The sequence below is a fragment of the Triticum aestivum genome, chromosome 1D (genome assembly GCF_018294505.1).
Source record: "Triticum aestivum cultivar Chinese Spring chromosome 1D, IWGSC CS RefSeq v2.1, whole genome shotgun sequence".
Lineage (NCBI taxonomy): Eukaryota > Viridiplantae > Streptophyta > Magnoliopsida > Poales > Poaceae > Triticum > Triticum aestivum.
The window spans coordinates 345,049,028-345,118,415 of record NC_057796.1 but is presented as its reverse complement, the minus strand read 5'-3'; the positions used below and the strand labels follow the sequence as shown (position 1 = coordinate 345,118,415).

The 69,388-nt window shown below is 45.3% G+C and overlaps 6 protein-coding genes and 1 long non-coding RNA gene across 12 annotated transcripts; 3 read left to right on the top strand and 4 right to left on the bottom strand.

Moving 5' to 3' along the window:
- The first annotated feature begins 21,007 nt into the window (after positions 1-21,007).
- Positions 21,008-22,448, top strand: LOC123181948 (UPF0603 protein OsI_019212, chloroplastic). Its single transcript, XM_044594370.1, has 3 exons — positions 21,008-21,510; positions 21,612-21,804; positions 21,912-22,448. Exons 1-3 carry the CDS (start codon positions 21,082-21,084, stop codon positions 22,157-22,159), a joined length of 870 nt encoding a protein of 289 aa, XP_044450305.1. The 5' UTR covers positions 21,008-21,081; the 3' UTR covers positions 22,160-22,448.
- A 113-nt stretch (positions 22,449-22,561) lies between these two features.
- Positions 22,562-26,429, bottom strand: LOC123181947 (GDSL esterase/lipase At1g54790). The gene is made up of 5 exons (XM_044594369.1): positions 25,908-26,429; positions 24,561-24,761; positions 23,840-24,006; positions 23,302-23,572; positions 22,562-22,946 (listed from the first exon to the last, which is right to left on the bottom strand). Exons 1-5 carry the CDS (start codon positions 26,143-26,145, stop codon positions 22,678-22,680), a joined length of 1,146 nt encoding a protein of 381 aa, XP_044450304.1. The 5' UTR covers positions 26,146-26,429; the 3' UTR covers positions 22,562-22,677.
- Positions 26,430-29,869: 3,440 nt separating this feature from the next.
- Positions 29,870-34,359, bottom strand: LOC123181943 (1-(5-phosphoribosyl)-5-[(5-phosphoribosylamino)methylideneamino] imidazole-4-carboxamide isomerase, chloroplastic). The gene is made up of 8 exons (XM_044594361.1): positions 34,127-34,359; positions 33,973-34,028; positions 33,338-33,545; positions 32,611-32,696; positions 31,906-32,007; positions 31,449-31,582; positions 30,621-30,669; positions 29,870-30,257 (listed from the first exon to the last, which is right to left on the bottom strand). Exons 1-8 carry the CDS (start codon positions 34,233-34,235, stop codon positions 30,078-30,080), a joined length of 924 nt encoding a protein of 307 aa, XP_044450296.1. The 5' UTR covers positions 34,236-34,359; the 3' UTR covers positions 29,870-30,077.
- Positions 34,360-34,435: 76 nt separating this feature from the next.
- Positions 34,436-37,149, top strand: LOC123181946 (DNA-directed RNA polymerase II subunit RPB7). Its single transcript, XM_044594368.1, has 6 exons — positions 34,436-34,664; positions 34,738-34,903; positions 34,988-35,038; positions 35,231-35,296; positions 36,177-36,245; positions 36,815-37,149. Exons 1-6 carry the CDS (start codon positions 34,549-34,551, stop codon positions 36,878-36,880), a joined length of 534 nt encoding a protein of 177 aa, XP_044450303.1. The 5' UTR covers positions 34,436-34,548; the 3' UTR covers positions 36,881-37,149.
- Positions 37,150-37,259: 110 nt separating this feature from the next.
- On the bottom strand, positions 37,260-43,380 carry LOC123181942 (protein ABCI12, chloroplastic). 2 transcript variants are annotated; one of them, XM_044594359.1, is made up of 9 exons: positions 42,878-43,372; positions 42,011-42,127; positions 39,987-40,223; positions 39,607-39,771; positions 39,440-39,515; positions 39,274-39,338; positions 37,851-38,009; positions 37,544-37,774; positions 37,260-37,445 (listed from the first exon to the last, which is right to left on the bottom strand). In XM_044594359.1, exons 1-7 carry the CDS (start codon positions 43,250-43,252, stop codon positions 37,860-37,862), a joined length of 1,185 nt encoding a protein of 394 aa, XP_044450294.1. In that variant the 5' UTR covers positions 43,253-43,372; the 3' UTR covers positions 37,260-37,445; positions 37,544-37,774; positions 37,851-37,859. The 2 variants fall into 2 exon arrangements, with proteins under 2 accessions (XP_044450294.1, XP_044450295.1); XM_044594360.1 differs by lacking the exons at positions 37,260-37,445; positions 37,544-37,774; positions 37,851-38,009 and adding an exon at positions 38,034-38,706 and having other exon boundaries at positions 42,878-43,380.
- A 4,514-nt stretch (positions 43,381-47,894) lies between these two features.
- LOC123181945 (nodulation protein H) lies at positions 47,895-54,843 on the bottom strand. Of its 5 annotated transcripts, XM_044594364.1 has the most exons (9): positions 54,519-54,843; positions 53,990-54,084; positions 53,506-53,704; positions 49,805-49,919; positions 49,468-49,712; positions 49,056-49,314; positions 48,699-48,878; positions 48,450-48,605; positions 47,895-48,353 (listed from the first exon to the last, which is right to left on the bottom strand). In XM_044594364.1, exons 4-9 carry the CDS (start codon positions 49,823-49,825, stop codon positions 48,192-48,194), a joined length of 1,023 nt encoding a protein of 340 aa, XP_044450299.1. In that variant the 5' UTR covers positions 49,826-49,919; positions 53,506-53,704; positions 53,990-54,084; positions 54,519-54,843; the 3' UTR covers positions 47,895-48,191. The 5 variants fall into 5 exon arrangements, with proteins under 5 accessions (XP_044450299.1, XP_044450300.1, XP_044450302.1 ...); XM_044594365.1 differs by lacking the exon at positions 53,990-54,084; XM_044594367.1 differs by lacking the exons at positions 53,506-53,704; positions 53,990-54,084; positions 54,519-54,843 and adding an exon at positions 50,195-50,939 and having other exon boundaries at positions 49,805-49,914.
- A 7,795-nt stretch (positions 54,844-62,638) lies between these two features.
- On the top strand, positions 62,639-63,831 carry LOC123169785 (uncharacterized). The gene is made up of 4 exons (XR_006484952.1): positions 62,639-62,786; positions 62,881-62,960; positions 63,404-63,489; positions 63,581-63,831. It is a non-coding gene; the product is annotated as an uncharacterized lncRNA (long non-coding RNA).
- The last annotated feature ends 5,557 nt before the right edge of the window (positions 63,832-69,388 follow it).

The following is a 69,388-nucleotide window of genomic DNA, read 5'->3' as shown; positions in this document are numbered from 1 at the left end:
AGACTACTCCATCTCACGTGATGATTGGACATGGTTTGGTTGATATGGATCACGTGATCATTTAGATGACTAGAGGGATGTCTATCTAAGTGGGAGTTCTTAAGTAATATGATTAATTGAACTTTAATTTATCATGAACTTAGTCCTGATAGTTTTTGCATATCTATGTTGTAGATCAATAGCTCGCGTATAGCTCCCCTGTTTTATTTTTGATATGTTCCTAGAAAAATAAGTTGAAAGATGATAGTAGCAATGATGCGGACCGGGTCCGTGATCTGAGGATTATCCTCATTGCTGCACAGAAGAATTATGTCCTTGATGCACCGCTAGGTGATGGACCTATTGCTGGAGCAGATGCAGACATTATGAACGTTTGGCAAGCTCGATATGATGACTACTTGATAGTTTAGTGCGCCATGCTTTACGGCTTAGAACCGGGACTTCAAAAATGTTTTGGACGCCAAGGAGCATATAAGATGTTCCAAGAGCTGAAATTGGTATTTCAGACTCATGCCCGAGTCGAGAGGTATGAGACCTCTGACAAGTATTTTGCCTACAAGATGGAGGAGAATAGCTCAACCAGTGAGCATGTGCTCAGAATGTCTGAGTACTACAATCACTTGAATCAAGTGGGAGTTAATCTTGCAGATAAGATAGTGATTGACAGAGTTCTCTAGTCATTATCACCAAGTTACTGGAACTTTGTTATGAACTATAATATGCAAGGGATGACAAAAACGATTCCCCGAGCTCTTCGCGATGCTGAAATCGGCGAAGGTAGAAATCAAGAAAAGCATCAAGTGTTGATGGTTGACAAGACCACTAGTTTCACGAAGAAGGGCAAAGGAAAGGAAAGGGAACTTCAAGAAGAATGACAAGCAAGTTGTCACTCCCATGAAGAAGCCCAAAGCTAGACCTAAGCCTGAAACTGAGTGCTTCTACTGCAAATGGAATAATCACTGGAAGCGGAACTGCCCCAAATACTTGGCGGATAAGAAGGATGGCAAAGTGAACAAAAAGTATATATGATATACATGTTATTGATGTGTACTTTACTAGTGTTCATAGTAGCCCCTGGGTATTTGATACTGGTTCAGTTGCTATGATTAGTAACTTGAAACAGGAGTTACAAAATGAACAGAGACTAGTTGAGGGTGAGGTGACGATGTGTGTTGGAAGTGATTCCAAGGTTGATAAGATCACCATCGCACACTCCCTTTACCTTCGGGATTAGTGTTGAACCTAAAATAAATGTTAGTTGGTGTTTGCGTTGAGCATGAATATGATTGGATCATGTTTATTGCAATACAGTTATTCATTTAAGTCCGAGAATAATTGTTGTTCTCGGTACATGAATAAAACCTTCTATGGTCATACACCCAATGTAAAGGGTTTATTGAATCTCGATTGTAGTAATACACATATTCATAATATTGATGCCAAAAGATGCAAAGTTGATAATGATAGTGCAACTTATTTGTGGCACTACCGTTTAGGTCATATTGGTATAAAGCACATGAAGAAACTCCATGATGATGGGCTTTTGGAATCACTTGATTATGAATCACTTGATGCTTGCGAACCATGCCTCATGGGCAAGATGACTAAGACTCCGTCCTCCGAAACAATGGAGCGAGCAACTGACTTATTGGAAATAATACATACTAATGTATGCGGCCCGATGAGTGTTGAGGCTCGCAGCGGGTATCGTTATTTTCTGAGCTTCACAGATGATTTGAGAAGATATGGGTATATCTACTTAATGAAACATAAGTCCGAAACATTTTAAAAGTTCAGATAATTCAGAGTGAAGTGGAGAATCATCATAACAAGAAAATAAAGTTTCTACGATCTGATCGCGGAGGCGAATATTTGAGTTACGAGTTTGGCCTTCATTTAAAACAATGTGGAATAGTTTCACAACTCACGCCACCTGGAACACCACAGTGTAATAGTGTGTCCGAATGTCGTAACCGTACTTTATTAGATCTGGTGCGATCTATGATGTCTCTTACCGATTTACCACTATTGTTTTTGGGTTATGCATTGGAGACAGCTGCATTCACGTTAAATTGGGCACCATCTAAATCAGTTGAGATGACACTGTATGAACTGTGGTTTGGCAAGAAACCTAAGCTGACGTTTCTTAAAGTTTGGGGTTGCGATGCTTATGTGAAAAAGCTTCAACCTGATAAGCTCGAACCCAAATCGGAGAAGTGCGTCTTCATAGGATACCCAAAAGAAATTGTTGGGTACATCTTCTATCACAGATCCGAAGGCAAGATTTTTGTTGCTAAGAATGGATCCTTTCTAGAGGAGTTTCTCTTGAAAGAAGTGAGTGGGAGGAAAGTAGAACTTGATGAGGTAACTGTACCTTCTCTCAATTTGGAAAGTAGCTCATCAGGGAAATATGTTCCCATGATGCCTACACCAACTAGAGAGGAAGCTAGTGATAATGATCATGAAACTTCGGACAAGTTACTATCGAACCTCGTAGGTCAACCAGAGCACGTTCTGCACCAGAGTGGTACGGTAATCTTGTCCTGGAAGTCATGTTACTAGACCATGACAAACCTACGAACTATGAGGAAGCGATGATGAGCCCAGATTCCGCAAAATGGCTTGAGGCCATGAAATCTCAGATGGGATCCATGTATAAGAACAAAGTATGGACTTTGGTGGACTTGCCCGATGATCGGCAAGCCATTGAGAATAAATGGATTTTCAAAAGGAAGACGCATGCTAATGTTAGTGTTACTATCTACAAAGCTCGAATTGTCGCAAAAGGTTTTTTCGACAAGTTCAATGTGTTGACTACAATGAGTTTTCTCACTCGTATCGATGCTTAAGTCTGTACGAATCATGTTAGCAATTGCCGCACTTTATGAAATTTGGCAAATGGATATCAAAACTACATTCCTTAATGGATTTATTAAAGAAGAGTTGTATATGATGCAACCAGAAGGTTTTGTCAATCCTAAAGGTGCTAACAAAATGTGCAAGCTCCAGCGATCCATCTATGGACTGGTGCAAGCATCTCGGAGTTGGAATATACGCTTTGATGAGTTGATCAAAGCATATAGTTTTATACAGACTTGCGGTGAAGCCTGCATTTACAAGAAAATGAGTGGGAGCACTACAACCTTTATGATAAGTATATGTGAATGACATATTGTTGATCAGAAATGATGTAGAATTTTCTGGAAAGCATAAAGAAGTATTTGAAAGGAGTTTTTCAAAAGAAAGACCTCGGTGAAGCTACTTACATATTGGGCATCAAGATGTATAGAGATAGATCAAGACACTTGATAATTTTTTTCAATGAGTACATGCCTTGACAAGTTTTTGAAGTAGTTAAAAAATGGAACAGTCAAAGGAGTTCTTGCCTGTGTTACAAGGTGTGAAGTTGAGTAAAGCCTCAAAACCACGGCAGAAAATAGAAAGAGAATGAAAATTCATTCCATATGCCTCAGTCATAGGTTCTATAAAGTATGCTATGTTGTGTACCGGACCTATTGTGTACCTCACCATGAGTTTGGCAAGAGGGTACAATAATGATCCAGGAGTGGATCACTGGACATCGGTCAAAAATTGTCCTTAGTGGAATAAGGACATGTTTCTCAGTTATGGTGGTGACAAAAAGTTCGTCGTAAAGGGTTACGTCAATGCAAGCTTTGACACTGATCCGGATGACTCAAAGTCTCAATCTGGATACATATTGAAAGTGGGAGCAATTAGCTAGAGTAACTCCATGCAGAGCATTGTAGACATAGAAAATTTGCAAAATACATACGACTTTGAATGTGGCAGACCCGTTGACTAAACTTCTCTCGCAAGCAAAACATGATCACTCTTTGGGTGTTAATCACATAGCGATGTGAACTAGATTATTGACTCTAGTAAATCCATTGGGTATTAGTCACATGGATATGTGAACTAATCACATAAAGATGTGAACTATTGGTGTTAAATCACATAACGATGTGAACTATATTATTGACTCTAGTGCAAGTGGGAGACTGAAGGAAATATGCCCTAGAGGCAATAATAAAGTTGTTATTTATATTTCCTTATATCATGATAAATCTTTATTATTCATGATAGAATTGTATTAACCGGAAACTTAGTACATGTGTGAATACATAGACAAAACAGAATGTCCCTAGTATGCCTCTACTTGACTAGCTCGTTAATCAAAAATGGTTAAGTTTCCTGACCATAGACATGTGTTGTCATTTGATGAGCGGGATTACATCATTAGGAGAATGATGTGATGGACAAGACTCATCCGTTAGCTCAGCATGTTGATCATTCAGTTTTATCGCTATTGCTTTCTTCATGACTTATACATATTCCTCTGACTATTAGATTATGCAACTCCTGAATACCGAAGGAACACTTTGTGTGCTATCAAACGTCACAACGTAACTAGGTGATTATAAAGATGCTTTACAGGTGTCTCCGAAGGTGTTTGTTGGGTTGGCATAGATCGAGATTAGGATTTGTCACTCCGAGTATCGGAGAGGTATCTCTGGGCCCTCTCGGTAATGCACATCACTATGAGCCTTGCAAGTAATGTGACTAATGAGTTAGTCATGGGATGATGCATTATGGAACGAGTAAAGAGACTTGCCGGTAATGAGATTGAACTAGGTATGATGATATCGACGATCGAATCTTGGGCAAGTAACATACCGATGACAAAGGGAATAACGTATGTTGTTATGCGGTTTGACTGATAAAGATCTTCATAGAATATGTAGGAGACAATATGAGCATCCAGGTTCCGCTATTGGTTATTGATCAGAGATGTGTCTCGGTCATGTCTACATAGTTCTCGAACTCGTAGGGTCCGCACGCTTAACGTTCGATGACGATTTGTATTATGAGTTATGTGATTTGATGGCCGAAGTTTGTTCGGAGTCTCAGATGAGATCACGGACATAACGAGGAGTCTCGAAATGGTCGAGAGGTAAAGATTCATATATTGGAAGGCTATATTCGGACATCGGAATGGTTCCGAGTGATTTGGGTATTTTTCGCAGTACCGGAGAGTTATGGGAATTCGCCGAGGAAGTTAATGGGCCTTATTGGGCTTTAGTGGAGAGATGGAAGAAGGGCCACGAGGTGGCGCGCGCCTCCCCCTGCCCAAACCGAATTGGACAAGGGGTGGGGGTGCGCCCCCCCCCCCCTTTCCTTCTCCCTCTCCCTCCTTTCCTTCTTTCCCACTCCGAAAAGGAAAGGGAATCCTACTAGGACTTGGGAGTCCTAGTAGGACTCCCTACACTTGGCGCGCCCCTAGGAGGGCCGGCCTCTCTCCCTCCCTCATTTATATACGTGGGCAGGGGGCACCCCAAAGGCACACCAAGTCTTCTCTTAGCCGTGTGCGGTGCCCCCCTCCACAGTTACACACCTCGCTCATATCGTCGTAGTGCTTAGGCGAAGCCCTGCGCCGGTAACTTCATCATCACCGTCGCCACGCCGTCGTGCTGACGGAACTCTCCTTCGTCCTCAACGGGATCAAGAGCTCGAGGGACGTCATCGTGTTGAACGTGTGCTGAACACGGAGGTGCCGTACGTTCGGTACTTGGATCGGTTGGATCGTGAAGACGCTCGACTACATCAACCGCGTTACTAAACGCTTCCGCTTTCGGTCTACGAGGGTACGTGGACACACTCTCCCGTCTCATTCTTGTGCATCTCCTAGATATATCTTGCGTGATCGTAGATAAATTTTTTGAAATTTTGCGTTCCCCAACAGTTTGATAATTTGATATGTGGGTGTACCGGTGCTTGGGTACAGCCCTTCCTTGGACAAGCCTCCCACTTATGATTAACCCCTCTCGCAAGCGTCCGCAACTACGAAAGAAGAATTAAGACAAATCTAACCATATCATGAAACATATGGATCCAAATCAGCCCCTTACGAAGCAACACATAAACTAGGATTTAAGCTTCTGTCAAGCAACCCATCATCTACTTATTACTTCCCAATGCCTTCCCCTAGGCCCAAACAATGGTGAAGTGTCATGTAGTCGACGTTCACATAACACCACTAGAGGAAAGACAACATACATCTCATCAAAATATCGAATGAATACCAAATTCACATGATTACTTATAACAAGACTTCTCCCATGTCCTCAGGAACAAACGTAACTACTCACAAAGCATATTCATGTTCATAATCAGAGGGGTATTAAATAGCATTAAGGATCTGAACATATGATCTTCCACCGAATAAACCAACTAGCATCAACTACAAGGAGTAATCAACACTACTAGCAACCCACAGGTACCAATCTAAGGTTTTGAGACAAAGATTGGATACAAGAGATGAACTAAGTTTTGAGAGGAGATGGTGCTGATGAAGATGTTGATGGAGATTGACCCCCTCTCGATGAGAGGATCATTGGTGATGACGTTGGCTTCGATTTCCCCCTCCGGGAGGGAAGTTTCCTTGGCAGAACAGCTCCGCTGGAGCCCTAGATTGGTTCTGCCCAAGTTTCGCCTCGAGACGGCGGCGCTTCGTCTCGAAAGCTTCCTTCTTATTTTTTCCATGTCAAAACACACCATATAGCAGAAGATGGGCACCGAAGGCCTGCTAGGGGGCCCACAAGGTAGGGGGCGCACCCAGGGGGTAGGGTGCGCCCTCCACCCTTGTGGATGGTTGGTGGCCTGTTGGGGGACGTAGTAATTTCAAAAAAAATCTACGCACACGCAAGATCATGGTGATGCATAGCAACGAGAGGGGAGAGTGTGTCCACGTACCCTCGTAGACCAAAAGCGGAAGCGTTAGCACAACGCGGTTGATGTAGTCGTACGTCTTCACGATCCGACCGATCCAAGTACCGAACGTACGGCACCTCCGAGTTCAGCACACGTTCAGCTTGATGACGTCCCGCGAACTCCGATCTAGCAAAGCTTCACGGGAGAGTTCTGTCAGCACAATGGCGTGGTGATAGTGATGATGATGCTACCGACACAGGGCTTCGCCTAAGCACCTCTACGATATGATCGAGGTGGAATATGGTGGAGGGGGGCACCGCACACGGCTAAGAGATCAAGAGATCAATTGTTGTGTCTCCAAAGGGTGCCCCGTCCCCGTATATAAAGGAGTGGAGGAGGGGGAGGGGGCCGGCCACCCTAGGCGCGCCCCATGAGGAGTCCTACTCCCACCGGGAGTAGGACTCCCCCCTTCCAAGTGGGAGTAGGAGAGGAGAGGAAAGGAGAGAGAGGGGAAAGGAAAGGGGGGGCGCCCCCCCCCCCTCCTTGTCCAATTCGGACTGGGGGGAAGGGGGCGCGCAGCTGCCCTTGGATGCCCCTCCTCTTCTCCACTAGGGCCCAATAGGCCCATTAGTCTCCCCGGGGGCTTCCGGTAACCCCCCGGTACTCCGGTATGTGTCCGAAACTCCCCGAAACCATTCCAGTGTCCGAACATAGTCGTCCAATATATCGATCTTTATGTCTCGACCATTTTGAGACTCCTCGTCATGTCCGTGATCATATCCGGGACTCCGAACTACCTTCGGTACATCAAAACACAAAACTCATAATACCGATCGTCATCTAACTTTAAGCGTGCGGACCCTACGGGTTCGAGAACTATGTAGACATGACCGAGACACGTCTCCGGTCAATAACCAATAACGGAACCTGGATGCTCATATTGGCTCCTACATATTCTACGAAGATCTTTATCGGTCAAACCGCATAACAACATACGTTGTTCCCTTTGTCATCGGTATGTTACTTGCCCGAGATTCGATCGTCGGTATCTCAATACCTAGTTCAATCTCGTTACCGGCAAGTCTCTTTACTCGTTCCGTAATACATCATCCTGCAACTAACTCATTAGTTACAATGCTTGCAAGGCTTATAGTGATGTGCATTACCGAGTGGGCCCGGAGATACCTCTCCGACAATTCGGAGTGACAAATCCTAATCTTGAAATATGCCAACCCAACAAGTACCTTCGGAGACACCTGTAGAGCACCTTTATAATCACCCAATTACGTTGTGATGTTTGGTAGCACACAAAGTGTTCCTCCAGTAAACGGGAGTTGCATAATCTCATAGTCATAGGAACATGTATAAGTCATGAAGAAATCAATAGCAACATACTAAACGATCAAGTGCTAGGCTAACGGAATGGGTCAAGTCAATCACATCATTCTCCTAGTGATGTGATCTCATTAATCAAATGACAACTCATGTCCATGGCTAGGAAACTCAACCATCTTCGATTAACGAGCTAGTCAAGTAGAGCCATACTAGTGACACTATGTTTGTCTAAGTATTCACACATGTATTATGTTTCCGGTTAATACAATTCTAGCATGAATAATAAACATTTATCATGATATGAGGAAATAAATAATAACTTTATTATTGCCTCTAGGGCATATTTCCTTCATGGCCCCCCTCTAGTGCTTTCTTTGCCTAATATTTTTTATAATTCCAAAATTATTTCTTCGTGAAGTTTCAGGACTTTTGGAGTTGTGCAGAATAGGTCTAATATTGTTGGGGAACGTCGTAATTTCAAAATTTCCTACGCACACGCAAGATCATGGTGATGCATAGCAACGAGAGGGGAGAGTGTGTCCACGTACCCTCGTAGACCGAAAGCGGAAGCGTTAGCACAACGCGGTTGATGTAGTCGTACGTCTTCATGATCCGACCGATCCAAGTACCGAACGCACGGCACCTCCGAGTTCAGCACACGTTCAGCTCGATGACGTCCCACGAACTCCGATCCAGCAAAGCTTCGAGGGAGAGTTCCGTTACCACGACGGCGTGATGACGGTGATGATGATGCTACAGACGCAGGGCTTCGCCTAAGCACCGTTACGATATGATCGAGGTGGATTATGGTGGAGGGGGCACCGCACACGGCTAAGAGATCAATGATCAATTGTTGTGTCTAGAGGTGCCCCCCTGCCCCCGTATATAAAGGAGCAAGGGGGAGGTCGGCCGGCCCCTGTAGGGCGCGCCAGGAGGAGTCATCCTCCGAGTAGGAGTAGGACTCCCCTTTCCTACTCCTATTAGGAGGAGGAAAGGAAGGAGGAGAAGGAGAAGGAAGGAGAGGGAGAAAAGGAGGAAAGGGGGGCCGGCCCCCTAGTCCAATTCGGTTTGGGCTAGGGGGCCGCGCGCCCTGCCTCCTCTCTTCCACCACTTGGCCCATGAGGCCCATTACTTCTTCCTCGTATTCCCGTAACTCCCATGTACCCCCGAAAAATACCCGAATCACTCGGAACCTTTCCAATGTCCGAATATAGTCGTCCAATATATCGATCTTTACGTCTCGACCATTTCGAGACTCCTCGTCATGTCCCCGATCTCATCCGGGACTCCAAACTACCTTCGGTACATCAAATCACATAAACTCATAATACCGATCGTCACCGAACTTTAAGCTTGCGGACCCTACGGGTTCGAGAACTATGTAGACATGAACGAGACACGTCTCCGGTCAATAACAAATAGCGGAACCTGGATGCTCATATTGGCTCCCACATATTCTACGAAGATCTTTATTGGTCAAACCGCATAACAACATACGTTGTTCCCTTTGTCATCGGTATGTTACTTGACCGAGATTCGATCGTCGGTATCTCAATACCTAGTTCAATCTCGTTACTGGCAAGTCTCTTTACTCGTTCTGTAATACAGCATCCCGCAACTAACTCATTAGTTACAATGCTTGCAGGGCTTATAGTGATGTGCATTACCGAGTGGGCCCAGAGATACCTCTCCGACAATCGGAGTGACAAATCCCAATCTCGAAATACGCCAACTCAACAAGTACCTTTGGAGACACCTATAGAGCACCTTTATAATCACCCAGTTACGTTGTGACGTTTGGTAGCACACAAAGTGTTCCTCCGGTAAACAGGAGTTGCATAATCTCATAGTCATAGGAACATGTATAAGTCATGAAGAAAGCAATAGCAACATACTAAATGATCAAGTGCTAAGCTGACGGAATGGGTCAAGTCAATCACATCATTCTCCTAATGATGTGATCTCGTTAATCAAATGACAACTCATGTCTATGGCTAGGAAACATAACCATCTTTGATCAACGAGCTAGTCAAGTAGAGGCATACTAGTGACACTCTATTTGTCTATGTATTCACACATGTATCATGTTTCCGGTTAATACAATTCTAGCATGAATAATAAACATTTATCATGATATAAGGAAATAAATAATAACTTTATTATTGCCTCTAGGGCATATTTCCTTCAGTCTCCCACTTGCACTAGAGTCAATAATCTAGTTCACATCGCCATGTGATTTAACATCAATGGTTCACATCTTTATGTGGTTAACACCCATAGTTCACATCGACATGTGACCAACACCCAAAGGATTTACTAGAGTCAGTAATCTAGTTCACATCTCTATGTGATTAACACCCAAAGAGTACTAAGGTGTGATCATGTTTTCTTGTGAGATAATTTTAGTCAACGGGTCTGTCACATTCAGATCCGTAAGTATTTTGCAAATTTCTATGTTTACAATGCTCTGCACGGAGCTACTCTAGCTAATAGCTCCCACTTTCAATATGTATCTAGATCTAGACTTAGAGTCATCCAGATCGGTGTCAAAGCTTGCATCGACGTAACCGTTTACGACGAACCTTTTGCCACCTCCATAATTGAGAAACATATCCTTATTCCACTAAGGATAATTTTGACCGCTGTTCAGCGATCTACTCCTAGATCACTATTGTACTCCCTTGCCATATTAGTGTAGGGTATACAATAGATCTGGTACACAGCATGGCATAGTTTATAGAACCTATGGCTGAGGCATAGGGAATGACTTTCATTCTCTTTCTATCTTCTGCCTTGGTCGGGCTTTGAGTCTTACTCAATTTCACACCTTGTACACAGGCAAGAACTCTTTCTTTGACTGTTCCATTTTGAACTACTTCAAAATCTTGTCAAGGTATGTACTCATTGAAAAAACTTATCAAGAGTCTTGATCTATCTCTATATATCTTGATGCTCAATATGTAAGCAGCTTCACCGAGGTCTTTATTTGAAAAACTCCTTTCAAATACTCTTTTATGCTTTCCAGAAAATTCTACATTATTTCCGATCAACAATATGTCATTCACATATATTTATCAGAAATGTTGTAGTGCTCCCACTCACTTTCTTGTAAACATAGGCTTCACCGCAAGTCTGTATAAAACTAGATGATTTGATCACACTATCAAAGCGTACATTTCAACTCCGAGATGCTTGCACCAGTCCATAAATGGATCACTGGTGCTCACACACTTTGTTAGCATCTTTTGGATTGACAAAACCTTCTGGTTGCATCATATACAACTCTTCTTTAATAAATCCATTAAGGAATGCAGGTTTGACATCCATTTGCCAAATTTCATAAAATGCGGCAATTGCTAACATGATTCGGACAGACTTTTAAGCATCGATACAAGTGAGAAAATCTCATTGTAGTCAACACCTTGAACTTGTCGAAAACATTTTCGCGACAATTCGAGCTTTGTAGATAGTAACACTACTATCAGTGTTCGTCTTCCTCTTGAAGATCCATTTATTCTCAATGGCTTGCCGATCATCGGGCAAGTCAACCAAAGTCCACACTTTGTTCTCATACATGGATCCTATCTCTGATTTCATGGCCTCAAGCCATTTCGCGGAATCTGGGCTCATCATCGCTTCCTCATAGCTCGTAGGTTCATCATGGTCAAGTAATATGACCTCCAGAACCGGATTACCATACCACTCTGGTGCGGACCGTACTCTGGTTGACCTACGAGGTTCGGTAGTAACTTGATCTAAAGTTTCATGATCATCATCATTAATCTTCCTCACTAATTGGTGTAGGCATCACTAGAACTGATTTCAGTGATGAACTATTTTCCAATTCGGGAGAAGGTACTATTACCTCATCAAGTTCTACTTTCCTCTCACTCACTTCTTTCGAGAGAAACTCCTTCTCTAGAAAGGATCCATTCTCAGCAACGAATATCTTGCCTTCGGATCTATGATAGAAGGTGTACCCAACATTTTCTTTCGGGTATCCTATGAAGACGCACTTCTCCGATTTGGGTTTGATCTTATCATTTTGAAACTTTTTCACATAAGCATTGCAACCTCAAACTTTAAGAAACGACAGCTTAGGTTTCTTGCCAAATCATAGTTCATACGGTGTCGTCTCAACGGATTTAGATGGTGCCCTATTTAACGTGAATGTAGCTGTCTCTAATGCATAACCCCAAAATGATAGTGGTAGATCGGTAAGAGACATCATAGATCGCACCATATCTAATAAAGTACGGTTACGATGTTCGGACACACCATTACACTATGGTGTTCCAAGTGGCGTGTGTTGCGAAACTATTCCACATTGTTTCACATGAAGACCAAACTCATAACTCAAATATTCTCCTCCACGATCAGATCATAGAAACTTTATTTTCTTGTTACGATGATTTTCTACTTCACTCTAAAATTCTTTGAACTTTTCAAATATTTCAGACTTATGTTTCATCAAGTAGATATACCCATGTCTGCTCAAATCATCTGTGAAGTTTAGAAAATAACGATACACGCCGCGAGCCTCAACACTCATCGGACTGCATACAGCAGTATGTATTATTTCCAATAAGTCAGTTGCTCGCTCCATTGTTCCGGAGAACGGAGTTTCAGTCATCTTGCCCATAAGGCATGGTTCGCAAGCATCAAGTGATTCCAAAATCCCATCAGCATGGAGTTTTTCATGCGCTTTACACCAATATGACCTAAACGGCAGTGCCACAAATAAGTTGCACTATCATTATTAACTTTGCATCTTTTGGCTTCAATATTATGAATATGTGTATCACTACGATCGAGATCCAACAAACTATTTTCATTGGGTGTATGACCATCGAAGGTTTTATTCATGTAAACAGAACAATAATTATTCTCTGACTTTAAATGAATAACCGTATTGCAATAAACATGATCAAATCATATTCATGCTCAACGCAAACGCCAAATAACATTTATTTAGGTTTAACACTAATCCCGAAAGTATAGGGAGTGTGCGATGATGATCATATCAATCTTGGAACCACTTCCAATACACATCGTCACTTCACCCTTAACTAGTCTATGTTCATTCTGCAACTCCCGTTTCGAGTTACTACTCTTAGCAACTGAACCAGTATCAAATACCGAGGGGTTGCTATAAACACTAGTAAAGTACACATCAATAACATGTATATCAAATATAGCTTTGTTCACTTTGCCATCCTTCTTGTCCACCAAATACTTGGGGCAGTTCCGCTTCCAGTGACCAGTCCCTTTGCAGTATTAGCACTCAGTTTCAGGCTTAGGTCCAGACTTGGGCTTTTTCACTTGAGCAGCAACTTGCTTTCCGTTCTTCTTGAAGTTCCCTTTTCTTCCCTTTGTCCCTTTACTTGAAACTAGTGGTCTTGTTAACCATCAACACTTGATGCTCTTTCTTGATTTCTACCTTCGTCGATTTCAGCATCGCGAAGAGCTCAGGAATTACTTTCGTCATCCCTTGCATATTATAGTTCATCACGAAGTTCTAACAACTTGGTGATAGTGACTAGAGAATTCTGTCAATTACTATCTTATCTAGAAGATTAACTCCCACTTGATTCAAGCAATTGTAGTACCCAGACAATCTGAGCACATGCTCACTGGTTGAGCTATTCTCCTCCATCTTGTAGGCAAAGTATTGTCAGAGGTCTCATACCTCTCGACACGGGCATGAGTATGAAATACCAATTTCAACACTTGGAACATCTTATATGCTCTGTGGCATTCAAAACATTTTTGAAGTCTTGGTTCTAAGCCGTAAAGCATGGTGCACTTAACTATCAAGTAGTCATCATACCGAGCATTTGTCAAAACGTTCATAACGTCTGCATCTGCTCCTGCAATAGGTCTGTCACCTAGCGGTGCATCAAGGACATAATTCTTCTGTGCAGCAATGAGGATAAACCTCAGATCACGGATCCAATCCGCATCATTGCTACTAACATCATTCAACTTAGTTTTCTCTAGGAACATATAAAAATTAAACGGGGAGCAACATCGCGAGCTATTGATCTACAACATAGATATGCTAATACTACCAGGACTAAGTTCATGATAAATTAAATTTCAATTAATCATATTACTTAAGAACTCCCACTTAGATAGACATCCCTCGAATCATCTAAGTGATCACGTGATCCATATCAACTAAACCATGTCCGATCATCACGTGAGATGGAGTAGTTTTCAATGGTGAACATCACTATGTTGATCATATCTACTATATGATTCACACTCGACCTTTCGGTCTCAGTGTTTCGAGGCCATATCTGCATATGCTAGGCTCGTCAAGTTTAACCCGAGTATTCTGCGTGTGCAAAACTGTCTTGCACCCGTTGTAGATGAACGTAGAGCTTATCACACCCGATCATCACGTGGTGTCTCGGCACGACAAACTTTGGCAACGGTGCATACTCAGGGAGAACACTTTTACCTTGAAATTTAGTAAGGGGTCATCTTATAAAGCTACCGCCGAACTAAGCAAAATAAGATGTATAAAAGATAAACATCACATGCAATCATAATATGTGACATGATATGGCCATCATCATCTTGTGCTTTTAATCTCCATCTCCAAAGTACTGTCATGATCTCCATTGTCACCGGCATGACACCATGATCTCCATCATCTTGATCTATATCAATGTGTCGTCACATGGTCGTCTCGCCAACTATTGCTATTGCAACTATTGCTATCGCATAGCGATAAAGTAAAGCAATTATTTGGCGCTTGCATCTTATGCAATAAAGAGACAACCATAAGGCTTCTGCCAGTTGCCGATAACTTTAACAAAACATGATCATCTCATACAACAACTTATATCTCATCACGTATTGACCATATCACATCACAACATGCCCTGCAAAAACAAGTTATACGTCCTCTACTTTGTTGTTGCAAGTTTTACGTGGCTGCTACGGGCTGAGCAAGAACCGTTCTTACCTATGCATCAAAACCACAACGATAGTTCGTCAAGTTAGTGCTGTTTTAACCTTCTCAAGGACCGGGCGTAGCCACACTCGGTTCAACTAAAGTTGGAGAAACTGACACCCGCTAGCCACCTGTGTGCAAAGCACGTCGGTAGAACCAGTCTCGCGTAAGCGTACGCGTAATGTCGGTCCGGGCCACTTCATCCAACAATACCGCCGAACCAAAGTATGACATGCTGGTAAGCAGTATGACTTGTATCGCCCACAACTCACTTGTGTTCTACTCATGCATATAACATCTACACATAAAACCTAGCTCGGATGCCACTGTTGGGGAACGTAGTAATTTTAAAATTTCCTACGCACACGCAAGATCATGGTGATGCATAGCAACGAGAGGGGAGAGTGTGTCCACATACCCTCGTAGACCGAAAGCGGAAGCGTTAGCACAACGCGGTTGATGTAGTCGTACGTCTTCACGATCCGACCGATCCAAGTACCGAACGCACGGCACCTCCGAGTTCAGCACACGTTCAGCTCGATGACGCCCCACGAACTCCGATCCAGCAGAGCTTCGAGGGAGAGTTTCGTCAGCACGACGGCGTGATGACGATGATGATGATGCTACCGACGCAGGGCTTCGCCTAAGCACCGCTACGATATGATCGAGGTGGATTATGGTGGAGGGGGACACCGCACACGGCTAAGAGATCAATGATCAATTGTTGTGTCTAGAGGTGCCCCCGTATATAAAGGAGCAAGGGGGAGGCCGGCCGACCCCTGTAGGGCGCGCCAGGAGGAGTCCTCCTCCTAGTAGGAGTAGGACTCCCCTTTCCTACTCCTACTAGGAGGAGGAAAGGAAGGAGGAGAAGGAGAAGGAAGGAGAGGGAGGAAAAGGAGGAAAGGGGGGCCGGCCCCCTAGTCCAATTCGGTTTGGGCTAGGGGGGCCGCGCGCCCTGCCTCCTCCCTTCCACCACTTGGCCCATGAGGCCCATTACTTCTTCCTCGTATTCCCGTAACTCCCCGGTACCCCCGAAAAATAACCGAATCACTCGGAACCTTTTCGATGTCCGAATATAGTCGTCCAATATATCGATCTTTACGTCTCGACCATTTCGAGACTCCTCGTCATGTCCCCGATCTCATACGGGACTCCGAACTACCTTCGATACATCAAATCACATAAACTCATAATACCGATCGTCACCGAACTTTAAGCGTGCGGACCCTACGGGTTCGAGAACTATGTAGACATGAACGAGACACGTCTCCGGTCAATAACCAATAGAGGAACCTAGATGCTGATAGTGGCTCCCACATATTCTACGAAGATCTTTATCGGTCAAACCGCATAACAACATACGTTGTTCCCTTTGTCATCGGTATGTTATTTGCCCGAGATTCGATCGTCGGTATCTCAATACCTAGTTCAATCTCGTTACCGGCAAGTCTCTTTACTCGTTCTGTAATACATCAGCCCGCAACTAACTCATATGTTACAATGCTTGCAAGGCTTATAGTAATGTGCATTACCAAGTGGGCCCAGAGATACCTCTCCGACAATCGGAGTGACAAATCCCAATCTCGAAATACGCCAACTCAACAAGTACCTTTGGAGACACCTGTAGAGCACCTTTATAATCACCCAGTTACGTTGTGACGTTTGGTAGCACACAAAGTGTTCCTCCGGTAAACGGGAGTTGCATAATCTCATAGTCATAGGAACATGTATAAGTCATGAAGAAAGCAATAGCAACATACTAAAGGATCAAGTGCTAAGCTAACGGAATGGGTCAAGTCAATCACATCATTCTCCTAATGATGTGATCCCGTTAATCAAATGACAACTCATGTCTATGGCTAGGAAACATAACCATCTTTGATCAACGAGCTAGTCAAGTAGAGGCATACTAGTGACACTCTGTTTGTCTATGTATTTACACATGTATCATGTTTCCGGCTAATACAATTCTAGCATGAATAATAAACATTTATCATGATATAAGGAAATAAATAATAACTTTATTATTGCCTCTAGGGCATATTTCCTTCAAATATTTGCTCCTTTTCCAGTCCAGAATTCCAGCTGTCGGCATTCTTCCTCTTCATGTAAACCTTGTAGAATAAGAGAGAAAAGGTATAAGTATTGTGCCATAACATGTAATAACAGCCCATAATGCAATAAATATCAATATAAAAGCAATATGCAAAATGGACGTATCAAAGACCACCTGCATGGGAGGACCCACATGAACGTGGGTAGTGGGGAATGTCCTCACAACCCTGGTCTAGACGCACCAAGATCCTCCCTTAAAAGGAATAGTATCATATCCCGAAGGGATAAGATCAGAATCCCTAAAAGGGGGATAGCGATCCGTGGGGAAGGAAAGGAGGGATTTCCTTCCTCCCCCTTTGACCAACGACCCTAGGGCCTTGGAGGGCAAGCCACCAGCCCCCTCCACGCCTATATAAAGGTGGGGAGACGTTGGGGCAGCCCCCCTTCGACCTTTGCCTGTTACCTCTGCTAACTCCTCACACGTTTCATCGGTACGCGCTTGGTGAAGCCCAGCCGGAATTCCGTTACCACCACCACCACCACGACGTCATGTTGGTTCAGATCTCATCTACCTCCTCTCCCTCCCTTGCTGGATCAAGAAGGTGAGGACGTCGCCGAGCCGTACGTGTGCTAAACTCGGAAGTGTCGTCCGTTCAGCACTAGATCGGATTGGATCGTGAAGAGTACGACTACATCAACTGCGTTATGACGCTAACGCTTTCGGTCTACAAGGGTATGTAGACACACTCCCCTCTCGTAGCTATACATCTTCTAGATTGGATCTTGGGTGTTTTGTAGGAAATTTTTTGATTTTCATGCAACGTTCCCCATCAGTGAGGGAGTGGGTCGACCACTACTGTAGCGCATGTGGCTCGAGTTTTTTTATTTTTCCTCTATGTTTTTTTCTTATCGAATTTTCTTTTTCCTTCAATGATTTTCTTCATTTTTCTATGTTTCTTGACTAGTTTTCTTCTTTTCTTGTTTTTTTTTCAACACAGTTCTTGTTTTACTACACATTGTATATTTTTAGTATATATGTGAAACATTTTTCTGGTATACATAGAACATTTTTAATACATGATGTATATTTCTTTTCAAATGTACTTGTTTTGGAAAAAATTCAAATGCATATTAATCAAATACATGGCGAACTTTTTTTAATAGCATGAAACATGTCTTTAAACTATTAGAACATTCATAGTAATTTTTTTCTAAAATGTCAAGAACATTGTTTTGCAATACGTGAATATTTCTTTAAAATGTCAAGCACAGTTTCCTGAATGGTACTTAAATGTTTTTTGTACTACACAAACATATTTCTTTACATTGTATAAACACATTTTTTAAATGTCATGATACATTTATTTTTTAAACATGTTAACTTTTTTGAAATGTCACATACATTTTTTGAATGATAAGAAACGTTTTTCTTGAAGCACATGAACTTTTTTCGCACTGTATAGAGTTTTCTTTAAAATGACACAAACATTTTTTGAAACATGTGAGCATTTTTTAAATGTCACACTTTTTTTAATTATGTGAACGTTCTTTTATATTGTATAACAGTTTTGCTAAGTCTTAGTCGACTTCGACTTCGGTATGTCTCAGTCGATGGTATATTTCTTTGATCTTGCATGAAGATTCGTACACATTTTCTTTCTTTTCAGTTTAATTTTTCTTCTTCTTATACTATGTCACTTGACTGAGACTTGGTTAAGTCTCCTCAACTAAGACCTAGCCACACCCATTGTATAAACATTTTCTAAACGCGCTGTGAATGTGTTTAAATCTAAGCAAAATAGTGTCAATTTTATAAATATAACCAAATAAAAGTAATAAAAAAAGAAAAACATGTGCTGGGCCGGCTCTGGAGGCAAGAGCTCCCTTCGGGGTCGCTACAAGCGACATATAGTAAAAAATATATCGTCTGGGTGTAGGCGTGGCCGTGACAGTGTCCTGTGCTCCTTGAGCATCTTCGCCGCCCAACGCGCGGCGTGCTAAAAAAGCGTCTGCAGCGCGTTGATCGTCTATTTTTCACCGCCGCTTGAACATTGTGGAAATCAAGATTTATCTTACCTTCCGGTTTTTTCAATGGCTTCACAAATGTTTGCCACTTCGGGTAGATGTCATCTGCAAGATAGTAGCCATAGTTGTATGTACGGTCATTTGCTACAAACTGCACCGGTGGCAGTTCACCATTTGCAATCTTATTCATCAGTGGTGACCGATTAACAACGTTGATGTCATTCAAAGATCCAGGCATTCCATAAAAAGCATGCCAAATCCAAGTCTCTTGATCGCTTCAAGGATTATAGTGGAACCTTTTTTTTGGCCATGGAATTGGCCATGCCATGCCTTAGGACAATTCTTCCAACTACAATGCATGCAATCTATTGAGCCAAGTATAGCTGGGAAGCCGCGAGCTTTGTTCATTTCCAATAGCCTTGCGGCGTCTTCAGCATTGGGAGATCTCAAATATTCCTAGCCAAACACTTGCATAATTCCGACTGCGAAGCGCTTGACACACATGATGGCTTGACTCTCACCCATGGCCAAGTGATCATCAACTAGATCAGCTGGGATACCGTATGACAACATACGCAAAGCGGTTGTCACCTTCTGAAAGGTGCTATGCCCGAGCTCTCCGGCGGCATTCCAACTTTGCTGAAAAAACCGGTCATGGCTCGCTAGTTCCTCTGCAATGCGTCTGAACAACTCGGTGCTCATCCTAAGCCGGCGCCGGAAGTACGACTGGGGGTACACGGGATTATCCGCAAAATAGTGCCTGATCAATCTGTTGTGGGCATCGATCCTATGCCTCCAAATTTTCTGCCGACCCATAACCGAACCACTGTGCTTCGGTTTTTTATTGATGTGCATAGTTAGGATCATTGCAAGATCCTCCTCTTCTTCCATATCAAATTCTTCTTAGGAAGAATCATATGACGAACTCATCTACAATGTTCAATTTAAAATAGGCTATAAAAACTACAAACAACATGCACCAAATTCATGTAAAAAATGTGAAGTTGAAGCAATACATACCTTGCAAGCGTTCTGTCGAACACCTTGCGGGCGCCGAGCGGCAGTGGACGGCCGGGCACTGTTGTCGAAGGACTGCCGCGCGCGAGGGGCGGCGGTGACTAGAGGGAAACGGAGGAAGCAGCGGCGGCGCGGGGATAGGCCGAGAAAGCGCCGGAACGGTTGCCGAAAGAATGGGATGGCGCGGGCGGCGGCGGCGGGAGCGGCTGAATGGGGTAGGTGGAAGTTGTGAACGGGCGCTCGAGTGTCCAGCGCGCGGGAGCGCGCGCAGCAAATAAACAGCGGCGATGGCATTTCGACCCGCGCGCTGAACTAGTTATGTCGCACGCGCGGTTTTTGCGCCTCCACTGAAGCGCCCGGAGTGGTAGCGTGCGTAAAACCATTAATTTTTCAGGGCGGCGTTTATATATCACGTGTGTTGGAGATGCTCTTACGCCGATGGAGCGCAGGGAGATGCGTTTGCTCCCCTGCGACTGGAGAAAATAACGAGGATATCGATGGTGAGGCTTGACTGATGTGGTGATGCCTCCTGGAGGTGTCGATCGATGATCAATCGAAGCAGGTCTGTTCTGCTAGCTTCTCTGTGCTGAGCGGCCCTAACTCAAATCTTTAGTCTCTGTTTGCTGCTCGCATTTGCGTCGCTTCTTTGCTTATTGGTTATTGGTTATCTTTGGATCTTTTCATTTCCGTTCACCATCTCTCTAGTCTGTAGACACAAACAGCAGAGAAAACCCATAGCTACGCAAACTGCGAACTCCATCGCATCGTGATAGGGACAGACATGTCCGGGCGTCCACGCTGGCGCCCGCCTTATCCGGCTCCGGAATCCCAGCCACCCAATCACGATCCGACTCGAGTGACGCCGCTCGCACAAACAAAATGGACGCGGCAGAGCAACTCCGGCGTGATCTCAGCCCCGCACAACCCCCAAAACCTCCCGCTCCGCGTCCGCGGCCATGGAGACCCTCCTCTCCCCCTCCGCATTGCTCGGCCCGCTCCGGGTCTCCAGGAAGCCAGCGGCCCCCGCCGCCGTCCCCTGCAGCAGGCCCGCCGTCTCCTGCTCGCTCAAGAAGCAGGCGCAGGCGCAGGCGGGCGTCGCCTGGCGCGGAGACGGCGACGGCGGCGTCGGGAGCTGGGCGTCGTTCTTGCACCACGGCCTCGCCGCCGCGGCGCTGTCCCTGGCCCTCACCCTGTCGCCCGCGCCCGCGCCGGCCGCGGCGTCGGAGTTCGACGTGCTCAACGACGGGCCGCCGGCAGACACGTACGTGGTGGACGACGCCGGCGTGCTCAGCCGCGTGACCAAGTCCGACGTGAAGCGCCTCGCCCGCGACCTCGAGGCCCGCAAGAACATCCGGATCAACTTCGTCACCGTCCGCAAGCTCACGGTACGTGTACTGTCTGGTCTCGATCAGTAAGCAGCTCGTCGCCGGCGGCCGGCTAAGCTAGCTCACTCATGCTCTCGCATTGGGTACGTGTATCTGTGCAGAGCAAAGCCGACGCGTTCGAGTACGCGGACCAAGTGCTGGAGAAGTGGTACCCGACGGTGGAGGACGGCAGCAACAAGGGGATCGTGGTGCTGGTCACCAGCCAGAAGGAGGGCGCCATCACCGGCGGCCCGGCCTTCGTGCAGGCCGTCGGCGACGCCATCCTCGACGCCACCGTCTCCGAGAACCTCCCAGGTACGTAATTACCTTCCCCTTGCCCCTAATGGCCGTCAAATGCTACGATGTTCATCACTACGGCCGCGACGGAGCATGAGCGTTTGATATGCTCGCATGCATTGCAGTGCTGGCGACGGACGAGAAGTACAACGAGGCCATCTTCTCGACGGCGAAGCGGCTGGTGGCGGCGATCGACGGGCTGCCGGACCCGGGCGGGCCGGCGTTCCAGGAGAGCAAGCGGGAGTCCAACTTCAAGAGCAAGGAGGAGACGGAAGAGAAGCGCGGCCAGTTCACGCTCGTCGTGGGCGGCCTGCTCGTCATCGCCTTCGTCGTGCCCATGGCGCAGTACTACGCCTACATCTCCAAGAAGTGATCCAGCAGCGTGCAGTGTACAGTACAGTAATTTTTGATATTCCCCCAGTTTTCTGCTCGAATTTTAGAAGTGAACAGAGAGAGATCAATGCAAGCGCACCCGCGCTCGTGTGCAATGTTTGCCTGTTTGGAACTAGGAAATTTTACAGAGCACACACTTCAGTTCCCGCAGGATTCGGAAAAAGAAAATCTCACCCAAACAGGACGTATTAATTCTTCTTACGATAGCTCAACTGGATAATGTGATTACTGGTGATTAATCTGGATGCAAATCTACTCTTTCTTGCCAAGATTCTTTAGTAGCTTCAATTGCTTGCAAAATGTGAAGCAAAAACTTGCATGCTACAACGAAATTTCGAGTAATTTTGCATACAGAGAGAACAGGGAAGAACATGGTTTAAACTAATGAAAAAAGAAGCTATATGTGATTATTGACATGTGATAAATAATACATCTGTTGTGGTCAATACAACATTACATTGGTTTACTAATTCAGTTGTGGGAATAAATACCCGCTCATTAGAACCTCGGTTTTATAAGGAATGGCATCTTGTCGACGAACGGAGGATCTGAGTACTTCCCGGTCAGAATCTGCGATGTAACGTGGAAATTTGCAGCTTCCGTGTAATGTATTCCATCCCAGTTGACATACTCAGTGCTGTCACTGCATCCTTTCGCGGTTACGAGATTACCGTTAACAGATTTCGTCTGTCCACACGGCACTCGGCCATCATAATTCAGGGGTGGTCCTCCGTATCCACAGCATGCTTCGGTGGGACTTTCAAATCCTGTAAAAGTTTGAAAGTGGGAATTTAAAAAACATTACTTCTATAATCGTTAAGAATATTACTGCGTTGATATTCCGACGATGAGGTATCATGAAAACTGATAATTCAGCATATGTAAAAATCCCTAGCACAAGAAAGTTGAGAAACTAGAAGACAGCATGAGCAAAGAGCCAAAATCTAAAGCGTCACTGTTTCCTCTCTTTTACTCCAAATGATAATCATATTTGAAGCATGATTAGTAATCTTGAAACATCTTCCTAGACCCTATTGATATGATATACTGACAAGTCCAAATGATTTTTTATGCTTGGTTTTCTTGATAACAAGAGAATGTGGTTAACTCTAGTTTGCATACCATATCGAGAGTAATTGCCAATCAGGGCATATTTGATGGAGTAGATGTCGATGTAAGTGATATTAGCTCCAGCAAACTGGCCTCTCAACTTTGTGCAAAGTGCATGCAGCTGTAAGTTGAAAATCTTTGCAGCACGATTGTGCTTTGCTACACAATGAAGTTCATCCAGTTGTGTTGGGTCTTTGCCAAAAAGATCTATGTTTTGAGGTAAGCAGCCAAGAGGACCTGTGTTGTGAATCCAGAACTTCCTGGCACCCTGATCGTATAGAGTCTGAAATAACAAGGAACACATAGGGGGTGTTTGGTTGTATTAGAAATGAAGAAAAATATACTAAATGTGAGGCACTTATTTGAAAAAGTATATAACTCAAGAGTAATACCAAGATATACATGATACAGAATCTGAAACCTATATTAACTACAACAGAGATTTTTACCTCTATTAACAATGTGATTACCAAAGTGCAATGAGGCAAAATGACAATTAGTCCATGGACTGAAAAAAAATGGAACCATCAAGCACTATGTATTTACAAACCTTGAGCCCAGTTTCAAATTCCAACAAAATAGTCGGAATGGATGCAATGACTTGGTCCTCTGTTCTGGAGTAGAATTGACCAGCAAGGTCATTTTGACCTATATCAAACATGTAGAGTCCCTTCGAAAAGTAATCCAACTGAGGAATATACCGACGGTACCTATCTCCTGTAAAAATATAATAAGAAGAGTTCCATAGTCTGAATTGGTGAATCAAAAGCATTGGATGGTTATCTGTTGTATCGAGGAGCTTATCATTATTTACTCATCAGTTGATATATACTCTTGGAACTTTGTACCACAACTGATGCTCGTCAGACTATTCAAAGAGGACAATCCTAGACCTATTACGACATCAATCTTTAGATTTTCTGATTGTACTCGGTACAATAATTTCAAATGTGTTATGAATGTTATCCTATGTTGTATTGTCTAATATATTCTGGTGAAATGCAGAAATTAGGTGCACAAACATGGTATTCAATCAACAATGCCTACTTATCCAGTTTGATGGTTCCAATTGTTCTGCTGAGATCTTTCATGAGTTCAGATTTTTTGCAAGAAGTCTTTACAACAGCTGGCGAGTCACATCCAAATTTAGTCAAGAGTTCTACTGAAGAATAAATGCTACTAGGATACTACAGAATACATATCTGTATTGCTTTGCATTCCACAAATATCCAAAGATGTGGCATACAAGACAACCTGTTAATCGGTCATACCTTTGGAGAGCAGGCTAGTGACTTTTTCCTTGAAGGCAAAGAATTGCTTAATCTGAAGACCAAATGAAAACGGGCTGACAGATGTTGCACTTGCTGGAGTAATCGAACAGCCAGCTTGAGCAAAATTAACACCTGCCCGGAAGTTAGGCGCACCAAGAGAATCCAAGTATGCATTGAGGAATGGCATATCCATCGCATCCACTACAAGGGGAAATTCAAGAAACAGATATCAGATAACAGACCATTGCATTTTATTCTTTGACAAAACTAAGAGACATAGCTTGTTAGCCATATCAAGAAAATCAATGATCAGTGGGATCAGCATTTCAAACAAAATATAACGCAATAGCCCCCTAAAGCACACCTCCTGATATGAGCAACTCAACTGAATAGGCTTATCTGATATTCAACTTTGCATAAATTTTATTTGTGGCGATGAAATTGATACTGCAAAATTGTTTTCCATTCCACTTATTGCCGTCAAATAATGGAATTCATGCTAAGAGTTAGTGATCAATGGTCAAGAGCCTAACTATGTGGAAAATGCTGTTCCTACAAAGAGAACTGTGCAAGCCATTTGTTTGCTTCTTAGCCACTCCTCCAAACGCCCATCATCACTTGGCCTTGTAATGATTTAAACTAGTTAGGTGCAAAGTATTGGCCTTGAAAAACTAGTTAAATGAGAGCACATGATAGGTCTCGCTCACTACAGCCAGGAAGGTAGGCACCCCGCACCCGGACCGTGACAAAGCTAATTCTATACACTGGATGAACAGAATTCTGTCAAGAATCGGCACCTCCTTTCCCCCACAGATCCACACGATCTCACCAAAATGTTAGAACAATCAGGGGTGCCAAACCGCACGAACGGAACTGGACCCCTCACCTCACATCCAGCACAATTCCACTAGCATAGTGTTAGAACAGTGAATGCAACTACCAAGGACCGGCCGCAGAGTGGCGCGTCGATCTCCACTCCTAACCACCGCCCCGGGGGTGCGTTTGACCTGTCCGGCAAAGGACAATCCTAACCAATTCGCCCTTTTGCTCCAACCACCGGCTGGACCCGGCGGAGATGTGCACGCTGCCATCAAGGAAATGATCGGCCGTAGACGGTGGTAGTATCACCCGTACACCGATTCGTTTCGTGCTGCTGCTGCAACATCCAGAGGAGCACACGCAAAATCACGCACTGACAAGCCATTTGGACAGTCTACGACACGATGATTCCTTTCGTCAACACCGACGCTCGTGGTGGTGGTGAGATGCAGATGGTGACGAAGCGTGGATGTGGAGACGAGCCGGGCCGGGAATCGATGGGGGTCGGGAGGGGGAGGGGATGCTCACTGAGGAAGTCGAGGATGAGGCGGCCGTCGGAGAAGCGGCCGGAGGGGGCGCCGAAGAAGGTGGAGCCGTAGGGCGGGGGCATGGGCTCGAAGCCCGCGGCGATGCGGCCGCCCGTGTCGGAGTTGGAGTCGCCGAAGTTGAACGCCGCCGGGTAGTCGAAGTCCGGCGACGCGGACGCCGCACCGCCGCCGCCGAGGCAGAGGACGGCGGCGAGGAGGAGCGCCACGGCGGCACGCATGGTCGCGGCGGTGGTTGGAGGTTGGATGCTGTGAGGATGGAGCTGAGCTAGGCTGCTGCGCTTGACCAGCTCCCCACGCCACTCCGCTGCACTACTTTGTACTATCCTTGTGGTTCGTGTTTACTCCAGCCATGGGAGGGAGGGGAGATGGGTGAGAAGAGTAGAAGGGACGGAGATGGAGGGAGGTCGCTGGTGCTTGAAGCTTTGCGGTTTAGGGAGGCAGATTTGATTTCTGTTTAGGGGTGACGAAGGGGGAGACCATTAATGATCAAGTGGCAAAATGTGTGCTCCAACTCCACTTCTGCCTTTTGTGTAGTGTAGGTTGCTTTTTGCAGTTTAGCCCTTGTAGTGCTGGATTATTCTGGGCTAACGAAGTCATTTTCCATTTCAGTGCTGCAGGTGATAATTATCAAGATCTGATGGGGTATGCGAGGATTTTTCTTTTCTTTCAACATCCTTCCTTGAAGGATATGTTTTCTCAGAATTTCCAAGTGAAAATAATAATAATGAGTGAGCTAAAAGATATTGTAGATTATATTTTGTGTTTCTCCGTTATGTTTCTGAACAGGATCGCTGGGGAAGTTTCTCACCACCATCATCTCTCCATCTCATGCTGCCCCCCTCGCGGGCGACACGGGGGGCTTCAACTGCCACCGCCGAGATCTTCCCCAACGACCCCCTCCCCCTCCGCCGTTGTCGGTGGTCGGCACCGGGCAAGCCCGTGCGTGCGATGGCGGCGACGTAGGGCCTCCCAGATCCGCGGGGGTCCCCCCCCCCCCCGCGACAATGCAGCAACTCCCGGAGGCGGCGATCTTGCAGCGGCGTGCGCGGGCGCCCAGATCCATGGGGTGCGAGTCTCCAGCGACGGCGTGGGCCGCGAGGCAGCGGATTGCGTCGTGCCGGTCCTCGCGTAGAAATTTGGACCTGGGGCAGCGGTCTCGGTTGGCTGGCGGCGACGGCCTCGGGGGGCAGCGCTCGCGGGTGGTGGATGGACGGCTTCTTGACCGCGTGGGCGGTGAGGTGCCGGTGGATCTCCTCCTCACTGTATCCTCTCTCCAGATGCACTTGGTGGCTTGCGGCCTCGGTTGTCAGCCCCGATGCGTTGGCGGGAGTTTGTAGAGGTGGCGTCGGACCGGAGGAAACTCTGGACCGCGGCCGCCCCTTTCTTTCTTGCGGGCGTCGTCGACGTCCTCCCCTCCACCACGCCCCATGCCCGGGTGAAGACACAAAATCCCCTTGGATTGGGTGGCGGCGGCACAACATGTGTTGTGTCCTTCTTGGAGACGCTGCCTGGGACGTTCGGGTGCTCGATTGGAGGACTTGTAGGCGAAGGGGATGGGACCAGCGGTAGCAGGTGGTGTTCGCGAAGGTGGAGTGGTGTGGCATCTGACGCGTCGACGACGACGGGTCTCGGCGATGGTCATGTGTAATGGACGCGCGCAGGATGGTGGCGCTGTCTGGCGTCGACGGCAGTTGGGTCTGGCAAAGCACTTTCATTGATCTCTCCTAAAGATGGGATAACGGAAGATGGCAGCAGCCGATTTTTTAATGTGCGCATACGGCGTGCGCTGAGGGTCTGTTGCACCGGTTGGTGCCCTCAGATCGTTGTCAGGCAGCCTGGGGTGGCCATCAGATTAGATGGGATGTGTGGATGCGCCAAAGCACTTCATAAGATTTTTTTAGGTGTCACGATTGACATCGCCAGAAAGGTGGCTTTGGAGTGATTCATGTATCTACTTTGTCGGACTTGTTGACTAGTTAGTAGTTAATAAAGATGGTTGTGTGCATTGCTTGATACAGATGCCGGGATTTATCCCTACTTTTTCATGGAAAAAATGTTTCTGAACAAGATAAATAAAAACCTCATCGCCGGGAGCAAACGAACGGGCCTTGAATTTGCTGCTAGAAAAGCTGGTGTGGTGTGGTGGCACGAGGGAGAGGGGACATAGGCGGCAGAGAAGGCAACGGTATAAAGTGGCAGTGGTGGTGTGGTGGCGTGCTGCGCGGGCGATTTGCTTTTGTGTTACTGATTGTCGTGCTTTTATGCTGATGTCGTCTAGCGCGACTCCCGCACATGGTAGCATCAGACATTCTTCATTACTTGCTGCCACAGTGCCACGCGCGCTTGATTGTCGAATGAATGCGTTGCTGCGATCGATCAGGAGCTTTTACCACCACCGCATGAACCGGAGACGTGGTAACGTAATTAGGCCTCTTTGGTTCATAGGATAAAAAAATCATAAAAATAAGAAAGTCATAGAAAATGAAATGACATGTACCTCAAATTCTATGAGTAGGAATATAAAAGGAGATGCTCATTAATTTACATCGTAGGATTTTTTCCATTGAGTCTAGGTTAATATTTATTTTTCTATAAAATATGAAGGATAGGAAGAATTTCTTCATAGAAATAGGATTCCATTCCTACAAACCAAAGGACTCTAAAGGAATTTTTTCTATAGAAATCATATCTTATGAAATTCCTACAAAATTCTTCTAAACTAAAGGAGGCCTTAGTTCTCTCTGTCTGTGACAATTTCTTAGTTTGATACCAGATTCATGCAAAATTTCACGCTTCTTCAACGGCGAGAACACATGCTATCTAAGCCGAGCAAGGGCGTCTCTACCGCTGACCTGCAAATTTGCTCTCGCATCTGCCCGTGAATAGGGGACAGTCCGCGGACATGGATATGGGAGCCGGTCATCCAACGTTGTCCGTATACATTTCATGAATGATGTGCATGTCGTACGGTGTAATGTGCTTTCGCGCGTGAAACGAATTATGTATGTGCTGCCAAAACGACCCCCTTCTGCTCCTGTCTCCGAAATCCGTGGATACGGCCAACCACGCATCGCACAACAACGCATCCTTCACGGTCGAGTACCTTGCCATCCTTCATACTCTAAAAAACGACACTGCGTTCGAAAATAAGCTCAATGGCATTTGACCGAACACCTACCGGACGTGGCGACCGTCATGCACAACGTCAACAGGGAGGGGGGGGGGGGAGTGTGCCTGCCTACGGAAAGGTCTTGGGTGGACGACGCCGTCGTAAAAGGCAAGCGGGCGCATCGGTGCTAGTTGGGGAGGTCCAGCAATGCCTGTGTGGCAGCCGGAGAGGTACATTGGCGGCGGCAAAGGAGGCAGATGCAGATGTAAAACAAGCGAGGAGAAGGGGCGGTTTGGAAGAAAATAGGGCCGAGAGGGTGGGTTGAGTGGGCCGGGGGTGTCATAGTCCTACGTGCCTGCTGTCCAGACTCCAGCAAAGCTATCCAACTTTGTCTCCGTTTTGCGGGAAAAAGTGTGTTCGGACTGCTCAGCGGACTGATATGACACAACCATAGCGGAGGAATGCCCTAACCATAGCAGAGGTTTCAGCAAAATTTCTAAAAAAGAAAATGCAAGTAGTACTAAATCAATGGCGGGTTGCACACGAGCACAAACCCCCGGCTGCGCTTTCAGTCGATCGACGTCTCTCCTCCGGTTTCCTATTTTCTTTTGCTGAAACCTCCGGTTTCCTACCCTTTTGTCTTTGTCCCGCCACTCTCGGCTCTACTAGATCACCATCACCTGCCGGCTGCCGGTCGTTGCGCCGGGAATCCTGGACTCCACTGCAGCCACAGTATCAGGCATCTCTTTGACAATAGCGTCGCTAGGTGAGCTAAATAACAACAGGCACTTGAGGCATTGACCAGATGCCGCTAGCGGTTAGTACCCCACTTCTGCAGTCCAGCCTCTCTTTATTATCATTACAATACAAACAGAATGTAAAGTACAGTATCTGAATACCGAGTGGTCCTCTACCACACCGAGGTTGACACCTCTGCTTCAGCTTTGGAAGTCACACAAGACACAAACTGTCAGCGCCACACTGTCCAGCAAACAAGCCCTATAACCTGACCGTATTGGTCAAAGTGTACATCTGATTTCTTCACCGTTTGCTAACCAGGTTTTGCTCCTTGTGCCAACGGACAACATCATCGTACGGCAAATCTCCCCCAAATATGTCTAGGGCGCTCCCGACAGTGACATCGACTCGGCTCTTGCCTGCTTTCTTGATCCTCTCCAGGTCGTCCATCGTTGACACGCCCCCGGCGTATGTTGTCGGGATCTACAGAAGCGAAGATAAAGTAGAGGCGCATGTTGAGTACAAGTAAACATATAGCGGCTCTACAACATAAAATTGAACATCTGGTGTAGAGTATGACTAACTGAATCCCATTTCTAAATGCATTCAAGTTCAATAAAATCAAACGTAGAAAATGGTTGACCAACTAGCTAGTATAAAGTGTTTGATTTTTTGCCCTTTCAAGTCACCGACTTGTTAACTGTCAATTGGATAATTACTACAAGAGGCAGTCACAATGTGAAAACAACGGATAAAAAGATTTTAAGACAAAGAATGAAAAAGCAAAGGAATTAACATAAAAAACTCGAATTTTAACTAATGCATCAAACATAGAACTGCACATACAGGTGAATGACTTCCCAGTAGCTCCACGAGTTCCTCATCAATTCCTAACCTGCAATTCATGTAACAGCTTAAATTAGAGTACAGAAATGTGCTCAGAGAAAATTTACACTGCCATAACAGGACAGTTAACGAGAAGATATTTCAGCGGATACAGGTTTTTGTGCGATTAAATAGTTTGGATGAACAAAAAGTGCACTGTCGACGAGTCACAAGTAACTCACAGAAAGAGGGAACTGTAACTAAACACAAATACAACAACTCCCTGCCTGCAAAATAGGAGTAGTAGCATTTCAGTGTGTTTGGCTGTGGGATGATGGCTTGATGGGATGAGATGGTCCATGTACAGAAATTTAGTTTGACAGGTTTTGCTGAATAATTTTCTTAGGACCAATCCCATAGATGAATCACATGGTAGAATCAACTACACAAACCTTAACTTCATTCGTTCAATGTGTATTCAAATTTAAACATGAAGCTCTCTCTCTCTCTCTCTCATTCACACACACACACACAAAGATCTCTGCAGATTAAATTAACTCTGAACTGTGCAAACACACCGTCATAAAAACCTTACACTTATGGGAAGTTAAAACGACAAGACAATTAGGGTGACTACACTACATATCAACAAAATGTGACCGGCAATGAGAAAAATAAATGCAATAGCTAAATGATGGTGAGCCATATCGGTCAGCCACAAACTTTGCGTTTGTGGATGGAATCCCCCAAGAAGAGTTAGAATGGCAGTTCCCGCTCCTTGAGCGGTACCAAATAAATGATTACTCGAATCAGGCCAATTAAGTAAACAGAAAAACAAATATGATTCACCTTTTGCCCTCCACATCAACTCCATGAACCAAAAACTCATCTGCATATGCAGCAAGACGTTCTAATGTTGGCCCATCCACAAAGACATCACTGAACTTCTGCCATCTGTCAGTCACAATGGCATATCTGCCATCCTAACCAGAAAGATTTTGGTAAGAAAAATAGAAGACAGAAAGAGCTGTCAGTAAGATAACAGTGGCCAACAGGGAAATGACTGCATTTTGAAGCTTACTATTTATGCAGTGGGATAGATCATCAAGAGTTCACTGTAATTGTTCCATTCAGGCAAGGCAATGCACTATGTTTGGATGACAAGGGACGACAAACCAGTATGAACATTTCAAGTTGCCCATGAAATTCAAAAGGTGGGCCACAGTAAAAAAAAGTATTGCAAATTGGCACTAATGTTCAGTGAATTAACCTACTTCCAAGTTCGGATACAAGATGAGTTCCGTACCTTTTTTCGACAACTCAGGTCCAAAATAAGCCTTTCTTTCCCAACAAGCTCGACAAGTTGCGTCAGCCTTTCAATGTTCATTTTGCCATCACTAAACACATACTGCATAAAAGGCTCAAATACATAAGTTGCAGATATTCAACTGATTAGTCGTCTAGAAAAACTGATTAGCAACTCAAAAAAATGGGAAATTTTACAAGGGCCTGGGCAGCAGGTGGTAACCGGATGATTCCAATTTTTTTTGGATCCAATAATAATGTCTAACTTCAAAGAATGTGCTATAACTAATACTAGCCCTTGAGGCTCTTAGGGAGTCTTTGATATCGAGGAAAACAGACAGCATGAAGGTGGAGAAATGTGACAATAGCAACACTCACATGATGGAGAAAACTATTGGGAACAGTTGTGGCCTTGTGAATATGTGATTATTGATGGGATTTATAGGTGACCTTGCTCTGGCATCATTTCAGGTTTTGAGGAAACAACAATATTGACATAGAAGAAAATTTTAATTTTAACATATGTACAGACAAGATATGAATAGGAAGTAGAAACATGATGTTGGCCAGGTCCTAATCTTACTCCATAGGCTGATACACATAAATACATTTAACAAACAAAGGTCTAAAGGTTTCATGAGTTGAGAAAAAAGAAAATAAAAAGATAATGGTATAATTTACACAAAATTAGATCATGAACACGTACAGAAGTTACAATCACGTGACTTGCTCCTTCATTAAGGTATGACATTGCATTCTCCAAATTTATTCCACCTCCAACTTGCAAACCACCTAGTATTATGATAGCCCATGTTTATGATAATATGTCAAATTGATGGCATATCGTGGCTTGCAACAGAAACCAAAAAAATTTAAAAAATGCTCCATGAGCACCACTAGCAGATGTACAGGCTCTCCCAAGGTAAAAGTTGATAGCTAGCAATAGTAGCCTTAAAAATAATGGTAAACAGGCACTCTATGGGGCTCTTGCAATAAGGCCAAATTTTGGTATGAAATCTCAAAGGTTTTGACCAGATAAGAAGTTGAACTGAAGTTAACAACCTGTCAACAATAAATCTATGCCACTGCCGACTATCAGAAACCCAACATGAAAAAATCTCTTCACTGCTTGAGATGTGTGTGCCATATTAGGTTGCACAACATGCTTACTTTCAACAAAAACACTCAGACTCAAATGCTACATCATATAGATTTTGATTTGAAATAAAACATTTTACTATCCATGTATACAACATACGCAACAATAAAAAGTGAAAAACATCCAGATCTCACAAAAGGTAACAAAATACAAACAAAAATATGGGTTATTTCAGAAACATCACAAAAGACAGTGAGCAACAAACAAATACAGAAAGCAAACCAAATGAATAATACTAATTCTAGTAATAACTACATAACATATTCTTGCTCACCAGGATATGCATGTAGTGCTTCCAGGGCAGCAGAACGGCTTGCAGGGTCTCCGCCAAGCATTATTACATGTCCACCAACAAGTCCATCCTCTTTATAAATATTTGCAAATTCTGCTGGAGACTTGTCTGATTCAAAGTTTGTCACTAGTGCCGTGCCATCGTCCGATGCATCCCGGAGAGTAGAGCCAACAATCTGTTTAACTTTCCCCTAGGAATTTGGCAAAACACACCTATATCAGATAAACGATGCCGTTAATGCCAGAGGTGCCTAAACTTTGATGACTGCAAAGAGATGGTCTAGCTGTACAGATAAATGTATCACTGAACGTGGTTCCCTTATTTTATACTGTTAGTCAGTTTGTGAATGACATCACAGTGAAACGGTTAGCGTTCACTCAGAAATGTGAGCATCAATTTGCAATCATATAGCAAAGTGCAGAGCACCTTATTTTACACTATTTGTGAATGTATAGCAAAACATGGTTTCCTTATTTTACACTATTAGTGTTAGTCCACGGTGAAACAATTACCATCCACTAAAGACTCTGGGCATCAGTTTGCAATCATATAGCAAAGTACAGACACCTAGTGACCCCCTGATACAACAACGGAGCAAGGGTTCCATTCCTACTGACCTTGTGAATGTCGATACATGGCCTGAAGCTGACGGCGCACACGACGGCACGCCCTCCTGCCAAAACGCACGGCCAATCTCATATTCCCGACCAGACACCGCAACATTGCATCTGAAGCAAGCAACAGAGATATTCAAAGGGGGGAAGAACATACTTGACGCGCCGGATTGCGCCGGGCGTGCCGAGACCCGCGAGCTCGCCCAACCGTGGTGCGGCGCCGCGCACGGCGGGTGTGGAAGCCTCGCCGCGCATCTCGACGCCATCGGGAAGTTCGACGATGGGGCGACGGCGGGGTAGGGTTTTTCCGTCGAGTTCCAACGGCGAGAGCAGAGGAAACGGGTCAGAGAGACCAAACCCAGAAGGAGCACCGAGTGTCTTACGCTGACGCTGTCACATTTGACGGCCAGATGCGGCCGGGTCAGATCCGACGGTCCAGAACGCCGCGTCTCAGGGCTATTACTCCCCCGCAGCTCACGGTGCGAGGCATCCATCGATTAGCAGCAATCGCCGTTCCCGACTCGGCGAAAGGATTGTCTCGCCGCCGCCGCCGCCGGACGAGGAGGAGGAGAGGCCGAGATGTTCTTCCACATCGTGCTGGAGCGGAACATGCAACTGCACCCGCGGCACTTCGGCCCGCACCTCCGCGACAAGCTCGTCGCCAAGCTCATGAAGGACGTCGAGGGCACCTGCAGGTAGGGTTCCGTCGCGCGCGCTCGCTTCCGCCACCCCGCGGTTCGCTCAACCCTAGGGCTGGCTTCCTCGCAGCGGGCGGCACGGGTTCGTCGTGGCGATCACGGGGGTGGAGGACATCGGCAAGGGGCTCATCCGGGAGGGCACGGGCTTCGTCACGTTCCCCGTCAAGTACCAGTGCGTCGTCTTCCGCCCCTTCAAGGGCGAGATCCTTGAGGCCGTCGTCACCATGGTCAACAAGGTGGATTTTCACTCGCCTTCTTCACAGTTGTGTCATGTGCTCAGTGCCTGGTTTACTGACTTGGGTTGTTTGTTGGTTCTGCAGATGGGGTTCTTCGCAGAGGCTGGGCCTGTGCAGATCTTTGTGTCAAACCATGTGAGTGACTTGCCATCAATTGGAGCTGCTTTGCCAAATTGGTGGAATAAATCGATAAAATTTAGAATTTCTTGGTGGTTAATAGTTCAGTGCAAGCTCTTGCATCTTGATTTAGTTGTGCCGTGGACTCGAATTGTGTCGGTTCACGTAAAAATTAAGTGTGCTTGTGTGTTGTTCTGTTTCTGTATGCAGTTGATTCCTGACGATATGGAGTTCCAGTCTGGTGATGTGCCAAACTACACAACTTCTGATGGATCGGTATGCTTCTTTCTGCATAAGTGGTTCTTGCTATTTTTCTCATCTTCGGTAACTACTAGCTAAGTGTCCTGCTTGTTACTATGGACTTCACCAATACAGGTTAGGCTTTAAAATCATGTACTAATATGACTTCACGAATACAACTCAGACATAAAACACGTTAAATATTTACTTAGACTAATCTCTTTTGACCTTCATATTTTTGTAAATATGTCAAATTTACACTGCTTTTCCTTTCTAAAAGGAACGAAAAATTGTTTAGAGTTGTATAAGAGGTCCTTTGGCTTGTGAGAAATTAAATCAAGGAGATACCACATGTCACAATTAATAATTATGGTATCTTAATTTACTAAAAATGAAGGAATTTTTGTTTAGTTTGTTAAGAGTTGCACAAAAGGTTGATCGGTTTGGTGAGATAATAAAGAAAAGAAACAAACTGCACAAGAAAAATATGGGATAAGAAGATTACAAGCAGGCATATTTTATTTTGTGTGAGTGAGGTGAGCAACGTACCAGTGCTGCCTCCAACCACCATCACCAACTTATGTTATGGTAAAATAAATTTAAATATATAAAGATAAGGACTATTGGGTACTGGTAGGTCATGAAGTATCCACTTGTTGGTTTACTCTTATTGTGGCACCTTGGAAATGAAATTGTGTGTGCTTGTATTATTATTCCGGCTATAATGGTGGGATCCATGTGCTATATGAATTTATGAATGCTTGTTGCAAACATGAATATGTCTATATAAATACTCTCTCAAAGAAGAATATGAATGGGTATCATTATGAAATATAAAAGAGATTGTTCTGTTGAAAATGATTTTCTTTATTATTTTCTTTGTGTTAAGTGGGAGTTGCTTGTTTGTCTGGTTCAGGTGAAAATTCAAAAAGAAAGTGAGGTTCGTCTGAAGATTATAGGCACTCGTGTTGACGCAACAGAAATTGTAAGTTGGTTACCCTTTATTTTATGGAAGTTTCTGAATTGGAAGTGCTCAAGTCCTTTAGAATTCTGTGGCAGGACCTCTGAGTAGCTACCATATGTTACTGATATTCGACTTGATGATCTAATTCCATATGAAGTACCATTAAGATCATTGCATACAATTCGTTCTAGTCTCTAATTACCTACCATGAACAGGCATGTGTAGTTTTGTTCGCAAATAGCAATCTTGATATAGCTTGCTTAATCAGTCCAAGAAAACCAGCATATGACCATGAATTTAAGATGCAAATAAGATCGCTTTTTTGTGGTGTAAAATTTGATGTTCTTTCCTCTGGCATATGTTGTAACTACACGAGGCACATAAACTGATAGTGTGCTAATCTATGAGAAGATGTTTGGCAAAAATGTTGAATATTTTCCTGGATTTTTGTCTTCCTGGACCATAATCAGATACCAAAAATAAGAAAGACAATTTCATCATGAAACTACAATTGCATATATGTATCCATCCTCTCATCTTTTAATCTTGGATGCACCATTATCTTATAGTTGATTCTTTTTTTGTATCAGTTTTGCATCGGCACGATAAAAGACGACTTTCTGGGCGTTATCAGTGATCCTGGTGGAGCGCTGTAAATGATCCAAACAAGACTCAGCATGGTCTCCAACTTCCGCATCATGATATATATCTGGGAAGAGTCCCCAAGGAAGGTTGCGACTGGCCTGTAATTTGTGTCCTGATGTAAAATGTGATGTCATGCTTATCTAATGGAAGCCAGGGTCCTAATACTTTTAAGAAAAAGTAACTGGCACCTGTAATATCATAACTAGGATCTTTTTTAACTGTGGTGGTTGACATGTTTGGATTCAAGCAGTTGTCTGAACTTTCAGACCAGATTGTGCAACCATGCATCGCACCTAATCACTTTGTCTCGCATTTGAAGATGGTAATTGGTGGTGGTTGTTCTAAGTCATATAACTAAAATGAATGGAAGTACAAGTCAATGCTCTCAAGTGCGATGAAAGTATCTTCTCATATAAATTTGATACACTGATACTTGAGGTTGTTCCATCTTTGACAACACTGCACTAATAAACGGGCTAATAAACACCATTCGCTTTCACTAGCGTCAGCTGTACCCTTCCATGACCACACGCAGGTTGTGCCCCTAAAATGGTTAATGGTCATTTGACCTAGCACCTGCGCAGAAAACAACTGAAATCAGCTGATGCAATATGTAACCTACTTCAAATGTAACACTGATGCCCTCCTTTGCATATGGAGCGCATATAGCTCACCTGCTTAGAACCCAATGTGAGTGTAAACGGTTTCTGGATGTTATTCTTTTGTCCACGCGAGTCACGCTGTACAAAGAAATTACAAACTGGCTCTTGGCCACTGTCCATGCTACTGCTTTGTTTCCACTTGCCGAATGTGCTGCTCCCATTAAGTCCCAAAATTGATTGTGTAAATCACAATTTTGAGCAACATGTGGGGTATGATGGCCACATGACAATCTAGAACAGCTCCTGAAACCATCAAGAAGATGTTAGTAAGTTCACATGAACACCACGATTATGAAATATGAGAATAGCTCTTGAGTACCTGATACCATCAAACCAATCTTTCTGAAAAGGAAGCCAGGCCCATTACAGCAAGTAAACAGAGCAACGACAATGCATCCACGATGCCAAATGAAGACTCCGCGAGGAAGTAGATCTTGTGCTTGCTAGGATCACCGCGGTATCCTCGAGCAACCATTGCCTGCACAAATCAGAAAGAATCAGAGGAAATCAAGTATAAGTGATGTTACAAAGTAATGTCATGTTACATATGGGGTCCATATAAGTAGATTCCATACAAGTATGATGATTTAGACGAAGTTATGCGCCTGAAATACAGTATATCGCCCATGATGTAATCTAATTTCACCATTCTTATGAGCTACCCATATCAATGAGACTACATTATTGATTAAGGATGCATCTGTGTTCAATGTTCCTTTCAGCTTGTTTCTTTAAGCGGTTATTGCTCAATCAAATTCTGCCAAAAAGCCATCTAAATACCAGACAGCTTGTGATGATCATGTTTTGCTTGTGTGATTCCTACTCCAGTTTGGGCCAGATGCATTCCTAATACACAACCAGTGAAGTCCATGCCTGTTTCAGTTTACCTCTCGGACATCCATCCTAAGACAACACAACCAGGACTATTTTCGCATAAAAAAGCCGCTGTTAACTATAGACTAGCTAATAGTGATGGATATATGCATGCACAGGCAATAAAAACAGAGTAGTGGTTGGTATTACTGTCTCAGCAACAGTTATTAAGTGTGCATAGGATTACTACATAACTGGGGTAAAAGTTCATCAGGGTGAGATTATCCCTCAGGGGGAGATTGCACAGCAACGATTTGCGGCAGTACTGGTGAAGGAAGGCACCACTTGTGGGAGGACGTGACCTGGAATAGCCAATCAAGGAAGATCACAGCCAACCTAACTATCCCGTGTAACTTTCCAGCTAATAAAGATAACCTTCCAAACTACATAAGACCATAGCACCAATGAAAGAATAGTTGATAGATAAGTAATATTCAGCCGGCTCTATGAAAGTAGCAACATTCCGGGCTTATGGCTAATGTTGCTCCTCTTAGGCCTTAACAGGTTGCACATAACACCATATGGTAACAGCATGCACATGGAATTTCAGTTCAAATTCTAATTCCTTTCAAACCCTGGCATTCAATTTAAAAGACCAGGTGAATTTGATTATACACTAATGCTAGTGCATGTTGCAGAACTATTCAAGATATATCCTATTCCTACTTATACTTAGTAAATATGTATGTGTGGCCAAAAACTGGTAGATGGTTTCACAGAAAATTCTGATTAGTTCACAAAACAATGTATGACCACAGTGAATAGCACGCAGCATGTTCAACAATTTAGCTTTTTTTGAGAATAGTGAAAGATCACATTACATTCATTGTGACTTGTCAGCCAAGGTGAAAATTACAAAATGAACTGACCTTGGATATTTGCTCCGCGTGATCAAATATATTTTTGAAAATTCGCTGGACATAGTTGAAAAAAACTGCAAATGATGTAAAAAAGGAAAGTTTAATACAAGTTTTTCCCACACAATATGTAAAGTTTTTGATTCAACCCTGGCAGCCAGATTAGAGATATACTTACTATCTATAGTTTCCATAGTGGCCAGCTTTTTCCAATCAATCCGACGTGTTACGATTGCCAGTGCAGAATTGCGAACCTAGTACAATATTTGAGCAATGTTATACTTCAAAGTTCGGTCTCAAATAGCAATGTATATGTATAATTAAAAGAAAGTGCCATATACTTGCCTCATCAAATACTAGATTAATGAACCTCAAAGATAATAGCAGTGTAAGTATTATCTCGGGTACTGGCGCACCAATAAGCTTCAGTGGAATCATAAACCACCACAAAGCAGAAGCAAGCTGCTCAGGAGTGGTTGTGGTTAAGCAGAGACTTGCACTTTGGAATATCTGCACCCAAACAAAGAGTAACTAAATGAACAACTAAATATTTCAATACTGGCATCTCAAAGAACTGAAAAAGTGCATTTTCCACTCAGGACGTGTTTGTCTGATGTATGCCACCAGCTAGAGGATGCAAAAGGAATTAGAAAACACAAGATAATGAAGATTTTGGGTAAGAGAAAACCTTTGGCAAATACTTTTCGATGAAATGAAGGACATACCGCAAAGGAGAGGCATGCCGATGTACTCGCTACTGATAGGCCTTTCCTGGTAAACTGCAGTGGTCCTAGTTTCATGATTGTGTAAGAATATCCACTCAAGGAACTAGGAATATTTGGCACACCTAGAACAGATGGGGGAGGAGTTCTTGTCTGGACTAGCGAAGGCGCGCCATCAGAACCAAATCCCAACATTATGAATATGATGCCTGAAAGAAGGGTAACCCTTCCAAGTTGATCCTACAGAGTAAATATAGTTTGATTTATGGGTAGCAAGTGCATTTCAAGAAGAATATATTTAATATACAAGACAATAAATGCTATGAGTAACATGGGTAAATTAGGAATAAGGAGGATAACTACATAAGAAAACATGGATCGCGGAAATCAGCTAACCTAAAGCCCTATATCAGCAACAAAAACTCAATGTAATTTCACTACACTATTATGTTGAACGGATTGGTATGAATTTGTCATGTGCATATGGGGGCCCCAGCCAGCCAGCAACAGGAGAAAGTCAGAGCATATGACAGCAGCATTAATAAGGGTATTAGGACGAATGATATTTCATCTTTCCTTTTAAGCAGATCTTATCTTTTACGTTCTAGCACCTGTATATAAGCGAGGAGCCATGTTATCAAATTTGTTGCGATGAACAATGAAATCTCGCATCTAATGAGCTGTCCCAAGTCTATGGTCTCATATTTCTCCTAAGAATCTAATATCCCTCCCCTTCAGCCATGACAGTGGACCCTCCTTAGTACGGTGGTTACCAAGATCTAGTACCATACATCACAGTATTAGATTAGTTTTAGAACAATACTTGTGCCTGCATGTTGTTGTGGCAATTCTATTCTACTCTATTTGTATATTTAAGTTTTATTATTCCATTTAAATGTGTTGATCATTCTATATATATAGAGTGCCATTAAGAAGGTTATTACAGATGTGTGGTGACTATGGTCTATCGAATGTCCTTTTCTGTGTATTTTTTTATTCCTGGGACAAGAATTGCAGAGGACATAAATGTAAAGATGTGGCACTCTCTTGTGCTTCACTTTGCACTCAGATTAAGTAGGAAAATATTAGTTTCACTGTGTGTACGGTTTTTGTGCTATAGTTTATATATTGACAACTAAGATATTATCAAAAATGCGTTCAGTGCCGGTAAATACCAAAAATATTCCCATAATGTTTCTGTAAATACCATATTTACCAAAGTTTACGTGAATCACTGAATATACGGTGCCTTTTGAGTGCAATAACAAATTAACAAGTCTCACGAATGACAAGCTATATATTTTGTATTTTTTTACCTTTCACCGCATTACTTATATCCATTTTAGCACGTCCAACTTTTTTATGTTCGGAACATTAGACAGTGTAGCTTCTAGCCAAGCAGGAAAGTAGAGAAATAAAATCATTACAGTTGACCATCTATACTTCTATATTGTACTTGTACTGTACTAAAGTGTGTAGTAATAATAAATACAATGTTCCAGACAAGGCCTTGTACTGAAATAATAATTTTGCGTGAGGGTATAAATACTCATGTGAGTGCAACAGAGATTCTGGTTTTTTTTTCAGCACGATTGGTTTATCCTGTGGTTGTTACTGATTAGATTTGAATACCAAAACCAGGGAATCTGTCTCAACATACCGAATACCAGATACTACCTCTCTACACTAATATAAGACGTTTTCGAGGAAGTACCTATCAAACCGAGTTGACTGGCCTGGTTCGGTAGAAAACTCACAGCCCTAGGTTTCAGTCTAGACTAGGAATCCTTGCGTATTCTGTATATTTGACCCCTAAACAACAACTGAATCCCTCTTTACTTCCACAAATCATAAGCCTCAACTAGCATGGAGAATTATGGATGCCCCACATACAAACATCATATGAAAAATTCCAAGCAACTGGGGACAACTAAAGGTTGAAAAAACACAATTCGGTATGCATGCACAGTTCTCACTTCTCAGTGATATGATGCACGTGCATATCAACTTGGCATCGAACACGATACCTTCCAAACATGATTCGGCAGAACCCACATTGAAAGAAGAGCAAGGCATGCTACCAAACCAAACCGCATATAGATATTTGACCTGGCTGGTAGGACAACAAGGGCCAAAAGCCACACCTGCAAACATAAGTACGTATATCGTTAAAAGCAGCAGGAGAGCAACAGGTACGAGACCATTTGGTGGATCTTCAAACCAAAATTGAAGTACTTAAATTTTTTCTCATGTTCCCAAGACGATAACACCATCTAAAATTCTCAAGTGATAACAACATTTAAAATTACCAAGATGATAGCACCATCTAACAGAAGTAGACCCACAGCACACGAAAAAACATGTGTGATGTCTGAGAAGACATATTCTCCTCCCCTCTAAGATACATAAAACAACTGGTCAACCAGGTAAGACACCACATAGCTTGTCCATCTGATTTCAGTGATTCCATGACGTATATCAATTGGTTACGATACATTAGGCCTACAAAAGGATACCACAAATTTAAGCATCTCTTCACGAAAAATCTTAGTTAAACCCAGAATAGGAGAATGGTAAAGCAAGGTATGCATGTCCGTCAAGCTGTTCTCTGATCCCTCGGTTCGGTAAACCCTCTCTCCTCTAACCTATCATGGTTGGTCCTTCCAAATCAGCCTTGCTTACCATAGAACCACAAGTCCACAATTGCTCATCCAACAACCTGTTGCGATGTCACAACGCAGGGAAATAAGAGTGATGCATCATATTCTACATGCACTAGTTCATAACCCAGTGGAGACATTTTCACAGGGACCTGGCGTGAACCCTCTCTAGTCTGTACCGGCACCTGTAAGCTACTATAGTAGTTTATCCGAAATGCGATGCAGTCTAGTTACCAGTTTGACGCGGGGGTCGACAGAGTGGAGGAAGGTGCGGGGGGACTCGACGAACTGGCAGATGGGCGTGGCCGCAGCGCCGGAGATGAGCCTGAGGACCTTCTCCGGGCCGACCCCGCCCACCGCGGCGCGCGGGATCCACGCGGCCCACCTGGCCGCGGCCGCCGCTGCGCCACCCGTGTCCCCTGGGGACGAGGACGAGGAGGGGGCTGCGGGCGTGGCGGGGCTGGAAGCGGAGCACACGAGCAAGGCGAGGCGGGCGCTTCTACTCGTCGCCCTTGCCTTCGCCGAGAGGTGGAGGCGGTTGGGACTGGCGGTGGTTTTTGCCGCGGGGAGCGCGAGGGGGTGGAATGGGCGGAGGTGGACGGCGGCCATCGGCGGCCCGCTCCGCCGGAGGGGGCGGGGACAGGGCGAGGCGGGGGAGGTTCTGCTTGGCAGATGTGAGCTGAGGAGCAGGATTGCAGCTGGCCGGCGCAAACCGTCCGATTTGCGTAACTATTTCCGAAATACGGTATTCGTTTCTAATAAGGGCATCTCTAGTGGAGTAAAAGGCTTAGTGAAATATATATACTACTTACTTTCAAAAAAAAAATACTTCACTGAGTTTTGGCCGGAGATCCCTAAATATAACGGAGTAATTTTTTGTTTTTCTGAACTTTGTAATTCTAGTATAACATATTAGTACACATATACAAACTAAACATAAGTTAGAATGTTCAACCAATATAGTTTACAAACCTAATTCAGAGTTTACAAACCGAATTGTTTAAATTTAAACACGTTGAATGGTTAGTAAAAAGCATTTCATAGAACAGTTAGGACTCGCTTAGATGTTGCCAATATGCTCAACAAGATCTTGTTGGAGCTGAATATGAACTTGACGGTTCTCGACCTTCTGATGATGCTCAAGAAATGACACTATCATGTCCGTATCATACTCTGGCTCAACCGGAGTCCCGTTAGTGATGTACCGAAAGTTCTCATGCATATCTCTCTCGTCTTCAATGATCATGTTATGCAATATGATGCAATAAGTCATGATTCGCCATAGAACCTTGGAGTTCCGGTACTCGGCAGGGCCACGAACAATTGCAAAACGCTTCTGAAGCATACCGAAGGATCTCTCTCATTGCAGCTTCTTGACATTGGGCAAAGTGGGTGTTTTTGTTACCTTTTGGACGCGGATTTGTTTTGATCAAGGTGACCCATGATGGATAGATGTCATCCACAAGGTAGTAACCCATTAGTTGTGTTAGTTGACTGAGTAGTCGCAAGCGGGTGCTTCACCTTTTATAAGCCTAGAAAACAGTGGTGATCTTGATAGCACATTCAAGTCATTGTGAGAGACAGGCAGACCAAAGAATGAATGCCACATCCAAAGATCCTTCGATGCAACTGCCTCAAGAATGATCGTTGCAGTGGCCTTTGTACTGACCCTTCCATCCTGCAGGGCAATTCTTCCATGTCTAGTACATACAGTCAAGTGATCCAAGCATCCCTGGCCATCGTCTTGCTTCAGTCTCAGTCGTCAGCCTCTGGGTGTCTTCCTCGGTTGGTGCTCTCAAGTACTCCGGGCCAAAGACAACGATCACTGCTTTGGTGAACCTTCGAACATCCTCCGAGATTGTGTCTTTGCCAATGCCATATGCCAACACCCGAATAGCCACAATGCATTTCATCAGAGGGCTTGCACTGATCTCTCCACATGCATTTCTCCGGAGCTTGAACCAGTCATCATATCTCTCAATGGCTTTTGCAATGGTCAGAAAAAGACTTGTGTGCATCCGAAAGCGTCGGCGAAAGTACTTCTCTGGATAGGTTGGGTTTGGATCAAAGTAATCTCTCATGATCTTGGCATGGGCCTCCGCTCTATCACGATTGATGTGTATGCGGCCAAATTGTGATCCTCTCCTCGGCCGTCGAACATCATCATTGAAAATCATGCCTCAAACGGTGTCAAAGTCATCATAGTCTTCTTCCTCTTTGGATGACGACGAGTCCTCCAACGACATCTCCCTCAACCTTTTCATCTACAATCCAAACGGTTTGGTTCAATCCAAATGGCTCGGGTCAAAGAGAAACAAACAAAAAAACTCACCTAGGCAATTCTTCGAACACTTGGGGTGCGGTGGTGGTGCACAGGCCGGCCGGCGTGGTTTAGACCGAACCGGCGAGCGGCAGGTGACCTGCAGCGGTGCGCAAGCAAGGTGAGATGCGGCAGCCGCTAGAAAAAGAAGAAACTCGAAAGAAAGCAGATGAATCAACAATGGCGACAGCGGCGACATTTCACCTTGATTCTGGCGACGGCGACGAGGGCCGAACGGGCTGGCCGATGGGCAGAATGACGGAGGAGGGCAAGGGATGGAACGAGGTAGCGGCGGGTCCGGTGGGAGGCGCCCCGGTGAAGATGCAGCGGCGGGGTGGACGCGGGAGAGAGGGCGCAACGTTTTACTCGGTCGCCAACCGATGGAGTAAAAATAAGGAAACTTTTGGGACCGGGGTAAAAATATACTCCACTAACGGCGGACTAGGGATCGGCTAGGTGCCGGTTAGTGGAGTAAATTTCACGCCACTAACCGGTTATAGGGGATCAGTTAGAAATATCCTAAGCTCCGCTCTCGAAAACGTAAACCAAACCGGGTATCCTCGCTCTAAAAAGATACTCTCCCCGTCGGAACATAAATGTCACTGATACACTTTCTGTTTTCTTTAACTCTTCAAAGGTGCTTAAAAACTCAGCTTGAAAAGTCTTCGTGAAGTTGGGGAAAATTAACCATCAGTGTCACCAGTAAATGGATATCCATTAGATTTTTTCCCATGTCACGCAACCCTAATAGACTTTTCCCACCAAAACAAATTTTATTCTTGAAGCTGAAGCCAGCTGAAAAACAAACATAATAAATTGCTTAACTGCGAGGCTGCAACTTTACTGCTTTAAAGTGACTTTGAGGGAATAGAGTCGATTTAATTGGAGTGAAGTAGTCTCATACTTTCAAAACAACAATACCTTGAGCCGTGCAATGCCAGACCTAATGTAGGCAGTTGGGAGCTGATTTCGCAAGTACAACTGTTGTCCATTGCTTTAGAGAGGCTAACGAGTTAGCTAAACATGCTTTTAGTAACAGATCTTTAGCTTTTTGGGATTCATACTTCCTTGACTTCATTTTTCCGATTCTTGTATCATTTGAGGAGTAAAGCCTGGTTACTGTCAGAAAAAAAAAGCCACACCTAATGTAGGAGTAGCACGCAACAGGCACATGGTAACATTGATGAACATATTCGAGAGATTGAGCTGATACATTTTAACATTGATGAAGTCACCACACTTGCCTTGTAGTCGACGGAAATATCATCTTTCACTGAATAAACATCGTCGAAGAGCCTCAAATAAATCCAAGAAATGAGAACACATTTGTCAGGTCTAAAACTTATAAACCTTGGTGGCCTTTTATTCATTTAAAGTGGATATTTGTGATCTTTCTTTTTGCTGGGAGATGGGTATTTGTAACTTGAAGTAGCTTTTGATTGGCTAAAATGAATGGCACCATAAAAATCATCAAAAATGAGCTATTAGTGATTTCGAGCTAAATAACTGAACATTGTGTGAATTGGGACATGGATTGCCACGTAGAATGGCTTAGGCATCCTCAACCAGAGCGAGTTGGTGCACTATGGATTCGTTGACTATGTTGTTGGGATGGACACAACGTACCTGATCAGATTCGAAGCCAAAGCAGTTACCTACTCCCTCCACCTGAATTACATCCGTATCTAGATAAATCTAGGACGTCGATAAGTACCACATGTGTGGGCGTTAGGGGATCTGCCTACACATTTTGTGTGGTGTATAAAAGGAATAACCCACACACCTACGTGTGGGCAAAACAAGTAATGCCCACACACCTCTTTTTTCCCTCCCGACCCCTCTCACACGCATGCGTGTGGGCGAAATAGATAACGCCCACACGCCCCGTACGTCAGGCCTCGTATCTCGTGGTCCCGCATGCCCCGCATGACAGTCACCGCGCGTCCGCAGTTGCCATGGTCCAAACCCTCGTCCATGTTCGTTTAACTGCAGTTGCCATGTCGCTGAACTACGGTTGCCATGTCGGACAACTACAGTTGCCATGGTTGCTCAACTGCAGTTGCCATCTCATGTCAAAAGTTCTAGATGCCATTTTTGGGCAACTGCAGCTGTTGCCATGTATGGTCTGGTTTACTATAGTTGCCATGATTTGAAAACTTTAGGGATTTGCCACTTACTAGCACTAGGCAGTTGCTATGTATGGTCTGGTTTACTACAGTTGCCATGATTTAAAAACCTTAGGAGTTGCCACCTACTAACACTAAGCAGTTGCCGTGTAGCGCTACAAAAAGACATAGCAAAAACAACATGTTCAGGTAAAAGAGAGAGAGTTGCCATCTGCTTAGAAGCACACTAGGGCAGTTGCCGTGTACCCCCCTTGAAGCGAACGCAGCTCCTTAAGGTTTTGAGGAGGAGGCATTTCGACTGCAAAATATGGCAACTGACATGTTCGGGTAAAAAAAAAAGAGTTGCCACCTGCTTATAAAGCACACTAGGGGTAGTTGCCATGTACACTGCAAAACACATGGCAACTGGCAGCTTGGGTGTGGGAGGAGACGGGCGTGTGGGCGAGATGGCAAATGCCCACACACCAGCCCTTGTACGTGAGTGGAAAGTGGTGTGTGGGCAAACTGCTGAACGCCCAAACACCAGCCCCTCCCGTGTGGTGAAACGACCGTGTGGGCGACCGGGTGAATGCCCACACACCAGCCCAGTCCTACGTAGCATTAGAAACATGCCAAGATTCGTGCGCTCACAAACGGACGCGGACCCACGCGTGTGAGCGAGATGCAAACGCCCACACGTGTGGGCGTTAGTGTTTTCGTAAATCTAAGACAACTATTACCTACTCCCTCCACCCGAATTACATCCGTATCTAGACAAATTTTAATAAAAGGGGATGGAGATAATATTTACCTGTAGACGAGAATCTGTACAAGTCGTTTTTTGCTAGTATCATTCATTCCTGAAACAATCAATAGTTTTGACTTTTGAATACTTTACCCCGCAAAAAAAAAGACTTTTGAATACTTTATTATCTGGGCACTACTCCGTTATCCGAAAAGCAAACTTATTCAATCTCATGATATTTGCTTCCTGCCCTGCAGAAGAATGCTACACCTACCTTCGAGGAAGAAAACAGCTGAACAACTTCCAATCCCATTGTGCAGTCCCAAGAAAGAAATGAAAACGGAAGGCCCTGCCGGAACAAAAACAGATGTCTAGTCTTCAGCCGTCAAGTAAACGAGCAAACTCCGTGGGCTTGAGCGTGCGTCTCACGTCCTCCCAGTTGTCCACCAGGTCCGGGAGTGGGCTGGTGTGGATCTTGACGTGCCGGCTGGACAGCCTCCTCACCGGGAGTCCCAGGAACTCCTGCACCCGAGACAGCGCCTGCAAACCAAACCATTCCAGCAACAATGCTTCATCACCCACTTACCCCGATGGATGATATGATCTGATACGATATGATATGGCCGAGGAGCTTACATTGTCGTCGCGGATTACGTCCTCGTAGTAGAGGATCATGCGGCGCGTGGCGCGGAAGCGGCGCAGGCAGGCGTCCATGGACTGCTCCGCGCTTCTCATGCTTGGGATCAGAGATGACACGTCCACCTCCGGTTTGAACCTCGCTAGGATCTCAGCCTGCACACCACATAATCGACGAGAGCTTTACTCTCTCTTTTCACTCTAGGCAACAAGATGGATGGACCTGAGAAGATTGCATGCAAGAGTTACCTCCTCTTGTGAGTGAACATGCGCTTTGTGGGTGCCATTCAACTGCTTCGTTTTTTTGTCATGGTCATTGGCCAACACAGAGACGAGCCTCCTTAATGTATTCCTCCTGAAGAGAAATATCACCATCACACCCTTTTTTATCAAATAATCCACAATCTCATCTGGATAATCCATAAGGCCCTGCAAACACATGCACGCACCAAGTCATAAACTCCACATTTTTATACTCTATTACTATCATTCTACCTAAAAATACTTCTGTTCGGCAATCTATATGTATATATTTGCACCTCAACTCTGTCGGTTTAATAGCAACAGCAGTATAGATAGCTGTTAAATAACTGAATGATGGTGTACCTGATTTAGCATCCACTTCAATCCAAATGCAGCCGTGCATTCATTTTTTGCTGCGCTGGTGTGCCAATCCAAATCATACAGCTTGTCAAGAGTCCACAAGATCGACGCGATATCCTCTCTGCGCTCCCTCACCGAGAAGATTTCACCATTTGAGCTGACATTGGGGTGGCTGTTGAGCAGAGTCTCAAACCACCCACTGCCTGATCTTTGCATTGATACAATGACAAAGAAACGGACCGGGGTACATTCACATTCTCCCCTACGATTTTAACAACATGAATGGATCAGAAAGAGTCAAAAACAGAGAACAGAACATGTAAATATGCACTGCATTGCTCTACAAAAAACAGGGTCAAGTACAGAAGAGAGGCGATCTGTCTGTGTACAGAGGAGGTTTTACGACAAAAGTTACCTGTCGTAACTCATAGGTCTTGGAAAGTGCACATACTGCATCTGCTCATATGGAATTTCTGAAGGTCTTTTGCATAGAACGTTTGTTCGTTCTTCTGCTCCGTTCATTTCTTCTTCTTCATTTTCTAAGGTTATTTGAGTGAAGGAGAAGTAGCAGACATAGAAACCAAATAGTGCAATGAAGAAGACAAGCATTGATCGTACAGGAAACAGCGTTCCCTTTGAGCTTTTAGATGAGTACACGATCTGAAAATACATACGTACGAAATTCAGTGATCACATGATGCAAAAATTGAACAGGTGGAACAAAGAAATGAAATATATTCCCATTATGTTACCATTTTTGCTTGCAACACCATAGAATTTATGCTGCATCAACTGGATGTTAATTGGTTTCCACATTTGCGCCATGAAGTCTTCGTCCTCATTGAGAACACGGCTGACGCCACTGCACTGCAGGTCATTCACAGGATTAGTAAGTTAGGTCTTCAGCCAGATATACAGATATTGCGGTTTCAAATGTTTATTTCTAGCAAATGAAAGGGACTACTAGTGCAATGGATTTTTTATGGCCCCTAATTGTTACGGCATTAGAAAACATGTTTCTGCTGACAACGCTTTTTTTCTCGAACACTTTCTGCTTACAACAACCGGAAAGAGTTTTTTTTTTTGAGGAATCAGGACAAAAAGAGCAAAGTACACTAAGAAAATCGCGGGTGAAGCTGTACCATTGATTGATTGTGAAGGATTTGCCTATATTGTTGAAGAATAATCAGTGCAGGCTTGATTGCACAAGCAACAACCTAAGCAGGAGCGTCATTTTCATTTACAAGTACAAGCTGCTCAGCAGGAGAACAAAAAGAGCAGCAACAGCAGCAGCAGCAGCAGCAACAACAACAACAGCAGCAGCAAATGGCTAGGCGCAACACACGGCAGTAACTGCTGAATTCTTGTGCCAAGAATTGGACAGAATGCTCGATCAACCGCGAGACAGGCGAGAACCTCATCAACGAAGTACGACTTCACTTGTTTTACCTGATGACCGATGACTCTGCTTCCAGTGCGGCTCGCGGAAGATATAATCTTGTCTGTCGGTTCTGCTCTCAAAATTGGAGGAGAAGGTGGCTTGGAATCCGGAGGGAGAGAAAGAGTGTGAGGGAGCGTTGCCGAGTTTGTTTGCTTGGAACTACTAGACCAGAGAGAAAAGAAAGCGCGGAGGAAGGGAAGTGTCAGTGGAGCAGCAGATATGACAGCTTGGAAGCAGCCAAACGGAAATGGCTATGTGTGTAACTGGGACTGCCAGTGTGTAGAGAAAGAGAGACCATATGGACGGGTGGTACTATGACGCAATTTCAGGGGAAATCACCTACCGCGCTATCTGTGTGTGAGAGAGACAAACGCATGCCTCCTAAATTGTGTGAAACACCAACCGCACAAACACTCGTATAGTATGAGCGCTTCATATGACACAACCGAAGACTGAATTTATAAATTATCTAAGAAAATTGAGCACGCCCAAAACGCTGCTTTTCTAGTACGATCACCTCAATGATGAGTGACAAACAAGTTTATCTCCATGCATAGGTTCAATTTATTTTCAAATACATATTTTATTTGTCAAACAGTTTTATGAGAGTCTTAATAGCATAGCCAATCGATGGCTATATGCCGCTGCCATCTCATTTACATGTATCATTTTTTTAACTCAATCCTCATTGGATTGGCACATGATTGAATTTCGCCCCCCCCCCCCCAAAAAAAAGACTCCTCCCTCCCTCGCTCCCGCGGGAGACGGGGGAACCCTAGCCGCTGGTCGCGCCCCCCGCCTCCCCCTCTCCATGGCGTGCCCGGGCAAAGCCCGGCCGCCGGCGGGCCTCCTCATCTCCCCGCGCAGGGGGCTTGGCGCGGGCCAAGCTCGGTGGGCCGGGACACCGCGCTAGGGTAGGGTGCGACGCTGCGGCGTGGCGGGCTGCTTGCTGGAGAGGCGCGCCTCCTGGAGCCATGGCGCGGTGCTGGAGCCTCGGATCTGGCTCCTGGCTCAAGGTAGTGGCGCGGGCCGGCTGCCGCTGTAGGTCCGGTGGCAGTGGTGGCTGGTGGAGGTAGGCCGGCGACCTTGGGTGGCGCGGGTTGGTGGCGGTGGTGGCAGTGTGTGCTGGCCGGATTTGGCGTTTTCCGGCGGGCGGCGCGGGTTGGGGCACCGGCCCGGCGTGGCTGCTGCTCCAGCTGTGGGCGGCGGCGGCGAGGCGGCTCGGCCCTCTGGGAGTGGCGGCTTCCATTCGCCGCACCGGCATCACGGCAGCTCAGCGGGTCGGCTGCGGCAGCGGCTGGATTTCCGACGTCGGCTCGTTTTTAGGCGGCCCGGTTTGACCTTCGATCCATCACCTCGGCGTCCGGCCGCTATCTTTGTCGAAGGGTTGGCCCTCCCCCAGCTGCAGTCCATCACTTGTCTCGTGCCCGGTAGCAGGACTGACCTTGTCTCACGCCCGACAACAGGACCGAGCTCGTCTCGCACCCGGCAGCAAGACCATGCTCGTCTCGCGTCCGGCGGCAGGACCGAGCTCGTCTCGCGCCCGGTACCGCGGGACGGGTCGATGAAGGCTAGTTTTGGCCGGCCTATTGGGTCTCGGCACTGGGGGCCGCCCAGGGGTGCGGAAGGCGGGTCCTTTCCGCTCGTATCTTTGGTTGGGATAGCGGCGGGTCTCGGGTGAGGTGGTGTCAAGGTCTTGGATGCCGGGGCGGCGGCCCTGGTGGTGGTTCCGCGGTGCTCATGGGCAGCGCCCGTGGCTTGTTGCTGCCCGGTTGCCATGGCCGTGTGGGCGGCGTGGTAGCCGGGGTGTGGCGTTCGGTGGCAGTGAGTGGTGGCCGGGGTGAAAACCTGCTCTATTTTCGGACGGACCGGCGGCGGCGAAGTTCGTTCCCTTCTTGAAGGCGTCGTCGCGGCTCTCATTGCCCGTCGTGTTGCTCCAGGGGAAACTTTGATCCTCGGATCGGGCAGTGGCGACGCTCCGGTGTGGTCCCCTTCCTGAAGGCGCCGCCTTGGAGCCCACGATTCGTCATATGCGGCTTCACTTCTTCGCGGTGGCGTATTCACGGCTGTAGCCCCCGGCTGCTCTTGTAGTGCTAGGGATGGTTTTGCTGCGCTCAGCGCCTATATGTCCTGCCTTGGGCGTGTGTGTACGTGTGTTGTGGGGGGGGGGGTGCGTTTGTACGAGGTGCTGTTGATCGTTGCTTTATGCCTTTATATATAAAGCGGGGCGAAAGCCATTTTCGTTAACTATTTATTTCCTTTTGGGTTACTTACCACGTACACCACCTTGTGACTATTCACATCTACTAGCTAAATGCCCGTGCTTTGCAACGGGAATAGAAAACCATGAGTAGAAATACTCATTCATTCAAGGCACAACGAACGTCAATGTTTTGCACACCCATTGAATAAAACATCTTAACAGTGCTTGGCAAGATGCCATGTAAATAGCTTATATAAAGTACACAAAAGAGGTTACCCTGTTTTTAGAGGGACGGATTGATCAGTACCAACATGGATGGAAACTTGACGCCTTTTGAGAATTAAACCACAAATTTTCTCCAAGCAAATAACACATTTTATTATAAATTTCCAATTAACATGAAAACGACACAACTATATGCAACCGAAACAACTTTTGCGGGAACAAAAGCAGATAATGGTAAAGTGTTTTGATAGCCAAACACATATAGTTAGAACACAAATAAAGTTTGCAAACAGTAAATGGAAAAGAGTACATAGGAGCATCGGACGCAGTAATGCCATTCGATATGTTATAGCAATAACTAATTTCACAGTTTTAGGATCTGAAAGACATAGTAGAACATATGCACAGAAGAGACTTGGACATCATACTGCAGGATTATATAACCTTCAATCTAGAAAAAGGATTGTAACCTTCAAATTGTAGTTTATATGGTACGCATCTTGCTAGCAGGAGGATCAAATTTGTAGCTAATATAGAGCAATGTTGTAAACTAATTATGCAATAAAAAAATGTCAGGGTGGCACCTTCATGAATCTTGCTAGTAAGTTCAGGATCAAACTGTAACTCTTCGCAGAGATTTTGGAGGAACAGTGCTTTCCTAGGAGCTGCAGCGAAATCAATATTAAAGGATTTTGCAAGCCCCTTTCTATATGACTAAATAATTGCTTCTGCTTCGCGCTTCCCCAATCCAAATATATTTCTCACATCTTTCAAAGGAATAAGCTGCGATTTTAATCACACAAAGATTTATGTTATTAATATACTAACTAATACAACTTTTCAATGGACATACGACATGAGGCAAAATATAAACTGCGGAAGACCATGTACCATGTCTTTAAAGTCTCATGGTCATACCCAACTCATGAACTCAATGAAAAAATAGGCCAACTCATATCTTATACACCATTAAAGAATATATAGCAAAAACATTTGATCAATGTCTATATATCTAAGTCTATTGTTCTATGCAACGCACGGGCATCCCATTACATAGATACCTCATACCTATGGTAGCATCCCACAGCCGAAGAAGTTTATTCGGGCAAGACTGCATATTCTTTTCATATCCTACTCTGATGTTAATATGTTATACATCCCACCTGTCACAAAGAAAACTGAGGGTTGAGAAATCTTCCGAATAGAAAAGTAAGCATCCCCCATTGATTTTAACATGAAAACTTCTTGGACATACTACAAATCTATAAGGATGCTTACAAAAAAAGTGACCATAATCAACTCAAATTCGGAGTATTTACATTGAATATATAAGTGTTGCTAATCTCCTGTAATCCAGAGCTAGATACGGTAGTAATCTCCTCTGAATTTGCACATATAGTTGCACACAACTTGTATATTGCACACACAGATTTCAGCATACATTGCACCAAAAATATCACACAAAGTGGACAGCTACCCCACAAAATGTATTCATCACACACATTAGCCTGCTGCATTACTAATTGCTGAAGCTGATAATCACAATCAACAAGGACAAAACAAAATCATGAAAGAGAGGGTCGAGGTGGTGAGTTACCAGGTCTAATCGTGCTATGGCGGGGAGCCGGCGGCCGGGAAGAGGAGCTAAGACCCCGGCGGCGGCGTTGAAGGGGAGAAGGATCCCGGTGACGGCGCACTACGGTACGCGGCGGCGAAGAACCGGGCGCCACGCGGCAGGGAACTACGGGGCGAGGCGGCGGTGCGAGGAGGTGGGGAAGCTGTCACGGCGGCGGCGCCTCGCACCGCGGCTCCCTCCTCCGCTTCCCGGCACAAGAGATCCACCGGCGCCACGTCATCGCCGCGATGCCACCTGCCGCCACAGGGCCAGGCGGCAGGCCGTGTATAACAGATTTTTCGTCCGCGCGCGGTTGGCAACGGAACGGAGCAGGGCTATGTGGGCCCGGCCGCCACTCCTTGAGGCGGCAGCCACTGTTGCTGCTGCGCGCAACGCGACCGCTCGCTCTGGTTGTCGGTTGGTGAAGTTTGGCCGTTTCTGCCGACACTGCCCGTGATCTCGTTCTCCTTGCTCTCTCTATTCTGCTTTATCTTTTTATTTTGTTCCGCAACTCCGCCGGCGAGTCCGGTCCGAGGTTGCGGAACGAGAGCGAGCGTCGTAGACGAAGTAGTCGAAGTAGTCGAAATATGCGAAAGTAAAAGTGACACAGGGAGATAGAGGAGACCAGCTTTATTAATCAATGATCAGGTGTTACAATGATTGCTCCTCGTTGCTTTATATAGGGGGTAGGTGGTTAAGTGGATAAGTACCCACTTAACAAAAGAGGGGAAACGGGAGGGGCCGGCCCGTGCGTTTTGCACGCGGCCGCCGCCACCCCTCCGGGTTGACCCAGTTTCCCAACACTCCCCCTTGGGTAATTATCCGTATATCCATGCCTCAAAACTCTGAAAAACCCAATGGGAAAAAATGTGGAGAAAGAGCACACAGTATACGTTGTTGTATTGCACGAATTGCCTCGTCAAAAACCTCGTGTGAGAAACATCAGGAAAACTCACTCAAGGGAAAAAGAGTACAATCCACTCAACCATCAAGTTGAGTACTCGATCATCAGGATTGAGATTTTAGCGACGAGTTTGTGAAGTTTCTCCCCCTGAACCTTGCATCTCTCTAAGTCTCATCATACCGATCCCACGCACACACCTCTCTAAGGTTGATGCCGGTAATGATTTAGTGAACATATCAGCAAGATTGTCACAGGACTTAGTATGCAAAACTCTCACCTCGTTCAACTGTTGCAGCTCATGTGCATAGAAGAACTTGGGACTAATATGCTTTGTGAGGTTACTCTTCACATAACCCATCTGGACTTGTGCAACACAAGCAGCATTATCTTCATAGATAATGGTAGGGGTTTGTACGGTGTTCAGCCCACATGTCTGTTGAATGTGGCCGATCATCCGCCGAAGCGATACACACTCTTTTGACGCTTCGAATAATGCCATGATTTCCAAGTGGTTCGTGGAAGTCGACACAAGTGTTTGCTTGGACGATTTCCAGGAAAACGCAGTTCCACCACAAAGGAAAACATATCCAGTCTGCGATTTGCAATCATGCGGGTCCGACAGGTACCCAGCATCGGCATAGCCTATAATAGATAGGTCTTGATTCCTCTTATAAAATAGACCAAGATCTTTGTTCCCTTGCAGGTAACGGAAGACGTCCTTGACACCTTTCCAATGTCTTTTGGTAGGTTCAGAACTGTACCGAGCAAGCAAACTGACGGCGAACGCAATGTCTGGCCGTGTACAATTTGCGAGGTACATGAGTGCTCCAACTGCACTCAGGTAAGGAACCTCTGGTCCCAGAGTTTCCTCCCCCTCTTCCTTTGGCCTGAACGGGTCCTTGTCTGGCTGTAAAGATCTTCCGACCATCGGGGTCTTAGAAGGATATGCCTTATCAAATCCAAATCTTTCCAACACCTTCTGGGTGTAGGCCGACTGGTGCACTAGAATCCCATCAGGGGAATGTTCAAGTTGCAGACCCAGACAGAACTTGGTTTTACCCAAATCCTTCATCTCGAATTCCGACATCAGGTAGGAACTAGCTTCCTCAATATCCTCAGGTGTACCGATTATGTTTAAATCGTCCACGTACACCGAGATTATACAGAATCCATCTTGGGATCGCCGTATAAAAACACATGGGCAATCTTTATTGCTCGTGTAGCCCTTCTCATGAAGAAAATCACTTAAGCGATTGTACCACATTCTACCGGGCGGTCTGAGTCCGTACAGTGCGTTTTGAAGTTGAACACTGTATAGACCCCTATTTGCTCTATCATGGTTCGGAACAGGGATACCTTCTGGAACCTTCATGTATATGTTCGAATCCAAGTTACCATATAGGTAAGCAGTGACAACATCCATTAGTTTCATTTTCAAGCCCATGTTTACTGCCATCGAGATCAAGTATCTAAAGGTAACTCCATCCATGACTGGGGAATAAGTCTCCTCAAAATCGACACCTGGTCGTTGGGTGAACCCTTGAGCAACGAGCCTTGCTTTGTACCGTACTACCTTATTATTTTCATCTCTCTTTCGAACAAAAACCCACCTATGGCCAACAGGGCGAATGTGGGGAGGAGTTCGACAAACTGGTCCGAACACCTTCCTTTTGTTGAGAGATAATAATTCGGCGGTAATTGCCTGCTGCCAATCTTTCCAATCCGACCTTTTCTTGCAATCAGCGAGCGTGTTAGGCTCAGGGTCAAGATCTATGATTGAGGCAATTTTCGTAGCAAAGTTGATGTCGACAATCACCGTTGCTCGGTTCAGGGACTCCCCCGTATAAATATAATTTATGGCCATTTCGTCATGGAGCGCATCAGGCGCAAACACTTGCTCTACCAAATTTCCCATTATGGGAGCAAGGTCCTTTAGATTTCCCGCGCCGATGTGTGCGCTCACATCTCCGCTGGGTGTTTCCCCTATGGGAAAGTTTAAGTCCGGAATTTCGTGCACTGAATTTTCCATACTTGTGCCAGGTCTCGACTGGCTCCCCGTTTCAATTTGGGGTACTTTGGTGACAGGCTGTGATAAATCTCTCTTATCCTTTTTCGTCGGGCGTCCCCGAGTACTTGGGATTTGAGAAGCCGGATTTCTCGTCCTTTTAGGCCTTTGGACGGGAGCGGGCATACCATCATTTTTCTTCGGTATTTCAACCCTTTCCGGTGCATTGCGCGCGTGCACATGCGATTTTGTCACAGTCTTTAAGTCACTAAAGTGGTCGGGCAGTTGATTTGCTAAAGACTGCAAATCTATTATCTTTGGACTTCTCTCTCAGTCTCAGCAGTGCACGGGTCATGAGCGTGGATCCCCGTGGCCTGCCACGTGATTTCTCGACTTTTAGCATCAAGGGGTTGATTCTCTCCCCCTAAAGTCGGGAAAAGATCCTCGTCAAAAATGCAATCAGCAAAACGAGCCGTGTGACAGTCTCCTGTCATGGGGTCCAGATACCTGATTATGGACACAGTCTCATAACCAACGTATATCCCCGACTTATGGAGCGGGCCCATCGCCGATCGCTGAGGGGGTGGTATTGGTACATATACCTGGCAACCGAACCTACGAAGGTGGGAAATTTTCGGTGCCGACCCTTGCGCAAGTTGAACAGGAGAGTGGATGTTGTAGGCCGACGGTCGAAAGTTGATGAGATTAGCCGCGTGTAACACCGCGTGGCCCCAACATGTAGTTGGTAAATTACAACCCTGAAGGAGCGGTCGGGCAATGAATTTAATTCTTTTAATCAATGCCTCGGCAAGTCCATTTTGTGTATGAACATGTGGTACCGAGTGCTCAACTTTGATTCCCATTGCCATGCAATAATCATCGAACGCCTTTGAAGTAAATTCTCCGGCGTTGTCCATTCGAATAGACTTTATACGATAATCCGGGAAATTATTCCGCATTTGGATGATCTGTGAGATCAATTTTGCAAAGGCATGGTTCCTTGTTGACAGCAGGCAAACATTGGACCATTTAGAGGAAGCATCAATGAGCACCATGAAGTACCGAAACGGCCCCGTGAGGGGCTGAATTGGACCGCATATGTCCCCTTGGATACGTTCCAAGAACGCGGGGATTTCATCCCTCACCTTGAGGGGTGATGGCCTAATGACTAACTTCCCCTTAGCGCATGCGGAGCACACGAAATCATCAGGATTCGGGAAGTTCTTCACGTTAACATTATGGCCATGCGAGTTGTTAATTATATTTCTCATCATCCTAAGTCCGGGGTGGCCTAACCTATCGTGCCAGAGGCAGAAGAGTTCAGAGCTTCTAAAGACGGTCTTGAGGGTAGTGTACACGGGCGGTGCTACTATCTTAGTGTAGTATAGCCCTGTGTCAAACGAAGGAAGCCTTTCGATAACATGTTTACCACCTTCATCCCGCTTTGTGATGAGTAGGCATTCCTTGCCGTTTTCATCATCGGTCTCAACATGGAAACCATTAGCGCGGATGTCTCTAAAGCTCAATAGAGTACGAGTCGACTCCGGGTACAACAACGCATCATTAATGAGCAAAGTTGTTCCCATGGGGAGTATAATAGTGGCTCGTCCGGAGCCAACTATGTGAGAACCGCAGCCGGCGATTGTCATAATACTTCCCGGAGATTTTTTAATGGACTCAAAGTACTTAGTTTCTCGTAAAATGGTATGAGTGGTGGCGCTATCGGCAAGGCACGTTTCCTCCATTCGGGCGCCACACGCGTTCTAAAATATGACATCTAATTAATGTAATGAGGAAGAAAATACATTAAAAATAAATGCACACATCTCAGAACATAACATGCTATCATGTATAAATAATGGAATAAATGAATAAATGTCATCCAATCGCCAAAGTAAAGAATAAGTTTATGCTCTCATAGAGCTTACAACCAAATCGAATTTATTCAATTTTATTGTATCAAAGCACGGAATCGTGATAACCAAAGAGGTATGCTAAGTGGACTCGGTGAAGAAGCCATTCACTTCCGCCGCAATCTCCATACTAGTGAGCTGATCCTCCTCAGAAATTATCTTGGAGGCAGCATCAATGTCTAGTGGCGGCGCCGCCGAGGCGGCCATGTGGTCAACCTCCATGGCGACGTGGGCCTCGGTAGAGACCGCCAAAGCTGCCGCGATGGGCACCACGGGGGTCGCCTCTATAGGCGCAGCAGGGGGAGTAGCAATCATCACGGGTGCCGCCATGGGCGCCGGTGGAGCTCCCTCCTGAACCAAGGCGAGGTGCGTCTCACGCGCCTTCCGAGCCTTATATGCAGCAACGACCTCCTGTGGTGCGCGGCACTGGCGGGAGAAATGCTCCACCGAGCCACAACGGAAGCAGTCCTGAGGCCTTTGCCCTCCCTTGCCCGGCTTGTTCTGCTTAGCCGGGGCGGGGGGGTGAGGGCCCTTCTTCTTGCCCTTCCGGCCCCTCTTCTTCTGTTGAGGCTTGCGGACTTTGAGAGCGTTCACCTCCTGGCGAGAACTCCCCCCAAGTGGTTGCGCGACAAAGTTCTTTTTGAGAACCTCGTCTTGCGCCTCCGCCACCTGGAGGACGTCAATCAACTCTGAATACCTCGTGTAGTTCCCCTGGCGGTAGTTCCGTGAGGACTGGACCGCGTCGGGGTGGAAAGTGGATAGGGTTTTCTCAATCTTCTGGGAGTCGGTAATCTCAGTACCACACAACCGAAGAGTCGTACAAATCCGGTGCAGAGCCGAATTGTACTCCCCAACCGTCTTGAAGTCCGCAAACCTCAGACGGATCCACTCTGCCTCTGCACGTGGCTTCACAGTGTACTTCAGCCGCTCAAACCGCTGCTTAAGAGCGGTCCAAAGGCCAGAAGCACTGCGCTCAGCCATATACTCATCTTTCAGAGTAGGTGACAGGTGATGACGGAGAAAGTGCAGAGCTTGCGCATTCTCAGTCTCGAACTTGGGATCAGTGACGGCCAGCTGGGCCCCCTTACCGATCACCCTCAGGAGGGTTTTGCCCTGGAGAAAGATCTCGCAGTCCGAGGACCATGGCAGGTAGTTCAGCCCTGTCTGGGCCAACTCAGGAAACTCCTTGTGGACAATTCCGGCCATCTGCGATTTATGCAAAAATCATGAGATTACAGCAGGTAATCTTTTGCACAAAGCGATGTTGATAAACTTATTCAATAAAATGACGTTCCAATATTTAAAACATGCTATTATATGACTTACTAAATGATTAAGAGTGCTAAACAATTAATCTACAGCAGTAAAATCATACAATAATATCATGTTACAAAAAATAGCATGTTAAGCGCATCTAGTATGTGAAAAATAGCCCAAAAATTGAATTCCCGAAGTATTTTTAAGCCTAAATACGCATTTTCAGCGAAAACAGACATTCCCAGGGGGTCTACGCGAAAAATTGCTGCATGAATAAAAAAAATCGTGCGAAAACTGAAAAATACAGGGGCTAAACCGCAATTTTTACGCGACAGGCGGCGCCCCTCTTCATTTTTTTAGAGCCCCATGGCGCGCGGCCCATCTAGGCCCAGCAGCCAGCGCCTTCGCTTTTTTTAGAGGAGGCATCCCCTCAACCGGGGCCCATCCGGCCCAGGAGCCAGCGGGCCGGCCCATGCGCGGCGCTGCCTCCTGCACGCAAACGGCGCTAGGGTTTCCCCTGGCAGCCGAGCGGCGGCGGCGGCTCGCACGCGGGCGCGGCCGGGCGAGGCGACGGCCACTGGCCAGGCGCGCGCACTCGCGGGAGCGGTTACCTGCAGCGGGCAGGGCCGGGCGAGGCGACGGCCACTGGCGTGTCGCGCGCGCTCGCGGGAGCGATGACCGGCAGCCAGCAGGGCCGGGTGAGGCGACGGCCACTGGCGCGGCGCGGCCAGGGCGCGCGGCACGGCCACGGGACGGCGCGCACGCGGCGGCGACCGCCAGCCGGGCGGCGACTCGCGGAGCCGCGACCAACTGGACACGCGGCAGCGCGGCGGCGACCGCCAGCCGGGCGGCGACTCGCGGAGCCGCGGCCAACTGGGCACGCGGCGGCCAGCTCGAGCCCCGGCGACGGCAGCCGGCCGTGCACGGGCTCGGCCGGGGCGACGACCGGCGCGACGGCGGCGGCCACGCCACACGACGCGGCGTCGAGCCGGCCATCGAGACGGCGGCGGCGGCGTCAGCAGGACGCGGTGCAGCGTGCTTGGTACGGCGTCATCTGGACGCCGGCCTCGGGATGCGGATCTTCGTCGTGTTCGTCTGGAACTCCGACGGCGCATGGCACATCTGGTGCATTTGCGGCGGTACCGCGATCATCGGGGTCGCGATCTGTACCGACTCCCTATAGTGCAGTCAACAAGTCCCTCGTAGTCCAAGAACATCGACATTGGTCGGCGACGTTTTCGTCCGCTCGGTTCTTGGGAGGAAAATCCACACCATAGATAGATCAAATCCGAATAATAATCTAATCGCAAAAACGGAATCGTAGTAACGAGAGGAATCCATTTTTGCAAAAAGTGGGGATCGGATCTTATACCTCCGCGGGATCGACGAAAGCCTGCGTGATGCAGGCTTGACGCAGGCTTGACGGAGAGTTGATGGAGCGAAGCGTGCTGATAACGTGTTCCGCAACTCCGCCGGCGAGTCCGGTCCGAGGTTGCGGAGCGAGAGCGAGCGTCGTAGACGAAGTAGTCGAAATATGCGAAAGTAAAAGTGACACAGGGAGATAGAGGAGACCAGCTTTATTAATCAATGATCAGGTGTTACAATGATGGCTCCTCGTTGCTTTATATAGGGGTAAGTGGTTAAGTGGATAAGTACCCACTTAACAAAAGAAGGGAAACGGGAGGGGCCGGCCCGTGCGTTTTGCACGCGGCGGCCGCCATCCCTCCGGGTTGACCCGGTTTCCCAACATATTTAACCCCTGCCGCCACACGGCCAAGCGGCAGGGCGTCGTGTAACAGATTTCGTCGCGGCAGCTGTCGAGCCACGACGGAACGGTGCTCTGCCTGTGTGCTCCGCCGCCACACAACGAGGCGGCAGCACTGTTTCTGTTGCGCGCGACGTGACGGCGCCGCGGTCTGTCGGTTGATGGTTTTTGTCCCGTTCTGTCGACACCTCTCTGAATACACGCGTTTGTTTCTTTATATGAGGCAGGAAGTGCCTCATTTTGCGCAGCAGCCCGCTCACTCCTCTCCTCTCTCCTCTCTGCTCTCTCTGCTCTAAGTACCCTAGCACATTGAGAAAAACAGCTCAAATAGCTACTTTGATCACGATTTTGAGCGATTTGAAAGCCGATTCAGAAGAAGTTTTAGTTGAAGAAAAGATAGATCAAGGTAAGATCTATCCATCTTTGTTGGTTTCGTTCGCACGCATGATGTTTTTGTTTTGTTTTATTAGTTTCTAACTATGTATTCTCTGTTGCTTTAGTCATAATTTCATCACTTTGTGAAGTCATTTGGAGTTTCTAGAGTAAGATTTGCCGTGCAAAGTGAACTACGAAGTTGAAGGTATGAGCTTTGCAATACATGGATTTTCTTGTGCATGCACGGTGCAAATTAGTTAGTTTTTTAGCTCGTCATTATCTATGCGATGTTTACTGCTTAGAAGTTAGAAAAGTTTTCAGATGACATATGTTGCATTTATAGTAACTTCTGCACACGAGTAAGTTGAAGATGTTGTAGATCAATGTTAGCTATGTCCATTACTAGTAATTTTTTTGACAAGCAAGATGTTGTTATTTTTGTCATTAAGTCGTAATTAGTACTTCTGTTGAACGTTTAGGTTGGGTTAGAGCCAAAATTTGGACAACAAATATTTGACGGTATTGTAGATCATGTTATTAATAATTTTTATAGTTAGGAAACCGTAGGTCTACTTTTTTATGTCGCAATAATCTAAGTTTTGTATATTAAGATTAGATGCTAATATCCTTAATGATTTATGTAATTAGGTGAAAAAATATCATCTGAGTGGCAAACAATGAGGAGATGACGTGATTGAAGAAACTGTGTTTCGATCTTCGATGTCCCTTTTGAGGTGATGACCACATACATGCAAAGTGCCATTTTGATGCTTTTGATAGCAGAAAAAAAATCCGTGTCTAATATTTATGTTCATGTGATAATAGGTTGACTCCATTGATATATTACTGGTGATATGTTCATGCTGACGGATTTTTTTGAACTATTATGGCGCTTAATTTTATTCGGAACAACATTCATATTGAAGTTGAGGTATAAATGACGCTGTGTAATTTTGTAAATATTTTTTATATTGATGTACAGTTGTGAATGATGTTACTGATGCTGCAAATATTTCTAGCAGAAATATGGTATTTGTTTAGTCATATGATATTTAAATGTTATCATCATACTATTATATTCAAGGTCCAACCGAATGATACTAAAAAGGTAGATTATTTTCTAATGAAAATACGGTTATTAAAATGTATTCTCATTTTATTATTTGTAAATAAACTATTTTTATTGGATGGCATGAAAATCAATCTATATCTATATCTATATCTATACCTACTAATAAAGCAAGGTGCGTTTCTCCAATTTTTTCATCCGTTCATCACCGAAAATATATTTTTATATTCGAGGTGGTACTAATTAGTGGTCCATCTGCTAGAAAAGAAAAAAAGAGTCTTGTCCAGAATTTCGTACGTGGGCCGCACACGGTAAGGCCCAGAAAAGCCACCCATTTAAGTCCTGCGCACTCAGCTGGGAAACCTTATTTGTCGCACAGAGCGGCATATAGTTGGAGCTGCCCATCGGTCGCCCATTGTTGGGCCAGCCCATTTTCATTTTTTCTGTGTTCTTTTTCTATTTTTCATTTTTCCCTTTCAAGTTATTTTTTCCTTTTCTTAATAATATATTTTTTAATTTTCTAAAATTTCGAATTTTTTACTAATTTTTATTGAATCTTAGAATTTCAAAATTTGTTCCAATTTGGAAAATATTTGGAACTTTCAATTTGTACTAATTTTTACTTTCAAATTTGTTCACAATTGAAAAATGTTCGCATTTTTTTTAAAAAAAGTCCAAAATTGATTGGGATTTATAAAATAAAATTCATTTTAGAAATAATAGAAATTCGAAAAATATTCTTTTTATTGAAATGTTCACAAATTCAAAATAATGTTCGTGATTAAAAAGACATTTTTGAAAATGGGTTTGAATTATCAAAACAAGTTACCATTTTAAAAAATTGTTCACAAAGTCGAAAAATGTTCGTTTCTCCGCCTTAAAAATGGTCCTGCTTTCAAAAAATGTTTGTGAATTTTAAAAAATCTTCATATTTCATGTTATGTTTGCCTTTTCCAGGAATTAACGATTTTTTCAAAAAAAAAAATCTCGCATGTTTAAAAAAAAATCAAGAGGTCACCACAACCTCGACAAGGAGGCGGACCTAAAGGAAAAAAAGGCACGAGTTGGGTAGTGGCCGCCACTCCGACCAACTCCACAACGCTCCGGTCTATCGCACCACTGTTGTGGAGACCGTTTTGATGGACACATCAATTATCTCTCCCGATGCTTCTCACAAAAAAATCTCTCCCGTTGCAACGCACGGGCATATGCGCTAGTGTTATTAAAATCAAAATATACTCCCTCTGTTCACTTTTATAAGACGTTTTAGACAACTAAAATTGAACTGCTTTGTGTGTTGTCTTAAATGTCTAAACGGTCTTACAAAAGTGAACGGAAGGAGTACTAAAAGTTTTAATCATATCATTAAAGTGTTATGATCGTATTATTATGTTTAGAGTCGAACCGAATGATATTACAAAAGCACTGATTATTTCAAACGTAAATATGGATATAAAAATATTTTCCCCTTATTATTATAGTTAAAGTTTTAATTGGCTAATAATAAAATATCCGGTTACTAATTATTTGAAATGTAAATATAGATCAATGATGGCGGCATTGCTGCACCCATCTATTTTGACAATATAGTGATAATAAGTTCCATAAGTATATAAGGAGTCCTTGATCGCCAAATTGGAAGGTAAAGTTATTTTTATCCGAGACAAAATTTTGCATTACTCATTAGGAATTAACAAGCTAAAATAAATGGCATCACTTGTCCAATAGTCAACATCCATCAATTCACCATCATAAAATTAGACGTACAAAGCAAGAAGATATAACATAATTCATCGACATCACATACTGATATGTGGACTTTACAACCACTTGTAGCAATATTCCATGATATGTGCTTGCACCTTGGAACGGTGTCCTCCTAATCTGGATCTTTTGGTCCTTTCATTACTTGTGCTTGTCAAAGAAATGTGCCTTTCCCAACCTGGATCTTTCGATCAAATGATTTTTTGTCGAAAAGGACCAGGTGCCCAACGCAATTGTCAAAAAGGACTACCTGCAGATGAAATTGACAAAAGAGACCCCCCGTCCGTGGCGGCAGGCGCGGCAGGCGACACGCCTGGAGGCGGCGGGCCCTGCCGTCACGCACTGAGGCGGCCAGCATTGTATAACGTGTTTCTGTGCCGGGACGGAACGGGGTCGGGCAGGTGGGCCCTGCCGCCATGGTACGAGGCGGCTTGTACTGCTGCTGCCGCTCGGTTGCCGAGAGGGCATTTGCATGCGCGAGGAGGCGGTGGGCCATGCCGCCACTCCGTGAGGCAGCCGCACTGTTTGTGATGCTTACCAGCCGACAACATCCGCTGTTACTTCGGGATTTTTTGTCGAAAAGGACCCTCTAGCCAACACAATTGACAAAAATGACTACCTACAGATCAAATTGACAAAAAAGACCCCCTCAGCGGTGGTGGCACGCGCGGCGGCCGACACGTGGCTCCTGCTGCCACGCTAGGTGGCAGCGGGCCCTGCCGCCACGCGCTGAGGCGGCCGGCCGGCTATTATGTAATTTCCAGCGCGCCGGGAGCCGGGACGAAACGGGGCCGGACATGTGGGCCCTACCGCCACTCGACGAGGCGGCCGACACTGCTGCTGCGACGCGCAGGCCGACAACACCTGCTGCACGCGCGACGAGGAGGTGGGCCATGCTGCCACTCCCCGAGGCGGCCGCGCTGTTGCTGCTGCTCGCGGCGCGACAACTTCGCTATGGCAGACGGCGATGATTCCCACGCGCGGACGACACTGATTTTCATGGGCGGGAATCCGATGCTGTGCGGTAGGTGAATTTTTGACGTCTTGTGCCGACACTCTGCGGTGCTCCTCTGCACTCTCTTTGCTTCCCTGCGTACACTCTCCACTCCACTCTGTCTGGTTCGCATGCCGTTCGACGGGAATCGTTTCTGGCAGTGATTCTGCTGCGGTGTTGCCCACTGTTTGATAATAGCCACTGCTGTCTATGCAGGCGGCCCTGATCAAAAGCAGTGCGTGATTCCCGCCTAAAGTTCTGCTCATCGGTTGCTATGGCCGATGCGACAGCACCGAGGCATGCTATGCCGACACTGGTTGCACTGTTTTGAATCACGCGTATTTCCCACCTAAAATTCCGTCTGTTCGCGCCTATTTTCTCGTCATCATTTCATGAGGCCAAGGCAGCAAAAGAAGCTGGCAAGGGAAAAGGAAAATATCCACGCTGGACTCAGTAGATATCTGTGGTAGTATTTTAAATTTCGCAACCATTTGTATCTTAATTTCAGCAGTTTAATGTAGCTTTATTTCAGTAGTTAAATGTAGCTTTATTCAGTAGTACAATATATCTTATTTTCAGTTGTACCGTGTCCAATGTCGTATTTACCTTCTTTCCTTCTTTCTTTCTCTCCACACCCGAAAACACTTTAATAATACAAACTAATTATCGAACGTCGTCCGACAACTACAAACAGACGTAGTAATAGCGCGGGTGCAACAACTATAAACAGACCTCCGCTGTCAACAGTCAGACGTATCCAGGACTATGTGGCCACAAAATTGAGATGTGGTAGAGGCGACGACGTTGTCACTGGAGCGTACAACATGCCGATAGCAAGGTCAGCTAGAACGAGTGCGGCGCCGTCGTCCAGACCGAGCAAGGCGCATACGAGCCATGGGCGATGGGGGAGGGTCCAAGTACTACAACGACATTGCCACGACATGACTCATCTCTGCCACTGCATCGCTCTTCTTCGGTGCAGCTTCGTCATGGGCAGACATCTCAGGACCATGGCACGGGCTTGGATTCGATGCCCGAGCAAACTCTTTCCTCGAACCCATATGCGTACACAGGATATGGCGCATACACTCAAGGCGAGGGATCTCAGCCGTATCTCTCCACGCGAGGGAATCTCCATTTCCGAGGAGACTCGTCTTCCAGAGATAAACCACTACGACGAACAATGGCCACACACTACGGGCGAGGGATCTGATCAGGTAGTCATGTTTACATTTTTAATGCATTTACAATGATATCACATATTATCCTTAATGGTTTATTTACAATGTTTCTCTGTGCACGACATACCTGATCGTACATGGGACGATGAGGACACCCAACGTGGCCTCACCACACGCATCCGGGGAGCATCACATGATCATGGTGACACAGTTGTAGCATTAGTTACAGACTTATTCGGAGGGGACGTTATTGGCCCATCTTTTATCCCTGAGGAGTCACAACCATACGCCTACAATTATGCATCAGGATCGCAACAAGGATTCCAGACTCCACCTACGCAGGAGTCGCAGACACAGGAAGCCAAAGGGGAGTACGGCCGCGGTCTTCGTGTAACTCGACCACCTAACCGCTTGACGCTTTCCGGTCCTTGGGAAAGGCTAGGTGGCCGTCATCGACTAGGGTGATTCATTTATCTACGTGTGCGACCTATTTGTATCTACCTATGTCAGTTCCATACTTTCCGATGTATGTAAGAAACATCTATGTATGATGACTTGCCGCTACTGAACCACGCGACAACAATGTTTCCCGCGTATATCTCCCACCATAATTTCTCGCTTCTGAGTTCCCGCATTTATCTCGCGCGGCCATTTCCCACCTATATTTCCCGCCATAGTTTCCCGCCTATATCTCCCGCCATATTTTCCCGCTTTCTTAGTTCTCGCCATATTTTCCCGCTATCTAGTTCCTACCATATTTTCCCGCTTCCGAGTTCCCGCCTCTGTTTGTGTTCTCAACCTATAAAACACCCTCGGCACTAACTTGGGTAAGCATTCTAGTGTAGTCTCGCAGTCTTGCCAAGATGTCCAGATATCCTTTTGATCGTAGTTTTCACTCTCGTATGTCCCAATGTCTTCTGGATTTAGCCGCCGATTTCAGGGTAGACAACATATTAGTTTCGTGGGACAAACTCATCAATACTGACACCCTACTGAATGAGCTGGCTCACGCATTAAGTAGGTGCCGGTGGCCTTCCAGGACCTTTGGGATACGGAAAGAACTTCTCAGGTTGCATGGAAGATAGATGAAGCAACAGAGTAAGGGTGAATCATACCTAAAGTTTGCAGCAGAAAATACTTTTTATGGACTGCAGACAGCGAGGATGAAGATGATATCTTCACGCCAAGTACCAAGGCCAAGAGTTCTGCATCGTTGAAGGGCAAGAGTTCTGCACCGACGGAGGATGACGATGATGCCTTCATGTAGTTTTTAAGCTGTATTTTTAGTTTTTAAGTTCAGTTCTACCGTTTAATTCACATGTACTTGCATTATTAGTTTGTACTGTCTTATTGTACTGGCATTATGTTCTATCTTAATTTGATGTTGTAGTTGTTGCACGACGTTCGATAATTAGTTTGTATTATTAAAGTGTTTTCGGGTGTGGAGAGAAAGAAAGAAGGAAATAAGGTAAATACGACATTGGACACGGTACAACTGAAAATAAGATATATTGTACTATTGAATAAAGCTACATTTAACTACTGAAATAAAGCTACATTAAACTGCTGAAATTAAGATACAAATGGTTGCGAAATTTAAAATACTACCACAGATATCTACTGAG

What these genes read in the sequence shown, in the direction of transcription:
- LOC123181948 (XM_044594370.1), top strand. Translation starts at nt 21,082, where the DNA reads ATGGAGACCCTCCTCTCCCCCTCCGCATTGCTCGGCCCGCTCCGGGTC. An exon ending in TCACCGTCCGCAAGCTCACG is followed by an intron (nt 21,511 to 21,611) that starts GTACGTGTACTG and finishes GTATCTGTGCAG; the next exon opens with AGCAAAGCCGACGCGTTCGA. An exon ending in CGTCTCCGAGAACCTCCCAG is followed by an intron (nt 21,805 to 21,911) that starts GTACGTAATTAC and finishes CATGCATTGCAG; the next exon opens with TGCTGGCGACGGACGAGAAG.
- LOC123181947 (XM_044594369.1), bottom strand. Translation starts at nt 26,145, where the DNA reads ATGCGTGCCGCCGTGGCGCTCCTCCTCGCCGCCGTCCTCTGCCTCGGC. An exon ending in CACTAGCCTGCTCTCCAAAG is followed by an intron (nt 24,007 to 24,560) that starts GTATGACCGATT and finishes ATATTTTTACAG; the next exon opens with GAGATAGGTACCGTCGGTAT. An exon ending in AATTTGAAACTGGGCTCAAG is followed by an intron (nt 23,573 to 23,839) that starts GTTTGTAAATAC and finishes TTGTTATTTCAG; the next exon opens with ACTCTATACGATCAGGGTGC.
- LOC123181943 (XM_044594361.1), bottom strand. Translation starts at nt 34,235, where the DNA reads ATGGCGTCGAGATGCGCGGCGAGGCTTCCACACCCGCCGTGCGCGGCG. An exon ending in AGCACTACATGCATATCCTG is followed by an intron (nt 32,697 to 33,337) that starts GTGAGCAAGAAT and finishes TCATAATACTAG; the next exon opens with GTGGTTTGCAAGTTGGAGGT. An exon ending in ACCTGAGTTGTCGAAAAAAG is followed by an intron (nt 31,583 to 31,905) that starts GTACGGAACTCA and finishes CTTTCTGGTTAG; the next exon opens with GATGGCAGATATGCCATTGT.
- LOC123181946 (XM_044594368.1), top strand. Translation starts at nt 34,549, where the DNA reads ATGTTCTTCCACATCGTGCTGGAGCGGAACATGCAACTGCACCCGCGG. An exon ending in AGATCTTTGTGTCAAACCAT is followed by an intron (nt 35,039 to 35,230) that starts GTGAGTGACTTG and finishes TTCTGTATGCAG; the next exon opens with TTGATTCCTGACGATATGGA. An exon ending in ACACAACTTCTGATGGATCG is followed by an intron (nt 35,297 to 36,176) that starts GTATGCTTCTTT and finishes TGTCTGGTTCAG; the next exon opens with GTGAAAATTCAAAAAGAAAG.
- LOC123181942 (XM_044594359.1), bottom strand. Translation starts at nt 43,252, where the DNA reads ATGGCCGCCGTCCACCTCCGCCCATTCCACCCCCTCGCGCTCCCCGCG. An exon ending in TGCCGAATCATGTTTGGAAG is followed by an intron (nt 40,224 to 42,010) that starts GTATCGTGTTCG and finishes TTTACTCTGTAG; the next exon opens with GATCAACTTGGAAGGGTTAC. An exon ending in CACTATGGAAACTATAGATA is followed by an intron (nt 39,339 to 39,439) that starts GTAAGTATATCT and finishes CATCATTTGCAG; the next exon opens with TTTTTTTCAACTATGTCCAG.
- LOC123181945 (XM_044594364.1), bottom strand. Translation starts at nt 49,825, where the DNA reads ATGGTGTTGCAAGCAAAAATG. An exon ending in TGAAGTGGATGCTAAATCAG is followed by an intron (nt 48,879 to 49,055) that starts GTACACCATCAT and finishes ATGTGTTTGCAG; the next exon opens with GGCCTTATGGATTATCCAGA. An exon ending in ATGTTCACTCACAAGAGGAG is followed by an intron (nt 48,606 to 48,698) that starts GTAACTCTTGCA and finishes TGTGGTGTGCAG; the next exon opens with GCTGAGATCCTAGCGAGGTT.